The sequence below is a fragment of the Marmota flaviventris genome, chromosome 6 (assembly GCF_047511675.1).
Source record: "Marmota flaviventris isolate mMarFla1 chromosome 6, mMarFla1.hap1, whole genome shotgun sequence".
Taxonomy (NCBI): domain Eukaryota; kingdom Metazoa; phylum Chordata; class Mammalia; order Rodentia; family Sciuridae; genus Marmota; species Marmota flaviventris.
The window spans coordinates 9,685,416-9,751,379 of record NC_092503.1 but is presented as its reverse complement, the minus strand read 5'-3'; the positions used below and the strand labels follow the sequence as shown (position 1 = coordinate 9,751,379).

Here is a 65,964-nt window from a genome sequence, read left to right as displayed (position 1 = left end):
CCACAGGCTTCGTGAGACCCCCACTGTGCTCACTTCCTGCTTTTCCCTGCAGCGACTTGGGGGTCTGTCAGTGTGTCCCTGCCCTGGTCCCTTCCCCACCAGGGGTCTCCTGACCCTGGCTACCCAGCACCTCACCTTCTCTGGGCCTGCCCCTGTGCAGCTGGACATCCTTGGGGAAATCCCACACCATGCTGACCGGTGTCATGTGCAACCAGAGCCTCCGCGGCCCTTGGCCAGCCCTGCACCTCCCAGCCGTTCCCCCGCCCGCTGCCTGTCTCCCCTCCTCTCTCCCGGCTGGTGGCCTTCTTTCTCCTGTCTGTGGAACAGGAGTGACTGGAGGGCCACCTTCTGCCTTGGTTGGCAGCTTGGATCTCTGCTGGGTCACTTCCCTCCACAAACAAACATGACACCAATTCTCCATCTGATCGACTCTGTTAGGTGAGATGGTGATGGTGACAGTGGCGTGGGGCTCAGGTTTTTTGTGTCTTTATCTGTTGCAGATGAATACCAAAGTAAATCTGGGTGAAATCATAGAATGTCCTAGATTTTCTTTAAAATACATCTGGGGGTGGGATGGAAGACAGGGACCCACAGGAGTCTGTTTATTCTCTTTCCTTTTGTGTAGGTTGACAAAGTCCCATGTTATAAAAGTGCTGTCCCCTTCTCTAATCTCTTCTGAGGAGAAATTTCAGCCCTCTGCTGGAAATCTTATACTCCAGAGGAAACTCGAATTCCAAAGTGGGATTCTTCCAGTCCCAAGGCTTCCTCTCCAGCAAACCTTCCCCCCAGCCCCTGGGCCCAAGTGAGCCGCATCATCTGGCTTGGGTGACACAGTAGCCTCCTTCCTGGCCCTTCCACTGCCACCTCTGCCCTGCAGCAGTTCTGCAGCAGGGACCCAGCACATTCTGTGGAGGGTTTTAGGTCTCCTCGCTGCTCCACCCAAACCCTCCCCCAGCTTCCCAGGATGTTGGGGATGAAACTCTTGCTCCTCCCCAGTCCACCTCACCCTGGCTTGCTCCTGCCGGGCCCCTGTCCTCTGGTCCCACTTTTCATCTGGAATGCTCTCCCAGCCTTACCTGGCTCACCCTCTGTACTGGTCAGGTCTCCTCTCCCCAGTCAACCTGGACCCCCTGGCTTTGTTTCTTGGAGCCACACAGACTGGGGGCTCTAAACAGCAAGATGGTGTTTCGTCCCCGTCCTGGAGGCTGGAGTCTGTATTCAGGGCGTTGGCTGGTGGGTCCTTCTGAGCCTGCGAGGGAGGGTCTATTCCCGGCTTCTTGTGTGCTTGGAAATGGTGTCTCCCTGATCACACCTGTTTTCCCTGTGTGGGCCGGTGGCCAAATTTCCCCTCTTGTAAGAACCCCAGGTGGACTGGACTGGGGGCCCTGCTGACCAGGGGGTAGGACTTCAACATATGAATGGGGCAGGGGGCACAGTGCGGCCCACAGCACCCCACCCCAGCAGCCTCTTACATCCCCTCCCTTGCTATTCTTGGAAGCATTCTTTCATACTTCTGATCTTTTTTCTTGATGTACTTGGGGTGTGTCTGTCCCATGTGAATGTAATTGGGAGGAAGTGAGTTCTCTCTCCATCTTCCCAGCCCTGAGTACCTGGCCGCTCTGGGAGGGAGGGAGTGAATTCAGCTCTCACCTGTGTGTCTTGGTGTCTCACTTTCCCTCTAGTGGCCACAGTGCCCCCTAACCTCTTCAGGTGAGCACAGGCCCAGCTGCCTGTGACTCTGCAGAGAACCGCTGGTGACAGGAGAGGCCTGAGTCCACTCCCAGAAAGCCTTGGAGGTCACAAAGGGACCACAGATCTTCTTTTTCTTTGTAATCACCTCATTATTTGTCAGGTCTCATCCCCCTGCCAGAAATGACAAGATGGAAGAGTTATCCTCTGTGTTTATAAGCCAAAATGCCAGGGGCAGGTAAATACCATCAGAGAGAGCTACCAGAGCCTGGCAGCTGCTGTATAATTGGACTGAGATGAAGGAGGTTTGGGTCGGGAGCCCAAGGCTTTCTACCGCACCAAGCTCTTTCTGGAAGGAAGGGGCTCCTTCTGTGGCCAAAGGAATGGGGATCTCAGGGGTCCCTGAGCAGCCAGGGGCCTGAACAGGACCTAAGGAATTACTGTCATTATCATGGTCATCTTCATTGTCAGCATTACCATCATTACTGCCATTACTATCACCACATCACCATCATCAATATGACCTGCATCATCACCATCACCACCATCATCACCATCACCACCATCATCACCATCACCATCATCATCACCACCATCACCACCATCATCACCACCATCACCACCGTCACCACCATCACAACTGTCACCACCAATTACAACCATCATCACTATCACCATCATCATCACCATCATCACAACCATCACCACCATGATCACTATCACCACCATCATCATTATCACCACATCATCATCATCACCATTACCACCATCACCATCATCAATATGAACATAAACAGCATCATCACCATCACTACCATCATCACCACCATTACAATCATCACCATCACTATCATCAATATGAACATGACGAGCATCATCACCATTATCCCATCATCAGTCTCATCCATATGAACATGATTGTCATCATTACCATCATCATCATCATCATCACCATCATCAGCACTACCAGCATCATCACCATCATTAGCAACATCAGTATGAACATGATCACCATCATCAACGTCATTACTGTCATCACTACCCACATATTACCACCATCGATATCAAGGTCACCAACATCATCGCCATCATCACCATCGCCATCTTCATTGCATGCTATTATTTTATACAGAACATTTTATAGAAATAGCCCTCTCAAGGCAGAACACTTCTTTTTGTCAAAGAGGCAGTATACCACACAAGAGATGAAAATATGGGTACGAACAGGACAAACGACCCCCATCACATACGTAGCAGGCAACCATGAACCGGAGCCACCACCTTAGGCAGTTGCCAGGTGGCTGGGTGGCTCTGTCCACCAAACTGTCTTCACTCATGCACTATTGTGGCTGGGAGTGGTCTCTCTGGGCTGGGCTGCAGAGCTTAGGGTCAGCAGGGATGCCTCTCTTCCAGGTGTCACAGAGGGTGCGTGCTCAGGCTGGGTCCTGGCTGAAGGGGCAGCAGCTGCTCTCATGATGATGACAAAATTACAAGAAATAAGTGGGAACAGACAAGTTTTCTTGAGGATGGACTCAGAGCTGGCACAGTGTCAATGACCAAAAGGAGTCATGTGGGCGAGCCCAGAGCCAAAGGCCAGGCCACCAGCACCCCGCAGTAGAGCTCATCCTCACGGGCTCTGAGGACCCTGGTTGCTGTGGTGTGAGGCACCCTCTCTCCTGCTTCCTGTGGTGAAGGTCCTCTGCCATCTCTGCCTGAACACTGGAGGCTTCAGGTGTGGTGAAGAGCTGAGGCCATGCTGGGAGAGATGGGTGCAGAGGCCCAAGGCAGCTGCCTGAGTGGACCGTGCAGGCAGGGCTTGCTCTACTGAGGGTTCAGATTCTGTTTCTGACAGATTCCAGCTTGGCAATGTTGGACAAGTCCCCAAACCTCTCTGGGCCTTAGCGCCCATGTGTGTAAAATGAGGTCATGCCCTGGAGGCCAGGATTGGATGAAGGGGTGTGAGCCTGAGGCCCACGGCCTGACCAGGGTGGGGCTCAGGAGGTACGGCTGCTCCTGCTGCTGCTCACTACTCGAGTCCCACCAGGAGGCAGGACGCGGGTGGAAGAGTCAGGAGGCCTGACTCCTATTGATCTGTGTGGCCAGGGAAGGTCGAGCAAAGAGTGGGCAAATGAGGAAGAGAAGGACATGCCCGTGAGAGGAGGGAAAACCAAAGCAGGAGGCCCCTGGAGGCCCCAGGTGTTCCCACATTTACAGTAGGAGTGGCTCTGGGGGCGCCGTCAGCAGGGACAGGAAGGCCAGGTGACACTGGCGGAGTGCACGCAGACAGGGATTCTTGCATGTCAATCTTTGGAAGGCAGAGTGGCAGCAGGTTGGCCACAGGGCTCTGGGTGCCCTTGGACTGTCACATCCAGACATAGTCCTCAGAGGACGGACTGACTCTCCTGCATCTCCTTAAAAGCCAGGAAACCTTCCCAGCCTGGGTCCCGTGCCCACTCCTAACCAATCTCTGCCAGGGAGCAGAGCATGACCCTGGGTTTGGTCCAACCAGAGCACGTCCTGGAGCTGGGGACAGGGTGACCTGGAACAAAATTGGGGGCATGTTGTGTGAGCAACCCATAGTACCCACTAAACCCTGGAGCGGGAAAGAACTTCCTGCCCGGGCAGCATCTGCAGCTGCTACAAGCCACTTTGGGTAGAAAACTGTATGGTGTCCCCAGAGAGGGGCCAGCTGGGGCCTCCCTGCCCATGGGGACTGCAGGTCTGTCCAAACAGGAACTGAAATAGATACAGCCCTTGTTTACAGGGATCTCAGGGGCCCAGCATTTGGCTCATGAAAGCAGGGCTACTGGGCCAAGTCTGGGTGACTAGCCCAGGCCAGAGGTCAGGCCGGTCCAGCACAGACCCTTTCCTTCACAGCATGGGCACTGGGAGCTGTACAGCGGCCTGCTGGCCAAAGGTTTACGTGTCACCGTGGTTTAAAGAACCACAGTCATTGCCAGAAAGTGGGCTGGGGGCCCGTCTTCAGGATGGCAGTGTCCACACCTCGAGCTTCCCTGTGGGATCTTCCAGAAGCTTCTACAGGAAAGCAGTAGACTCGTACCCTGCCTCACAGCAGCACACCAGAGCAAGGCCTGTGGAGATCTTCTCTTTCTTCTTGCTTGATGTGACTCAGGGTCCTCAGAGGGTGACGATGACCCCTGTGCTGCCCACTGTGGGCAGGGTAGGGTTCCCCTGCTCTCTGGGGGACTTTCCAGGGTCGGGGAGAGGAAGAGCTCCTCTGTAAGAAAGCAGCTCTCAGGCCCTCATCTGGGAGCTGTGGACCCGCTGTGCAGATGGGATGCCTGTTCCAGCCCCCTGAGTGTTTGGCTGACACCAGTGGGCTCTATGTCCCTTGGTGAGTCAGTGACCAGGCATGTCCTGCAGAGGTCAGGATCCAGCCCCAGCCCTGAAGACGCTGGGGTCCCCACCACTCTACAGGCGACGATCCACGGCACAACCCTTTGGAGGTGTTTCTCTGGCTTTCCACGCCACTTCCACAGTCCTTGGTGAGGGTGGCCACTGGTGCCTGGAAACAGAAAGAAATCCCCGGAGCTCAGGCCAGGTGTTCTGGCTCTGTAGCAGAGCCTCCCAGGCCCCCGGAGACTGCAGGGCCTGGCACTCCAGACCTGCTTTTTAAAAGTGCCATTGAGATCAAATTTGCAAACCACCACGAGCTGGTTCACCCACAGGAAGCGGGCACCTCAGGGGCAGGCTTCTTTCGACTTGGTACCTGCTGTTTAGGTGGAGTGGGAAGTCCTTGCCCTTCGGGATCCCACTTTGAAGTAGAACTCCTGACTAAGAGGCCTGCAGGACCCCATGATCTTTAGTCACCAGGAAATATCAGGACAGAAAGAATAGATCCTGTCAACTCTGTCCCCTAGGCCACAACCCATGCTTATGGAAAAGGTGCCATGTTTTGTTCTTTGAAAAAATTTTGAGGCATTGAAACAAATATCACAATATCACATACGCACACACATGCTTGCTCTTGCTCTCTCTCTCTCTCTCTCTCTCTCTCTGTCTCTCATCCCCACACACTCACACAGGCATGGGCAAGACAAGGTTCATACACCCAGCTCACATCATGCTATGTCACTGGGAAAGTGGGGAGAACATCTCCCTCTCATAAGATAGACCGCCCAGACCTGAAGAGCCCCTCCCTCCACTCTGTGGCATTAGTGTCCCTTCTCCTTTTGCTCTGGCTGTCCTGGGCCCCAGCCCCTGCATTCCTCTGGCCATCTTGCTGCAAGTCAGGCACAGGGGGAGACTCAGAACATTCGTACTTAGTTTGGCGTCCAGGTGAGTCCCCAGTTGAACCACCCTCATCCAGTAGATTGCACCCTAGAACTGGCTTCATGATGATAGCATTATTCATTCCACAAGGAGCAATTGAACGTTATTTTTTGTCTTGACCCAGAAGGGCCTTCTGGTCAGATAAGTGGTATTTTACATTTGAAGCAGTCATTGTTGCAATTACAGAGATGGTTGTCAACAGAAAGGTGATATTCTAGGGAAGGTGTCAGAGGCTCCTGGACACACTGTTGCAGAATTCACCCTGTGGGACAAATGGAAATGTGTCACCAGTCTCTTCTCCTCTTGGAAGTCAATCCATATCTGCTTCAGGTGGCAACTGCCAGTTGGGTTGGAGATACTCAGAGGGCTGGCTTCCATGATATTTAAGAATGACTTGGTTGCTGTCTTGTGACTTGATGATTTTTCCTTTATTTATTTATTTGGTGCTGTGGATGTTACCCAGGGCCTGGAGCATGCTAAGCACATGCAGTTCTACTGGCCTACAACCCCAGTCCTTGTTCTGTAATTTTTAAACCTTTGGTTTGAATTTTGTAGTGATACAAATTACAGTCATAAAATCACAGGAGCAAAAATCATAACTTAATTTTTCTACAATTAAACTTAATTTTTATCCTAAACCCCATTTCTGTCTGATGGCAGAAAAACTAGTCTAACCTGATCATCTCAGACCATTTCATGATCTAGCAGCCCTTTTGTACTTAAGATCAGCTCAAATTAGGTTTCTCCTCTCCTCCATTGACGGCATCTCATTTTAGGGGCTGCTAGGAGGCGGTTGGCTTAGTTGGTGTGTCATATTATAAGGGTGACCCAATTCTTCCCTGTCTACTTCAACTCTAGCCCCCGCCATGGGGCCTTGCTTTGGTTGATGGATTTTTACAAATGTGAGGCCACTCCAGGCTCTCAGGGCACTTGCATGGTTAGATTTGCTTGTCTTTCCCTCTGCTCTGGCCAAGAGCTGAGCACACCCAGGCCAGCCTGGCTTGCCCCAGATGTGAGGGAGGCCATCCTAGAGTGGCCAGCAGTCCCAGATGTGTGGGTGAGTTACCCACAACAACTAGGGGCACTCTGGACAGACCCCCTGGAGGCTCATGAGCTGAATGAATGTCTGGTTTTGTTGTGCAGCATTTCAGGGGCTGTAAATAAATGATCCACATGAGGTCGTACTGCCTAGGGGAAGTGCCTGCCTGTCTTTCCGGCACAGGGAGTTATGGAAATGCAAATTCTTCTCGTAGTTGATTATTGCTCTTTATTCCTAGTGGGAACTCTGGCCGGAGCCATCCCTCCCCGGACTGACTGACTGGCCACAGCTCCATAGGTCACTGTGCTGTCTGAGGCTCTGCCCTCATCCTGGCGCCTCTGAGATGATAGCGCTCTCCTTCCACCAATGTCCACCCCTTCTCAGGGCATCAGGATGAGGCTGCCTGCTGGAACCTCCCAGGAGCTGTGAGAGACTCGGGGATGTCAACCAGCCCTATCTTTTCCTGGCCCCCAGGAAAGAATCTCCACTCCATTACCTGAGTCCACAGAGGTGTGGACTCTATCTGTATAGTATGCTGGCCTCCCGGGCCCCTAGACAGGAAGCAGACCCAACTCTCAGTGCTCAGCTTGGTGATCTGTCGTTGGTTGCCCCATGTCCCCACAAAAAAGTTCAAAGTCTCCTTCTTAAGCTTGTCTGGTGTCCCCTTCTCCCTGGACATCAGACCCTTCTAAGGGAATGTCTAGCACCTAAGCACCCATTTCCTCCAGGGGAGCTTAGGGGTCATTGGCCTTCTTTTCTGGGGGGCGAAGGATCTGGCTTTCAGCTCTCCCCTTCCCAACATGGAGCTGATAGCACACACTTCTGGCTGGGTCCCTATAGAGCTTCCTGGATCCACTTCTGAATGTACACTTTCATGATAATTCTCTTTGATGAGATTACAGAATTGATTTAAATCTGAAAGGCCAAGAACCTGACCCTCCCCACCACCACATTGCCGGGTTCTTTGTATTTTTCTGGTTAAGTTTCCACAATAACATGGGAAGAGGGCAGTGAGAAACTTCAGTTAGGCCACCCAAATTTATTATACCACGAGTTATGGTCAGGTTGAATCTCTTTTTGATTTGAGGTGACTGGCCAAGCAGAGTTTGGGACAAAGTGTGAGGAGCTGGAGAGGTGAGCATGGAACAGCTCACTGGTGGAGAGCCAGCTGGGAGACTTGTCCCCACGTCAGGCTGCCGCTGTCCATGGGCCTCTGCACAGGGCACTTGGCCTCTCAAAGCCTCAATTTCTTCATCTTTAAGCCAGGGGTTTGGGTCAGATGATATTTTTGGTCCATTCTAGCTTTGATGTTCTGTGATCCTAGGATTTATGCCAAGAACAATTGAGGCCAGAGCCAGATTTCTGATCTTGCTGAATTGACCACCTCTCCTTCAAATTGACAGTTTTCCTTGCAGTTTCTAAATCTGATTGTTTCTGTAATTGTTGAGCATTAAGTTGACAATGGATGTCAGAAGACAGCTGGATCCCCATGCAAATGTCAGAGTGTAAGAGGATAAAGACCATGAGCTTTGAAGCTAAATCAACCTGGGGATCATGTTAGAAGGTGTTCACCAAAAAAATGACCTATAAATACCTCCCAGTGGCTTCAACCATAGGACATGTATTGCTTGCTCAACAAGAAGTCTGGAAGCAGGTGGACTAAGATCGGTTTGGCAGTCAGTGATGTCATTCTGGACCTGGGCATATTCCAAGCTTCTATTTTGCATCTTTAGCTTTATCTTGGTCACCTCCTGGATCTAAGGAGGCTGCCACAGGCCACATACCTTAGCCCACACCACGTATCCACAGGCAGGAAGGAGAGGTGGATTCAGAAAGAATGTCTTTGAGCCCTCTCCCTTTTTTTATACCCAAAGCCCCTCCTCCCATAGTTTTCTCTTCCATCTCATTGGCCAGAATGAGTCACATGTTTTCCTATACCAGCCACTAGCAAAGGGAAACAGGATTCTTGTGACCAGCAGAGACCAATCATAATTCATCCACGGGGGGCCAGCCAGATTGCTAGTTCCATTAGCCAGGAAGAGGTGGCTGCAAGTTGGCAGGCAGCTCTCAGGGTTTGTAAGTCTGATTTTTAATATGGTCACCAGCTATTTGTCTCTGGAATTCCAAGCAAATCACTCAGCTTCTCTGAGCCCCATTTCAGCCCTTGAAAAATAGGAAAATCAGGCTGCTCCACAGTGTTGTTGGGAGGACAAAGTCAGTGTTTTGAACACACCATGACACACCATGAGCTCAAGAAATGGCAGTGCTTGTCCTTCTTCTCGTTACCTTGGACGACAGTAGGAGAGGGCAGCCTCACCGAGTCATCTACTCCCAGTTTTCAATTTCAATAAACTCTCTTTCCATGACGAGTCGCGCGTGAGCGTTGCCAAAGTCAACACGCTTGGCTCCAGTGTTTACTGCTGCGACACCTGCTGCTCCGACAGGCTCTGTGCTGTTTTGTACATATTGGTTTTGGACAGTGACTGCTGCAATTTTGTCTTCAGATTTCTTATGGGGGAGATTTAGCATCTGGCAACACGGCTTCTAACTGCGAGGAGTCTCCTAACAAGCATTGTGGTGGGTCACGTGCTGGAATCGGGCTTCGGCGAGGGGGGAGAGAGAGGGCATCTGTTTGGGAAAGGCGCTCCTTCCACCTGCAGGCGAGGGTGGCCGGCTTCGCCTTCCTGACCGCCTGTTGAACGGCCACCTGGAACTTGCAAACATTACGCAGAGCTCTGGGGTCTGCTGTTGTCACTCCTGCAGCCGATTCACCAGCTCTCTCCAAACAGACCCCACACCCACCTCTTCTCAGGTCTCCTCCTGGGCAGCCCCCGTCGGAGCCTCAGATAGCTGCCTGGGCTGGCAGGCCCAGTTCTGCCGCCTGGTGTCGCTCCTGCATGGAGCCATTTCCATCCTGTTGCTGGGTCCTTAAGGAATTCTGAAAAGGAATTTTTTTTTTTTTTAAGTAGCATTTGTTTGTTTGTTTGATTGTTTAGAGTCAAGGTCTCACTGTGTTGCCCAGGTTGGTCTCCAACTCCGGGTGACCCTCCTGTCTCAGCCTCCTGAGGTGGGACCTGGGACTATGGATGTGTGCTGCCGTGCCCACTGCCTGAAGTTTTGAACAAGTGGCTCTGTTACAGTTGGGATGTGAGATGCCCCCCTCCAAAAGCTCACATGTGAGACAATGCAAGAAGGTTTAGGGGAGAGTGATTGGGTTGTGAGAGTCTTAACCCAATCCGTGGGGTGAACTGGCTGGTGGGGTGTGGCTGGAGGAGGTGGGCATTGGGTGTGGCTTGGGGGAATATATTTGTATCTAGTAAGTGGAGATTTCTCTTGGCTTTCTGATCACCATGTGAGCTGCTTCCCTCTGCCACACTCTTCTGCCACCATGTCCTGCCTCACCTTGAGCCCTGAGGAATGGAGTCTGCTGTCTATGGATGGAGACCTCTGAAACGGTGAGCCCCTAGATAAACTTTTCCTCCTCTACAATTGTTCTGGTTGGGTCCTTTAGTCAATGCTGCAAAAAAGCTGACTAAAACAGGCCTGTGATTTCGCCTTGGGCCCACAGATCCTGCCCACCCTCTGTCATCCCCACACTCCAGCCCCTTTGGCCTCTGAACACCAGAATCGTCCTCTTTCTTCCTAGGCTCAGGAGCTCCCCAGGCCTTCAGTGGACCCTGTTGTCTCAGTCTGTGGTGGTCACAGAGCTTGACCCTGCCCAGCACCCCCAGAGCCCAGGCAAACCCCATTCTCCCCCTGCCTCCCGGGACCCGTCCTCTGTCAGCCCACCTCCTTCATTCCTGGAGTCTGCCTTCCGTGCGGTGAAGGCCACACGGGAGCAGCGTCACCTTGTCTGAGGAACACCGGGAACCCACACCTGCGGTCACACCCAGCGCAGAGTGTCTGCGTTAAGTGAGGGAGGGAGTGGGGGTGGGGGAGCAGCCCTCCTACTCCAGACTCAGACCCTGGCTTTGACCTGGAGGTCGTTGAAGGAGAGAAAAAGTGCTGCTCACAGAAAGAGTTAAAGAGACCAGGGTCATCAGGGAGAAAATGAGCATGCACAGCTGTTCCTTCCAGGCCCGGCCCTGGCCCTGCAGAGACGCGGTTCACTGGGTATTCTGAGTGGCCCGTGAGCAGCTCAAAGGCTTCAACAAACTTAGGAAGTGAGGCAAAGGACAAGGCCCAGGCAGACTCCCCATGGCAGTGTGAGGTGGCCTCCTCCCTCCTGATGGCACCAGGAGGCCTCAGGGGTACACACTTCTCCCCGTCACTCCCCAAGGTCGCCTGCCTCTGCCTGAGACCTACGGGGCTCCAAGCTGAGAAGGGACAACTGGGGTCCAGCTGCTCGGGGGCCATGGAGTACCTGTGAGGTTCCAGGTGAGCTCCAGTGCCCATCTCAGCTTTGGGTCTGAAGTGTATTTTAGGTTTGATGACCCAAATATATATATATATATATATATATGTGTGTGTATATAATCTCTCCCAGAAGAGGCTACCACCAGCCCCAAGTAACCCGACCTGAGGCTGACACGAGGAGGCTTGGATCTGAGGCCAGTCGCTCCCTTTCCACGGCTGTTGTGGAAGGAATGAGGCGATGCTGTGAAGCGAGGTGAAGAGGATGTGGACCTGCCACACGGGTATCGCGACCATCAGGGAACAGAGGCTTCTCGGGCAGTTGTCTTGGTTCTGAGCAGCAGGACACATGGCTTAGCTCAGACAGAAAGAAATTAGCAAAGGGTAGCAGGGGTCCTCAGGCTCATGGAGAGGTCTGGGAAACAGGTCCAGGCTGATCTTCCAGGATCAGGGTCCAAGTCACACCAAACATGGAGCTCTCGGCTCTGTCACAAGCAGAGCGCTACCCACCATGGTGCCTCCCTGCACAGGAAGGGGACCAGGCAGCCAGGTGCTGCAGCCCAAGCCACTACTGTCACCAGAACTGGGGTGCATTTGCCTCCACCAGTGCTAGCAAGGTGGGCTGCCCGGCAGGCTGGTTCCTGTGCGCTGGCCTCTCCCAGCCTCCCTCTGTGGTCATATCTGGTGGGTGGAGCCCGAGTCCAGCTGCAAGGGGAGCTGGGAATGTGAACTGGCTGCCTGACAAGTCAAGATTCATACGGTGGGGATTTTCCTTAAGAAGAGGGGAGCCACCAATAATAGGACAAATGTATGCTGTGGGACCAAAACAAACGCAGAAAAGGAGCCGCCAGAAAGCACTCTTCGCCTCCGCTAAGGGCTTGGCTTCTCTGCACAAGGCCCATTTGAAATCAGTCTTTGCACAGGTGCTCACGTGGTGCCACATGGGGACAGCTTTCCAAGACTGAGTGACAGGTCACTGGGCAGTAAAATCTAGATACCAGATATTGGTGGCTTCTAATGACTCCTACATTGAGCCGTGATCAAAGTACAAATGGTAGAATTTCTCTGACAGGTTATCAAGCCAATGACTGCTGCCCAAGGAAAATGATAGGAAGAAAAGATCATTATCATAATTTGCATCAGGCCCAGGGCTGAACCATGCACACTGAAACTTTTACCTCTAAATGCTAAGAATTACCCTGTAAGGTAGGTTTATCCCAGCTTGATGCGAGAACTTTGATTTCAGAGAGGCTGAATCACCACAGTCAGTGGAAAAGATTCCCACCCAACAGCCTGGCCCAGATTCCCTCTCTCGCAACACACTGTTCTGCGACAATGTGTGACTGTGAACTGTGTGTCTCAGTCCTACAAGTGCTACAAAGCAATGGCCACAGAGGGTCACAGGCACCACTCACAAGGCCCCACCTGAGACGACCAGGTTAGTAGTTATCCTCCAAAGGGTAGAGCTTCTCCTGAGCACCTCACCCGAGTTGCTGCCCCAGAGGGCCCTCCCTGTGCTCCTAGGAGTGGGCTGGACAGGAGGTACTCCTTGCACCCAGACTGTCTGAGCAGGAAGATGAAGTCCCTGGTGTCTCTGCAAACTACAGAAATTTTGAGGACAAGAACTCCTTCAAGACCTAAATAGGGCCAGACAACAGGTCTTCCTACCCTACCTAACCACAGGTGGCTCACGGCACCAAGAGAAGAGTCCAAGCCCCTTGATCATGGATGGGCTGGTCTCTAGAGATTGGGCACAGCTGCCTCACAGGCTCTGAGGGAAAGCGAGGCGGCACCCAAAGACATTCTGGCTCAGCTCAAACCCCGGCCAGCCTGGTGGACTTGGGCAGCTCAGCAGCAGCCGGTGTGAGGCACTGTGGCTTCTTTGGTGGCCTGTTCATGCACATTCTGACTTGTCAGCAGGGCAAGCAAAACACCAGAACCTCACAATACACCTAAAAGACTCAGGAGGGGGGCCAAACAGAGCCCAGAGGAGGGTACACTTAGAATGTAGACATGCAAGCTGGGGTGCTGCCTGAGGACCCCGGCCACGGCCACACTGGGTTCTGAGATGCCTTGTGTGGGAGTTGGAGAGAATCCCAGGTGGCTCTGGGGCCCAAGTTTCCCGGTCTCCTGGACTGTCCTGCATCCGGCCTGTCCCCCACCCGTGCTTTCCAGGTCAGGAGCCGTTTCCCACCCGCGGTCATGGGACCCTCCCCTCCCCGCTCGCCTCTCCTGCCCTCCTTCTCTTCGCCCTCCTCTGGGTTTCTTTCAGCTGCCGTTTCTCTCTGAAGCTGCAGGGACGACGGAGAAGAGTGTCGCGCTCCCAGATGCCAGGCCTGGGATACACAAGGCTGAGCTCAGCCCCGCCCCAGCTGGCTGCATCCTGCCCTCCTCTGCTGGGGACAGAGTGGAAGGAGGCCACGTGCCTTAACCGTGGAGCCTTGGCTTCTCTACAGAGCTCAGGGACCGCCGTGACTTCCCTCAGCACCCCTGGCCCACTTCTAATCAGCACTTCCATTATCTCGTACCGAAGTCCTCCCAGAATCACATTAATTGCCTATAACTAACTACATCTGGGTGGTTCGTTTATTCTAATGCCCAGGATCCAAATAATTTAACCCTATTTTTATTTAAAAATTGGGGGGCTTACCTTGGAGGTGCTAATGTCAAAGTCAGACATATACTCACCCAAGTCCGTGCACACACACCATCACACACACCACGCACTGCAGGGCAGACCGCCTCAGTGAGGAGGGGGGCAGTCAGGAAGATGATCTGAGGGTCTGGTATGAATGCAGCCCTGGTACCATCACCATCACTACTAACACCAACTTCACCACTAGCCTACCCTCATCTCTACCACTGTCACCACCACTCACCACACCACCACCAATAACACTAACACCATCACCACCTTCACCAACACCATCACCACCAACACCATCACCACCTTCACCAACACCATCACCACCAACACCAACACCATCACCATCACCATCACCAACTTCACCAACACCATCACCATTACCACCTTCACTAACACCATCACCACCTTCACCAACACCATCACCACCAACACCATCACCATCACCATCACCAACTTCACCAACACCATTACCATTACCACCTTCACTAACACCATCACCACCTTCACCAACACCATCACCACCAACACCATCACCATCACCATCACCAACTTCACCAACACCATTACCATTACCACCTTCACTAACACCATCACCACCTTCACCAACACCATCATCACCAACACCATCACCAACAATGCCATCACCATTAACACCAACACTATCACCATCACCATCAATACCCATACTGTCACTACCTCCACCACCAAAACCACCACAACCAACATTATCACCATCAATACCAATACCATTGCCACCTACACCATCACCATCATGACTACCACCACCATCCAAATCACCAACATCAACACCATCAACCCCATCACCATCATCACCACTACCACCACCAACCCCATCACCAGTAATACCCTCAGCTCTGCTACTACCAACCATCACCAAACTACCACCACTAACAACACCATCATTACAACTCCTTTCAACAACATCACTACCAACAATAACCCATCTGTCACTACCACTGCCTCCATCTATGTCACTGTCACAACCACCACTACTCATGCAGGGCCCACAATCCCAACCACTGCAGCTTTTTCCTTTGATTTAATCGTTGCTTTCTTCAGCCATTCTCTGTGAAAACATGACTTGAGTATGTTTCTCTGTGAAAACATGACTTGAGTGGTGGGACTCGGTTCTACTTTTCCCTAGGAATAAGAGCCAAATGCTGAGGAAAGGCCTCTCAAACCAGAGCAGGGCTAGAAGGTGTGTGTTTGCACACTATGTGCATGCACTCATGCACAATGCATGCTTTGTAAGTTAAATAGTGAACGAAGAAATCTGATGAAGAACAAAGGTGTCTGCTGACCTGAAACCAGCTCAGGGATGTTAGCATCCGTGTGTTCCTATACTCTGAAGGCTCAGGTCCCTCTTTCCTGGGGAGGGAGTGAATCATAAAACACTGGCTTTTACTGGAGATAAGTGTGCAAGAGAATCACCTTAAGGGCTTGCGGAGATGTGGCTTGCTGGCCTACCTGAATTTCTGATTCACTAGGGCTGGTGTGGGGTGGGGCTTAAGATATTGCGTTTCTGACAGGTCACTAGGCGACAGCTGTGGACGAGAACCAGCACAGTTGACTGAACACTTTCCTGCACATTTGCACATGCCCCCAACACACTCAGAAACATTTGCAGGATGGACCAAACCTTTTTAGTGTAAAAAACTCCTGTCAAAATCAAGCTTGAAGGGGCCGGGGCTGTGGCTCAGCGGTAGAATGTTTGCCTACCACGTGCGAGGCCCTGGGTTCAATCCTCAGCTCTACATATACATAAATAAAAATAAAGGTATTTTTAAAAAATCAAGCTTGAAGATGTGGGGAAATAAAAATAGAGAGCCAGAGCCTTCCTAAAGTCACCCAACAAGCCCAGAAAGGAGTGTCAGAGTAGGGTTGGCCCCGAGATGTGACTTTTGGAGACTTATATAGAAAATATGAAGCCCTGAGGTAAAAGAAGCATGGTCTACCCTGTGCCAGGGATGGAGGAGTTCCTGAGTGGCCAGAATATGGAGGCCAGACTGCAAATGAGCTGACCTGAGGGGTGAGCAGTGACCCAGGAAGGAGGCCAGCAGCTGGGGTGGGGGGGAGTTCTGGGGGAGTGGGAGACAGGACCTGAGTCAGAACTGAGACCCACTGCCCCAGCACTCCCAGAGCCACTCTGAGATTCTGGTGACCTCATCTTCAAAAGGCCAGGGAGCAGGTGTGCTCGGTCAGCTGTTGTGAGGACTGTGCTCTGTGGCTCGGGGGTTAAATGCTCGCTATTCAAAGTGAGGCAGAAATTCAGGCAGCACACCCAGCTCCAGAGAACAGTCTGCTTCAGGTTCTAAGTATGTTTTTTCCTTGTCTCACATTTCAGACTCATTTTAAGAAAGAAAGGGCCAGACAGACTGGAGGACAGAGGTAGGGGAGGCCTGCAGGGTTGAGGCCCATGACAGAGGAGGCAACAGGCCCTGCCCCAGGCCAGTTACTGTCCCTCCTGCCTCTTGGTCCCTGAAATGTCACATGCTAATGTGCTGATAATCTAAAGGCTTTCCATTTTCCAGAATTTCTCCTTAGATGCGAATATTCCTGGGAGAGGTGGGGCCTTAATCCCTTGGGCTGGGGAAGCCACTCTCAGCTCCTGCCCCACCCCACCCCCACTGCCTGTATGGATCAGGTGTCTGGGCCAGCCCTTCATCCCAGGACCCTGGGTACATTTGGAACTCCATATGTAGATGGAAGGAACATTCATTTGAAGGTAACCTGAATGACATGAATGGTCTCTCTCTCTCTCTCTCTCTCTCTCACACACACACACATACACACACACACACACACATATGCTGGGTTACCAGGAAGCTAATACTAAATCTCAGCATTTCTTGAAACAGACTCTTCCCTGGCCTCACGTCCATCCACGAATGGTTGAGAGAGATGCATTCCGTGCCAGGTTCTCCAACTCTGCAGCAATTAGATCCTCCTGAGCAGCATTTGAAAAGCTCAGTGGCCACAGTGCCCCTGGACCATTTAGACCAGAATCACTGACATCTGTACTTTAAAAGCTCCGAGATGATTCCTATGGGCAGCAGAGTCTAAGACCCAGTGGGCTGGGCTGGCCTTCCGGTGAGAGAAGCCTTCCTCCTGGGACCTCCTCTGCCCACCCTGAGCTCCAGGTAGGTTATCTGGAATCTCCGAGGCTTCCTACCTTTACCTGTAAAGCGGGATAAGCAACCTCCTTCCTAGGGCCACTGCGCTACAGATAATGTGTGTGAAAGTGCTCCAGGCATCGGCGGGGCTGGCGACAGGGAGATGTTATTATTTGTAATTTGCCGATTAAGAAACTGAGGCACCGAGGGAGGCTGTGAGTAAGCCTCAGTCTGGGCTCCCACCAGGAGAAGGAGACGCTTGTGGGAGAATGTGCCCATGGTTCCTTTGAACTCTAGCAACCTGGGTTCTGCCATCAAAGAGGTGAAGTTTGTCAAAGGTGGTCCTGAATCACCCAGAAGATGAGGCGCTTCTCCCCAACACCTTAGGAAAGGACCTGAATCCACGTGCACTGAGGCCTCATGAAACAAGACACCCAGCTTCTAGCCACCCCTGCCGGGTTGCCCAGTGTCCCTCAGCTGACTTGCCTTGCAACCTCTTGCCTGCCTCTGTCACCAGCCTTTTATGTTCATGGCAAGGCCATGGCTCTTCAGTTGGTGCTGCAGCCTTGATCTGGGCTCTCGGGCCCTAAGGGATTGTATCTAGAAACACCTGAAGTGGGATTTCTCAATCTGGGCACAACAGGCATTTTGAGTGGCTTACCCCCACCCCCATGCTCCTCACCACCCGGCCCTGTGGGACCAGTTCTGTGCATTGCCCCGTAGCACTCCACCAGTCAATCAAAAATATCTCTAGGCACTGTCACATGTCCCCTGTGGGAGGTGGGGGGACCTGACCTCCACCCTTCCACATGGAGAATCACTGATTAGACACTCCTTCGTGCCAGGTTGTAGACAGTAGGCATGGTGCTCCTTTAGGTATCAATACATAGATGTGGTTTATATTTTTCAGATTTAAATTCATGCCAGAAAGAGCCCCCTATGAAGGAGGGAGTTGTTTCAACTGCAGATGGAACTGGCAGGGGCAAGAGAGAAAGAGCAGGAATGGTATTTTCTTGTTCATAGAGTCCTTTGAAAGGCCGCACTGAACCCCGGGGACCATGGGGTGGCAGGTGCCTGGGAGGCTCACGGGCTTAGCCCTCCTCCCCCTGAGCCTGGGAGGTGGGGTTTGCCCCCCACGCCCTGCCCTTCCTCCCAGGGCTGCCAGCTCTTCGTGTGGCCTCTGAGTGTGTGCTCAACGAATCTTCTGCAGCAGGAAAGGCACATCTCAGAGGTAGGTGGGAGGGTGTGACCCCAGCTTTGAAAAAATAACATCACTCTACACACACCCATGCACGGAGACAGACACACCTAAATGTCACTCCCATTACTGGCAGAGGAAGCTGGGATTTCAGGTGACTCTTCATTCATTTATCTTATATGTTTTATACATTTTCTCATTTTTCTATCTTGAGCAAGAAACAAAAGTCATTCAAAAAGTAGGAAAGTAGACACGTGGGAGAAAGTACGCTGATGTCCAAATTGCCAGAAACCGCACTGGATCACGCGGGCAACCCGGCGATCTGGGGAGGGCTCCCCTGGGGCTGAGCTTCAGGAGAGGGCACAGGGCGCGACAAGGAGTTCCGGGAATGCGCAGGCTGCCGCCCTCCTCTGCCAGCTCTCGGGAGCGTGGAGATGGGGTGGTGGGGCGGCTGGGAGTGAACCCCGAACGTCTCTCCGTCCCTGCACCTATGTCTGGACCGGAACCATGCGGCCTCCCGCACCTGGGGCGGTGCGCCGCGGGAGCCAGGGACAGGCGACAGGTCCGCCTGTGGGGGCCTTTCCAGACTGGTGCCCGGTGGCTAAAGGCGACCGGGTCGGAGTGACCACGAGCCCTTGACCACACCTTTAGGACACGTGGGCAGGCCGGGGTTGCGTGTGGCTTCTCGGGAGGAAGATCGGCGAGATGTCGCTTGGGCGTTTCCGGGAGCCTTTAGTGGCCCTGGTTCTCGGGAACTGGACGTAAAACAAAAGAGCCAAAGGCAACGCGACCCGCGCGGCGGGCCCCGGCGGCTGGCAGTGTCCTCGCAGTCCTTTTTGCAGACGGCACGTGAGGCTGGGCCCTGGATTGCCAGCGGCCAGCTCGTGGCGCGCGGGGGAGGCCGCGTCCTGCGCGGGTTGGGACAGCGCCCCCTGTCGGGCCTCTCCGCGTCTCTGTCGCCCGCCAGCAGCACGACAGCGGCGGCCGCGGACCCGCGTTGCGACCGCCATCTGCTGGTCGAAGCGTGAATGACACTTCTTCGCGCTTCCTGCTCCCGCGGGGGAGTCGACGCGATGTCCTTGAGAACAACGACGCAGGGGACCGTGGAAGGGGACGCGGTGGAAGGGCGGGCTTAGCTTAGCGGGACAGGCCGAGGAGCGCGAGAGGCTGACTGTGGCCCGGCGACCCACCGATCCGCGAGCGGGGCGGACACTTGTCTCACGTTGCCTGTGAGCCCAGTGCTGAGAGCGTGGGGACCCGCACAGAGCAACAAGACGTGGACCCAGTTCCTCCTGGACCTGGAGGTGAAGGCAGGGACAGCTTGACAAACAAGCAACGCCATCAGAAGCCCAGGGGCCCACATGGGGGCGGCAGACGGGTGGCTTCCTCCAGGAGGTGAGGCTGGGAGAGTCAGCAGCGGGCGTTTCCACCTGGGCACCCGGCAGGGGCCAACTGCAGGTGCCTGTGGGGCGACCAAGGGCGTGTATTCTTCCCTGGAGCTGCCTCACCAAAGTGCCACAGAGTAGGTGGCTTAAAACGACAGAAATTTATTCTCCCATGGTTCTGGGTGCACAGGGCCCTGCTTGCGGTTCTGGGTGCACAGGGCCCTGCTTGCAGAGGCTCCAGAGGAGGATCTGCTCCATTCCTTTCTCCTAGGGGGCCACCTGTCACTCCAGCCTGCCTTCCTCCCAGTGCCATTCTGCAGCATGTCTGTGTCTCTTCTCTGTTTATAAGGACAGCAGTCGTGTTGGAGTAGACCCTACTCTAATGAAATATGACTTTATTTTAACTTGATCACATCTGCAAAGATGGTTTCTGAAGGTCATAGGTGCTGGGGGAAGGACTGCAACTCAGCTTCTGTAGAATCTCGACTCCACCCACAGCAGGCGTGCTCTGGGTGGGCAAGCGAAGTCCAGAGTGGGAATTGTGGGCTCTGCTCTCCAGGCAGAGGGAACACTGAAGGGTCTCCATGATCTCAAGTAACCTGAGTGGCCCCAGGCAAGCACCAGTCTGGTGCAGAGACTTACAGAAAGGAGGGCTGGGGGCATTTCTACTTCCCCAGGGAAGGACTGAGGAGTGGGGACTGCTCAAGGTTTCAGATCAACCAATATACTGTAGGCAATGTTGTTTTTATTATTCTCAATATTTATATAAAAAAAAACCTGCATTACTTTTTCTAGTTAGAAGAGTAAGCCATGTCCACTGCGGCTGGGGGAGCTTGAGGAGTGTAAAGAAGGGTTAAAAGTCCCCGGGGTCCCGGCTCCCAGAGATATGTGCATGGGAAAGATGCGTCTATATGCACAATGATGGCAGTGTTCACACTGAAGACAGTGCCACGTGCCCAGCCTTTCTGCAGCTATGGTTTCCGTGTCACTTTGTAAATTCAGTTTCTGAAAGGTGATTCATCCTTCAAAGCGAGTCTGGCAGTAGGACTGCCATAGGCCACAGGTGCTTTGCTTGTGTGGTTCGAAGGGGAGCAAAGTCCAGATTGCCTGGAGGAGCCCAGGTCAGCTTGGGGAAGGATGTCCTGTAGTGTGACTGCAGGAGACATACCCACAGTGAGTAGCTGGGCCCATGGCTGAGGAATAGAGCTTACAGTGTCCTGAAGACAGGAATGGAGAAGAGACCCCACTGTCCTGCAGACCAAAAGCAGGGCTGAATTGGATGTGGAGGAGTTGGGGTGGGAGGAGCAGAACCAGGTTCATGATTGACCCATAGGAAGCAAACTCCCTTCCGAGTGGTGATCAGGGCAGGGGACAGGGGCCCCCAGGAGCTTAAAGCAGCCAGACACCATGGGTGTGTGTATACAGCTTCTTTTGAACAAAACAGAGTTCTCTAGCACAACTGATAATATCAATAGCATTAAATAGCAAAGTATCTAGTCTCATAGGATAAGATTTCAAAAAATAAAGGCAAAGGTGTTCATTGGACAGGCTGAATCCCTTGTGTGTCTTTTCTCCCAGGTTAGGTAAGAAGGTTCCTTTTCCCTGCCCCTGGAGAGCTGAAGGATGTCTGCTCGGTCAGTGCTGGAACTCCCTTTAAAGAGTTAGACCAGTGGCAGCAGAATCCTGATTTCCCCCAACTGCATCCCCACCAGAGGGAATGCCCTTCTTTCCTTTGGCCCCTCTGATGACAGAGAAAAAGGAAAGACAATGCAATCCCTGTGCTAACTGGTAAATTCAAGAGTCTTTTTCTTTAACCATAAGTGACTCCACCTTTCCCAACCTCCCACTCCAGCTATTCCCAGCTAGCCAGGAATAACCCAAAAATTTTAACCCCCAAATTTAAACGATGCTTTCTTAGGACAAAAGTGGGGCATTGCAAACAGCCCTGTTTGAGGTCAGATGCTTGCCCCAGGAGAGTTTTCAGTTTTGAGTCCAGGCCAATTGCAAGCCAGCATCTAAGCAAAACCTTAGAAATGTGTTGGTACACAAGATGTTTTGCGTTGAATTTATCTCAAATGCCAAGTCAGGATTTCAGGTACCTACTGAAATAAGAAGGCTACAACGGGGGAGATTTCAGCAGTATTATTTTTATTTATAATTTACACTGTGTCAGCTTCTAAAAAGATCAGAGGCAGCTTCCATTGAAAGATATGTGCACAATAAGGTTGCTAAAACAGGAAGAGAAGATGGAAAACTCACGCAGGAGGAGAAGGTGGAGAAGGTGGGAAAACCAGCGTGATTCAAGAAGAAGTTAGGTCTTCTAACCACAAGCTGTCTGGTGGCCAAAGCAAAGATGGAAATGGGCCTTGCAGACCTTTCAAAGTCTCAGTAAGGAAAATAAAGTTGCAAAGCAGTGGATTAGTTTTTCAAGGAAATTAGGGGGTCCCTGGCCCTGTGTTCACTTGGTGACTTCTAGAATGGTCTCTGAGGAAGGTAACAGGGAAGGTTCAGCTCTCCCTGCCTGTGGCTAGGGCAGCAGGGACCAGTGGGACTGGAGAGAGCCTGGGCTGCCTTAGGCAAGGGCCCAGCCCAGCCCTCACTACAAAGGGCCCTGCTTCTCTGGCTCCCTCATCCCATAGCAAATCCCCAAGGCCAGGGCCCCCAGCCCCACAGGTGTCCCTACCCCTAGGCCTGAGAAGAGGCCAGTGTGATCCAGGGGAGCAGGGGTCACTAGGACTGTAGGCTGGGAGTGCATACACCATGCAGCACAGGACCAGGCCTGGCTGAGAGAGGAGAATGGGCTGAGCCCTCGGTCAGGCCAGCTCTGCCCCTGCCATTTTGTCCCACGGGCCTCTACAGAGTCTAAGGACTCCATATGTGCACCTGGTCTTCTAGACTATGAAACTACTTGTCAAGGAAGGTGGCTAAGCATATTTTACGAATCAACTGGTTAGCTTGATTTATGATAGTTCCAAGTAACAGTAAGCATTCTGTACCTGGGCCTCCATTGGTGTTCTTGTCCCTGCCTGGCCAACGTAGGACTCTCCAGCTGAAACTGTTTCCTGTCTCATCAGCTGCCTTGGTAAATGGGATATGGAGGGCTTTGTAGGTCAGACGTGGATTTTGATCTGAGTGATGATATTTATTAGATGGTGATCTTGCATCTGGCATTTCACCTGGTTTGAGTCTCAGCTATGAACTTGTAAGAAGTCCTTTGATCTCTTCAGACCTCGGTTTCCTCCTCTACACAACAAGGATAATGATAGTGTATCCATCCTGAGAGGCTCATTAAACGAGTCAATACCTGTGAAACGTTTAGAACAGCCCCGGACTAGAGCAGATGCTGTTATTAATAGGATGGGTTCCTCTTCCTCATAGTGGGGGTTGTCTCATTACCTCCTGGGGGTTCTCCAGAGCACAGGACCAGACCCTTTGCTGCATCTGCCTGTGCTCAGTAGCCAGAAGTCCCTCAAAGGACCTTGAGGTCCTGTGCCTGTGTGTCCTGGCCCTCCTTCCCTGGAACCTGGGGTGACCCCCATACCTCTAGTGCTTTTATGGGCAGCGTGTGACCTGGCTCTCACCATTCCATGGAAGGGTCCCACATAGAGGCTGCACCCAGGGTCACCAGGCTGCTCTAGCCAACATGTCCCCATGTGGTGACCACACAGGGATCCTACCTGGTTACAGCTCTGATATAATGGTTCTAATTTTCTCTTTTTCAAAAAGGAAAAATAACGGGGGTCCTGGGGATCCTGGGGGTCCTGTGGAAGCTCAGCCCACAGCCCACACCCTTTGTGCTCCAGGCTGTTCAGCCAGTCTCTCTCTGGTCATCCGACTGGGCTCTGCGCCCCCTGCTGGCCACCCACGGTGGCCGCTCACTCCTTCCTGTCCTCCACAGTCAAAGCCATCTTCTCCCTTCCCTGTCACTAGAAGGGGAGTTCTTTCAGGGGGCCTGTTTAATTGTTGCCAGGCCTCCACCTAGCACCAACCAGGCACTTAATAAGTGTGCCTTAGATTAATTAACTAATTACTTGAACATGTCAGTGTTATTTGTCACAAGCTCAGAAAACGGAATGAACTTCATAGTCCCATTGCTTATGGGCAAAACCACAGTCTCTTAGTTGCCAACCCAGGCCTTTTGTAATTTTGGCCCTAACCCATCTTTCTGTCTTTCCCTCTTGTACCCCCATCCTGTCACCCAGGCCCAAGCTGGCTTAGCCAGCTCTGTTCAGCCTCACACCCTCTCAACCTGTCTCCCAAGGCCCCTTCTTCTTCTGCCCCTTCCAGATTATTCTCCAGAGGAGGCCTGCAGGGCAGGACTCTCATCCGCCATGTCACAGTCTTGCAGCTGAAGTTGTGTGTGACCTTGCCTGAGTGTCCACAGCTTCTGGGCTGAGACCTGCTGGACACCTGTGCTCGCCTTATTCCCACACCACCCAGAACAGGTCTGTGGGTTCTCCTCTTGTTGTGGGTTCCTTTGTCCTGCATCGTCCTCTGACACTCCACAGGGGCAGGTAGTATCCCCCACTGGCTGCCTGGATGAAGATGAAGGTGAAGGTCCTGCCACACTCAGAGGTGGCCAGGTGGGAGACGGTCTGCTGAGGTGGGACAGTGACACCCTGGATGTCTTTCCAGCTCCATGAACACAGTGGCTTGGAGGTGTGGAATCAGGACAAGGTCTGGTGCAGGGAGCTAGCTGGAGAAGTCTGAGATGGTTGCTTGTGGTGGCAAGTGAACCATCAGCAACAGAGAGTCCCTGGACCCATTTTTATCACAGGCACCATCCTATCATTAGAGGCAGGAACAGAATAGGGCAGTAGTTCTCAGATTGTGGTTCCTGGACCAGCATCACCCAGGATGCTGGGCAGCACTTGGGGGCCACCCAGACATGCCAGAGTACAAGGCTCTAAAGAGCAGACGGTGTGCAGAGGGCAAGCCAAGCCCTGCTCCGTAAGGAGAAAGGTGGCTGGCCGGCCTTGGCACACTGTAAGAACAGCAGCAGAGCATCCCAGGAACTGAAGAACCTGGGGTCCCACTCTACCCAAGACAGGCTGAATCAGACCCCGCAGCTGGGGCCTGGGTGATTTGGATTCAGGCTAAGATCTGAGAGCCATGGTCTGGACAGGGTGATGGTGGTGCCCCTCCTTTCCTGGCTGAAGTGGACTCGTGGGCCCTCTTTACCCCAGCCTTCCCCTCTGACCCTAAGATACCCAGTGGTCCCTCAGAGTTCAGATATGTACATGTGGAGGTAGGGACTGTCCCCAAGAAGACCCAGCTCACCAGCAGGTGCAGCCTTGGAAGCCCAGGTCTGGGGGCTGGGTGAGAGGTGGCTGTGACCTGGAGATCCAAGCACCAGCTCGGGGCGGGCAGGAGTGAGCTGGGGTGAGCGTCTGCTGTCTGTCTGCTGCCTCACGCAGGGCAGGGCTGGCAGGGCATCCTGTCGAGCGCTGTGTGCAGCAGACCACCACACACCTTCATTCAGTGCCCCTACCAGTGGTGACACAAGAGTCCTTGTGCCCTTTAGAAATGAAGGCAGTGGGCATGGTGTCGTGTGCCCGTCATCTCGGCTGTCAGTGGTTTGCCTCTGAGAGGGCTCCAGCTGGGGGCTGAGTTATGATAGAGGGGGTCTGCAGGTGGTGGTCTGGCGACTGAGCCGCTGGAGGGCAAGGGACTCTGGTGTCCCTTTCACTCCCCAGTGGCCCCTGGAAGCCCCTTCGGGCAGACTGCCTGGTTACGTGGGTGCTGCGTGAGCGTGAAGAACCTTTCCAGTGTGAACGGTGGCGGGTTTGTTATGAAGGAGTTTTAGCCACACAGAAAACGTTTATTGGTGTGTCACAGACTGTTCATAACCGGGTTGACACGGACAGGGTTTGGAAATGGCTTCTCCAGGAAGGTTTCAGGAATATTTTCAGGAGCACTCAGAGCTAAGGTTTCCTGGGCCTCTGGCTGAGCCTGGAGGTACTTCTGCCTCCCTGTGGCCAGCTGCCCCTGGCCAGTGCTGGATCCCACACTGAAGAGTGGGTCGCCAGGCTCCCAGCCCGGGGCCTGGGCTGGCACAGCTCCTGGGCCGCTGAACACTTACTCTGAGTGGGCAATTTAGAAGTTGAAGCCACAGGGAATAAAGTCACTGCCTGGTCAGCATGGCCCGGGGCCCAGAAGACCCAGCCTGCTGCATGTTTGAGAGAGAGGGTTTAATTTTGGTGCTTACAGTCCAGGCACGGAGGGTGGGTGGCAAGCTGATACCAGAAGGGATGATATTAACCTGGCAGCCGAACTTGTCTAATAACTGCCACTGCCTCCCGGCAGACACAACCCCGGAAACCAGAGGACAGGGGGCTTTGTCATGCTACATAATTAATATGTGATGGCACTCGGCTCAGAATGATTTAGTGACTAGTGAAAAAGTAAGACATAATGCTGGGACTTACATTAAAGGCACAAATTGGGGAGACTGGGTGGAATTATTGGTCTTTCCAGGCCATATTAGATTCAAGCAAAGTGGATGGCTGGTTGGTTTGTCCAATTTGTTCAACAAACAACTTTGTGACCAGATGCCCTGGCCCACGGTATTCCTGGGAGCCCTTCCTGATCCCAGATGCTCTCAGAGTAGAACTTCAACATGGCTTTCTGGAGACAAAATAAAACCCTCCACCTCAGAGAAGAAGAGGCAGCCTGAGTTCAAGACGGTTTTGCCAATGCTAAAGTGAGAGGAGAGGTTTCAGAAACGAGGCGAGAAGTGTGTGTGTATTTCCAGGTCTCTGCACTCAGGGAGGACCCCAAGATCAGGCGCTGGGTGGGACTGGCCCCTGTCGGTGCTGGGGCTCTTCACCTCAAGTGCTTCTTCCTGACCAGTAGGCCAGGGTTAGTGAATGCATTAGGATTTTGTCAGATGGCTTTTAATTTTTAACCTATTTGGTCACAGGACTAAGAGTTGGAATTGTCCTCCACAGGACTCAGAAATTAGTTCTTTGCCAGTTTGATGTGATTTTCATTTTTTTGAGTTTTGGTGGCTGGTGTAAATGGGGCCAGCCTGGGTGAGAAGGCAGCTGTGTTCCACCAGGACCTGGCTGTACCCTGATTCAGCCACATGGCCATTTGGGTCCTCTCCTGGTGAGGCATCTCCTCCTTCTCCTCCCTGCTCTTTCCTTCTCTCCCAGCCCCTGACCCTTTTCTTCCATCTCCCCTTCCGTCCACCCCTCCCCATGCTTGACAGGAGCTCATGGTAGGCTTGGTCCTACCTGAAGAAACAATCTGAGGGTGACCGTCTGCCTCTGGCAGGGGTGTGGGCATTTCGCTGAGGTCTCCCTGGACCCTGTGCTTTTGAACCCAAGCCTCACTTCCAGCTCCTTCAGTTACATTTGGAAGTTTACAGCTAACTTGCTCCTGTATGGAATGTGAATTCCACCTCCTGCTCGGAGACGTTAAACTTCACCAATCCATCATCTTCACCAGCCGGGACATCATTGTATGCGAGAGACAAGGGCAACTGGGACTCAGGTTGATGGTTGGTGGGAGCCACATCTTGACCTCCAACTTGGGAAGAACCAGGACCACCTACTTGCGTTGTCTTGCACTGACGATGCCGTAAAAAACAGTGTCCCTCGGAAACAGTTGGTAGACTTTATGACGGGCACAGATATTTTACCAAAATTATTTGTAATAAAAATCTATGAAAAGGGAATCTGAGCTGGCCCACAAGAAAGCTGAGAGTAGAGGGTTTCCTCCTTTCTTTTGATGAGAGGTCTCACTAGAACTTTCTTAGCTTTATAACCTCTGTCTCAATTGCAGGAAGGTCCCTGAGCAGCTGTGGCCACCATGTATGAAGAAAAATGAAAGGGTACAGGTGGTGGCTGCCCTGATGGACCCGTTGGTCACCCTCCCCTGGCTGTCTACCATCTGGGCTCTGCTTGGGGCAGAAAGTGGAGAAACTCGACCCCTACCACAGGGACAGCTGGAGAAGAAAACCAGTAGCAACAAAATAAACCCATTCCCATCACCTGCCTCTACAAGGTGGGGCACGATTCCAGAAGGACTATCGAATGGAGCTTTCTTTTACCAACTGTTTGGTCAACTTGTTCTTTTCAAGCAGGGCATGCATGCTGAGAGTACAGCCCAGAGACTCATGTTTCAGACATCCTCCCAAATGTGTCCCACAGAGTGTCACCTGTCAGGCTAAACCTGGAAAACCACCCTGAGCCTGGGATATCAGGGGAAGACTGACTTTTTAATTGTTTTCAGATGAGCAGGTAATAGGTGTTATGAATATACCAAGTTTTTCCCACTCTGCCTGATGGAGCTTCTCAGGAGAGTCCAGTGACGATGGACTTTATGTCTTTAAGTACATTTACACACTCACTTGCCTGTTATTATTTTACTATTGTTCCATTTTTTAAAGTAAGTGTTCATGCCTCATCAAATGGTAATGAGGCAAAGGATCTGATCCAGCTTATGTAAGAAATGTAAATTAAGGTCCTAAATCACTCCACTAATACTGAAACTGTATCTACTTCCTGATAACTGTGATTCTAATTTTCTCCAAAACTGAGTTATCTGTCGTCAGACAAAATTTGCTAACAAGATGCTTGCTTTCCTTCTCTCTGTGCTCATGAAATCACAGCCTTTGACAATGAATCCTGATAACACCAAGAGAGGCCCCAGTACTTGCTCTATCATTCAGTGACTCTTGGCAGAAAATAAAAACCCCTACATGAAAAATTCTAAACATCAAAAAAAGCTATAAAATATGCATCTTACTGTGACAGGAAATTCAACTATTTGAGGAAAACTTTTGTACTTTTCCTATACTTAACTATTTGTTTTAAAGAAGATACGTGAAATGAGATGAAAATAAACAACATTCTCCATAAACCAGACCTATGGAAGATTAAATATTGCCTGAAGTGAAATAGCTAAATTCGGTGGATTTTAATTACTCTTGTCCCAATGGGCCCTCCCCCTGACGCTGATTTCTTCGGTCTTTCCCTTAGGTTGCAATGATTAATTTGCAAGCTCAGCCCCATACCATCCATGGAACTAAAGTATGGCAGGTGAGATGATTGAGATGATTAGTTGTACTGGGGATTGAACCCAGGGGTGATCTCTGAGCTACAGCCCTTTTTATTTCAAGACAGGGTCTTATCGGGTTGCCAGATTGGCCTGGCATTTGGGAACCTCCTGCTTCAGCCTCCCCAGTAGCTCAGATGAGAGCACGGCAGGTTTCTTTCCACTGTCAGTCAATGTCTGAGTTGGAATGAGGATGGAGGAGGGTCACCCTACTGCCCCATCTTGGCTTTGCTGTAGGACATCTGCTTACTGTCCCTATCACTGGAATCCATCCTTCTTTCTTCTAGTGGCAGGCTGCTGAGATAGTTCCCAGTCCTTATTTTCCATTCTCAGGTTGTTCAAAAATCACATTTTCTTGGCTCAAAAAAAAAAAAAAAAAACAAAAACAAAACAAACAAACAAAAAAACCAAAAAACCAGCCAGTGCAGAGGACACATAACTTACCAGGATGCACATTTCTCTTGAAAGAATAGAGTGTTGAAAGTCACCTCTGCCCGCCATGTTTTCTCCTATGACTTCCTCTTGCAGCCCTTTGGGCACTGTCATTCTAAGTGTAAAGCTTAACACTTACCCAGTGGAAGCCAAAAACCTCCTTAATGTTGGCTGAGACAGGAAATGAAAATGGCTTGTGTTATCCCTCCTTCAAAGCATTTCTAGTGCTCAGCCTCCATGAAATGGATTGCTTATGGGGAGATAATGTCTGTTCTATTCCTTTTTAAGTCTGTGAAAAATGTCATCCTGGTTAATAGGGTGATTAAAACTCTTTATGCTCCAGGAGATAAATGTGATTATGTTTGTCATACTCTACCCAAGATAAAGACAGCAAGAAGGCAAACTTGAAATTCCATAACACTTCCTCTCTTCCATATCCAGAACATTCAGAATGCAATACACAGATGGTACTTCACATAAAGAATAACATTATCTGTTAAACATTTTTCCTTTCCATTAACCAATTTAACAATATGCCTCTGGTATAAAAGGAATAGACTAAATCTTCTGATATCCGAGTTCTGACTGAGGAAAGACATCACTTTAGTCATATTGCTTGTTTTCTTTTTGAATTTTCATCTTTGTTACTTTGTTTCTGCTTTTAAAGTGCAACTGGAGCCAATGCTTGGTACCTATTCTGGGGAATCTGTCCCAGGTAGCTTTCCCTCAGCAGGTGACTCATGGTCATTTCTACAGGGTCCCATTGCCATCTGTCAAGTACGACCTAAGTCAAGTGTAAGGACAGGGTTTTGTTAGCACCACAGGCCAGCGTTCCCTCACTCCACCTGCGTGCTTTTCTCAGGCTTCCTCTGTGCCAGGCCCCGTGGGAACGCAGCACACCCACCAAGGCCTGGCTCCTTCCTAGGGCTCGTCTGCCATCAGTCCAGTGTACCCAGCCCCCGCAGCAGGTGCTGTCACAAGTTCAGAAGGCCCCCAGAGGAAGTCCCCACCCCCAAGGAGCTCAAAGGCAGGAATTCATTCAACAGAATCACAATTAATGACTCCCCTTTATCACTCCAGCAACCTAGGGATTCTCATTCCTTCTACCCAGGGAAGATCCTTCAGAAATCAATAGGCTCTCTCCATCTGGGGAAATGAAAATGGAGATCCTAGCTACAAATGGCTGTAGGTCACCCACCTGCTGAGGGGAGCCTGGACCCAGCCCTCACCTGCTTGGTTTGGCTCCTGCCTCTTCGTTGCATTCAAAGGCTGGAAATCTTCTCTTCAGAGACAGTTATTTAAAGAGTTATTTAAAAATGAGTGAAGAAGTTTTTACTACTCCTCACCCCATACGCTGATAAATTTCACAATCCTTTCCTTTTAGTCTTGGATTTTTAACAGGTTCCACGTGAACCAAGACACTGATTACACCTGTTTAATTAACAATACAGTAATTTTAATAGGGTAGCGTGGTCTAGAGAAGAATGTTACATTATGCATTTGACATTTCATTTAAAATTTTCCCTTACAACTAAAAGGTTTCATTATAACAGAAATTTCAAATGTGCTTTATTAAACCTGATTGCTGACTAATTAGAGCCTAAGTGATTCTAAGGAAATTGCACAAGTGATGTTCGACCAGGGGTGATTTCTCTGGACATACTGACACATTATTTTCTCTTCTTTAAAGAATTTTAATTTCCAGTAAAAATAATTGCACATAGACATTATTTTCTATCTGTTTTCTGTGAGATCGTGGAGGACATGAGAGGGTTACGTATGTAGGTAAGAATTAGCTTCATTAAGGAACAGTTACCAATTTCTGAGACTCAAATGACTCTGTTAAAAATATTCAAGATAGGTTTACTTTGAGACAAAACTATAGATTGTCAGTATTCAGGACCCAGCACTAATTTTTCAAGAAAGTACATCTTATACCCATTATTGTTATTTTAGCCCAGCTGTGTCATTTATCATAATCTGTTGTTGGCTTTTTGTCCTACCCATAATGGTTCACAGGGCCTTCCAGTGAGGCCATCAGGTGAGCAACTGGAATGTGTCCTAGCTGCAAACCAAAGACGACTTTCAGGACCACCAAGCCACACGACTGCCTCCCACTATGTGGGAGTCACCAATGAACCTGTCACTTTAGACACTGCCTCATAGTAACCATCCAGAGTCTCAGGCATATACTGACAGGAAAGGCTCATAAAACCCACTTATTTAGATACATTGAGGTATCACTGCTGTTAGAGGTTTGCTTATAAAGATTCTTTGTCATACTTTATTATAAACTCTTTTTTTCCCAGGTACAACCCTTGGTTTATTGTTCCAAACAGACATCTTTCCTTTGTGCCCCCTCCACCCATGATTATTATTGTTAAATAGTCATCTGAACTTTGGGAAGACATTTCCCTCCCGACAGACTCAGGCACACAGAAAGAGCGCCTGCCAGGGAGCCTCGACACTGCCGTCCTGCACTTCATCACAATCTGTTGGTGATCGATGGGGAAATTGCTCCCAGTCCCTTTTCAACTATGGTGGTGTTTCCAAAACCACCCTTCCTGCAGCAATCATTCTGGAATTCACCCATGTCCTTCTATTTAGATTTCAGTGCTTCCTCCCACTCAACAGCTGACGTGGAGTTCTTGGGAATTGTTGGAAATATCGATTGCATTTTACTTCGAAAGTCTTTCATCTAGAAGAAGGAAAAAAAATTGGTCATCAAATGTCAGAAGAAGGGAGAAACAGCCGAAACTATTAGAGACGGCACCTTTGCTGAATGGAAAACACTTCACTGTTCACAGGCACAGAGCAAAAGGAACAAAGCACACACCTCTTTTCTTCTTCCAAGTATGAACCCATTAACTAAATAACACAAAATTTCATTCTTAGTCTGGAAGGCAACACTGTCAACCCTCTAGGATATGAATCTGCTATCAGAGGAATGGTGTGGATCGCTGGCTTTCATACATACAGATGTAGCAAAGAATGCCATTTCTGTCAGTCCAAATAAATGAACATACTTAGGTCATTCAAAGTGAGAATTTTAGGGCCAGAGGGAAAGAATGGAGAAGAGAAACTTAGTAGGAGTTTACTAAAACAAATGAATCAATGAATGGCAGATAAATTAGAATGTTCTTATGGGCCAGGCAGTGTGGAAAAGCCTGGGTAGGGGTTTTACCAGCAGAAGTTGATTTGGAATCCAAGAGTCAGGGCAGGGGTTGGGAGATCTTATGTAGTGCTGATAGGATTCCTGCAGTTCACCTGGGTGCCTGGTCCACCTAAGGCCTACACCCCAGCTGAGAGGGGAGTGCTGGCTCCTGGAGCTGGAGTCTTACACACTCTGATGGATGCTTATCCTCTCTCTGGGTCTACTATGAAGACGCCATTTCGGCAGCACCACAGCCTCACTGTTTCTCCTCATCTGGATTGTGAAGAACCCTGGACTCATCAGCAACATGCAGACATTCTTAGAGTGGTTATCTGAGAGTTAGTTAATATATTTTTTCATGTTGATACTTATTTTTTCAAATTGAGGCTAAATCTTTACCTTGTTTCCAAATTCAGAGGTGATATCAGAGTCTCCGTTCAAACTCTAGTTCTGCCACCTGGAAAAGCTGCCTACTCTCTCTAGCCATAGTTTCCACTATGCAGAATGGAAATAATAACTATCTGCCTCCAGTTGTGAGGATTGCGATGATGCACATAAAGCACACCTACTGTATATTAGGTGCACACACATTATAAAAATGTGTTCTAAGAACAAAGCTCACATGGATATAATTATAGTGGTTTGTTTGTTAAAAGCATTACTTTACAGTTATATATAATTTTGGTTGAACTATTCTGAGACTGAAGATACTTAAGGATATATCCACTATATAGTCTTAGGTGACCCACACCAAGCATCTCCAAGCTCTAGACCCAGATTCCAATCTTGAAGATACACACATTATGGGACATGCCTCTCTTTCCCCCACCCCTTATTTTCACTCTCCATGCTGAGAAGAGTTTTTGCACTATGATGATCCCTTTATGAGAGGTTCTTCACTAGGGACAGTACTTCATCCCTGGAAGGACCTGGAATATGGGGGGGGGGGGTCTATTTCTGGTTGTCACAATCTTGGTGGACTACTATTTGTATTCGGTGGGAGTTTTTGGTAGTTTTTTACTCTGAAAATCCTTATTGATGGTACACAGAAAGAACTGACTTCTCCAAAGCACCAACCATACCCCCATTGAGGAACTTTGCACAGACTTTCGTAGTTGAAAAACAGGCACTTCTCAGACAGGGTTTACAATGTGTTGCCTGGTTCTCTCCCTTCATCTTTCCGGGTGAACATGTTAAAACTTAGCTTAATGACACAGTTTTCAAAAGGGATGTGAGATGGCCAAGGCACAAGCAGCATCATTTACCGTTCTCCCTTCTCAGTGACATAGAATAGTAAGCTGCCAGGAAGCAGTGGGTGGGAAGCAAAGGAGGCCAGGGTAGGAGAGTGAAGGGCAGCTGCTCAACTTCAGCAGGATAGTGCTCCCATTCCCATTCCTGGCCTGGTTTTCTTCTTTCCTCTCATTTTCCCCATACTGTATTATTTACTTGTTCCCAGGGTCATAGGTAAGTAACTGAACCAGTAGGAGGAATCATCTGGAAAACAGCCAACCAGGAATATAAGGGCTTCAAAACAGGAGAAAGAACCGAGAAGAGTGGGGGAAACACCACTTAGCCCTAGTCTCGAATGCTCAAGCTGTGGCTATGGAAATCCAGCATCTACATTTAAGTTATAAACAGGTCTCAAGTTGCTTTAGACAATGGAGCTCTGCATACTTAAAATCTTCAGATTTTTTTCACTAGAGATAGCACTTCATCCCTGGAAGGAACTGGAACTATAGGGGGGTGTCTATTTCTGGTTGCCACAATCTTGGTGGACTACTATTTGTATTTTGTGGGAGTTTTTGGTATAGTTTTTTATTCTGAAAATCTTTATTGATGGTACACAGAAAGAACTGACTTCTCCAAAGCAAAACAACAACAACAACTTCAGATTTTAAGTATATGTAGCTTAACCATGTGACTAGTGTATATGAGAAAAAGAAATGTGTGTCACTTCCAGGCTGAGTATTAACCATAGGAGGTGACTTCCTAGGCCTCTCCTGCATTCCCATCGCAATACTGGAAATCTGTCACCAAGGTGGTGCCTTAAATGTCCACATTTAAGTTATAAACAGGGTCTCTAGTTGCTTTAGAGCTCCATATGGAGCTCCATATACTTAAGATCTTCAGATTATACCTCAGTTTAATTAATTTCTGAAAATCCTTACAGCATCAATTCTAATAAATGGGCAGTTATTGGAATTTAAAACTCTTTTGAGTTGTTTTTGCCACTAACGAGTTCACTTAGTTTCTATCTTCTCACTTGCAGATGTAGGACTATTGCCAGGATCATTATAGGATCTACTGATATGAAGGCACAGCCTTTAGATATGTCAGTGATTATAGCATCAATGATAACTTTTAAGAATATGGTAATTCAGTTTCTTCCTAAAACAGAACAGAGTAAGACCATATAATACTAATATATCAGGAGATAAAAATTATCATTACAAAGTGTCTCTAAAACTTTCACCCATGTGCCACCTTTCACTGAAAACATTTTTAAAAACATAATATATACCTCTTGTAATAGTGGATATTTTCTTTTGGATGTATGACAGATGTAGCACTAATTTTCACCAAGAATCAGTATACATCTACTTCTGGAGATAAGGGATCATACTCCCACTTCTTGAAGTTCGATAACCATGTGACTAGTGTATATAAGAAAAAGAAATGTGTGTCACTTCCAGGCTGAGTATTAACCACAGGAGTTGACTTTCTACGCCTCTCCTGCCTTCCCATCACAGTACTGGAACTCTGTGTCACCCAGGTGGTGCTTCAAGATAAAAGTAACCTGAGGTGCTAAGCCAGAACTTGAAGAACAGCTTTCCAAGAGAGTCACTTGAACCCACTGTGGCTTCTACATGAGTGAGAAATAAACCTCTGTATTTTAAGGGAGATTGTGGGGAGATTGTCTTTCGTTGTGGCATAACTCAGCCTATCCTGGCTGACATATAAAACAGACATAAGGCATACTCTGATACCCTAAAGTCATAATTATGACTGTAACACAGTTGAATGAAAGCTTATCACATAAGAGGGAACAGGGATTCTGCAAATGAGCCCTACAAATCTCTTATAACCACTTGGGTCAAACAAACCACTAGTTTTCCCATGTTCAGGGAACTCAGCACATCAGTTAATCCCTTTATATGAAACTGTTTCCTGGGGGAATTAGAACATTTCTAGATGTTTTCAGTGAAATTGTATATGGGAGATTCATCCGATCAGCATACACAGGGTCATTTTTTTTTAATGAGGGACTGCTGTCCTAAATCTGTTTGATAAAATTCAACTAAGCAGCCAGCACTGGCTTGGCTTAGAGAGCAGATGCTGATTGCAACAATGATTTGAAGATGACATGTATTAGAACATAATCATGTTGTTCATTTAGACATTTAATGGTGTTAGGAAAGCTAATGTGAATTTTTAAATCTCAGCTTTCCATTTTCTAAGTTATTAATATTGTCCTTTAAGTAAAGGACAGATAAACCATCTTTACTTTTCCCTAAACTCTTAGTATATCATATCCATAAAGTCTAGAGTATGAACTGAAATGAATGTTTTCTGAGAAAAGCAATTCTCACTAAGATGGCCAAGTCTTATGAAGCAATTAAAAACTGGGCACAACTGAAAAGCAAAAGCTGTTCACATGAAATAAACCAAGCAACAGGGATGACTCTCGGAGCCAGAGCCCACGGTACTAAGACCTAGCCCAGCTAGAACAACTTATAATAGCATCTTGATTTAACGAGACAGCAGATGAGGTTCTCACAGGCATGTCTGAAATGCTTTCTCTAAATCAGGTTTTACTTTTGGTAACTGCATAATTCAAGGGTTTCCTTTTTTTGCCAAATCAATGACAGTAGCTGTACCACCTGTGACTGTCAGGCCTCTTTCTAAAGATATTCTACTTTACTGCATTGAACGTTTGATAACAGCTACATCTGATCACCATTATTTTCATATCTTAATGATCTCGCTTCACAGGCATGCATGCACACGTGTGCTGTATACACACACACACGGAGTCCCCATTTCATGATGTTTGTGTTTAATGGTCCAGCTGATTGGCTGTTCCAGCAAAAAGAGGGAAGCCTCAAGATGGATTCATTACAAAAAGTACCATGTGTGTACACAATTTTATTTCTACATTAGAGGAAGTTACAACTTTTAAAAAGAGTATATAAGTGAACATATTTATTAATGAGCCAGAATGAATTAGTATGTATTTAACAAAAAGAATGGAATTTCTATAACACAATAAACACCAATATCTTTGTTTTGTATCCAAAACCAAACAGACTTGTTTTTGGACTAGATAGCAACGACACTGATGTTCAAGGAAAGTACTGATACATAAGAGACACCAAAACCCCCTTTTGTGTTGCAGTCAAGAATTGTAAAAAGTACCATCTTACATCTGGATACTAAATAATAAAACCAAACAAACAAAACCTGGAGGGCTAAATAAAGAGGGGAACCTCTTCATCAATTTTTAGGAATTCAAGTTATTCCAAACCTTGGCATACACAATCCTATATCTATATCTTGTCTTCAGTAACTTCAGAATGATATCTCCAAACAACTTCAAAGCTTGAGCTCCTTCTGAATTCCCCAAAGAGTTTTTGCACTCTTTTTCAAGCGGGCCTCCTCTTCAGGGGTCATCTTTATCTTTATAATGTCTGTTATACCATTTTCTCCTAGGACACAAGGAACACTGAGGAATACTTCTTCATTTATTCCATAAAGACCCTTAATTATGGTGGAAACTGGATGCACTCTCCTGAGATTCTTCAAGATACTTTCTGTTAAATCAGCTACAGATAGGCCAATGGCCCAAGAAGTATAACCTTTCATTTTAATAATCTCATAGGCACTGTTAACCACTTCTTTGTGGACATTTTCCCACTGCTCAGGGTCCTTACCAGTACCTATAGCTGCGTTCAGATCTTTTAGAAGGACGCCAGCGATGTTCACTCCACTCCACACGGGAACACTCGAGTCTCCATGTTCTCCAAGGACCCACCCATGACAGCTTTCGGAGTGGATACCAAGCTTTTGTCCAATCAAAAAACGGAAACGAGCAGTATCCAGATTACAGCCACTTCCAATAACGCGGCTTTTGGGAAACGCACTCAACTTCCAGGCTACGTAGGTCAAGATATCCACTGGGTTGGAAACCACGATCAGTTTGCAGCGGGGGCTGTACTGGACGATACTGGAAATCATCAATCTAAAGATGGCCACATTCCGCTGGACTAAGTCGAGGCGGGTTTCTCCCTTCTCCTGGCGCGCCCCTGCCGTGATAATCACCAGGCTGGAGTTGGCGGTGACCAGGTAGTCTCTGCTGCACACGATGTTGGGCAGCTTCGCGAAGGCGCTGCCTTGCTGAAGGTCCATGGTCTCGCCCTTCAGCCTGGCTTCGTTAACATCCACGAGGGCGAGCTCGTCGCTCAGGCCTTTCAGCAAGATGCTTAAGGCGCAGGCCACACCCACCGACCCGCTCCCTATAATGGACACCTTGGTGTGGTGGACGCGCTCCTCGGGAGCCAAATTCTTGAAGAGCTCCCCCTTCACGGTCGCCATCTCCGACACTGGCGTGAGCAGCCGGCCACCGCCCAGCGGGACCTGCGCCGCCCGAGGGGGCCTGCGCGCCCTCCCGGGGCCCAGGAGCTTCGCGCTGGCTCTCTGGTTGGACCGCAGCACGCCGGCAGCCCAGCTCATGGCTGCGCACTCAGGAGGAAGAGAGGGAGGAAAGCCACCGCAGAGGCACAGTCCGTTGAGGGCCAGAGGAACCGGGCTAGGGCGAGGTAACGCCTCTGCGCAGGCCCCGCCCCGCCCACGTGGCCCCGCAGGCCACGCCCCCATCCCACGAGGCCTCGCCAAGCGCTCCGGCTCCATGCAGACCAAGGCTTGGGGATGGGCTTCCTGTCCAGCGAGGGCATCCTGCAGTCGGTTTTATACACATACTCTACACGTTTGGCAGGTGAACCCAGAGTCCTGGAGTCATCGATTTTCTACTCTGAGTAGGCAGACCAAGTAAGATGCGTCAATCAAGTACAGGTGAGTATGTTATATTGCAGGCCACAAAGGTGCCTATGCATTGTCTCCCAATAGCATCGGAAGAGAAATGGGCTCCTGTTTCCCAGTGTATCTAGCTGAAGGACCTTTTATTTAGGAAGGACTGACCATGACCATGACCATGACTCACACCCATGGAAGTCGACAGGTGCTCGACAACAGGGCAAGGGGCTGCCCATGTATTACTTTAATAGTCAAAACTCACCAGGAGAGGATACCCATTCCTTATACCAAAGGAAGGCCTGTGATTGAGTCCTAGTAAAAACGACTTAAGAAGTCACAAAAAAGGAATTTATCTTTAAAATGTTCTTAAAATCACAAATTTTAAGCAATGCACAAATCAGACTTATGACTAAAATGATGAAAATTATTTAGTATACAACACTGTATCAGTATATCTTACTTCCTCTGCATTTTTTCTAGGCAGTCTTCTTAACTACTTTCCTTACAAATTGCTGAGGAGATGTACATTTTACATATGACGAAATGCACACTCTGATAAACTCAATAAACTACAAAAGCCTCAATTACAATTATGATTCTTTCTCCCCACTTATAAATGATTTGAACCCAGTAAGGATTGCTCAAAGCACCCCTCTTGTTCTAAGACAGGATTTACTCTCCCAGAATGGGGCTTCTTGGTACATATAGCCCTTTCATAATCCACAAGATTACAGTTTTGGGATAACAAATCCTGACAAAATGAATAATTTATATTCAGGACATGAAAAGCTGTTCTCATTCTTCCTGCCACTGAAGAGAGGAACAATAAGCAAAGAAGTTGGATGAGGGGTGGGGAAAATTGGCAATCATTGTAGTTCCACAACCTTGTTTCAATGTGACTCATTGGCTGTGATGATGCACTGTCTAAGCCACTCTGTTTAGATGGTACAGAGCCACAAGCTCTGTGACACACAAAAGCACAAAAGCATCAGAACATGAATTCTCTCCACTCAGGCAGTCAGATTTATGGTATACCATTTGTCAAATTAAAAACCTGAATTTTAAAAATAATCATCTTTATTGAATGGTAGCCAATATTTTAGAGGGATCCTTTAAAAGAAACAAAAAGATTTTGATAGCTATCATTTCTTTTATCCTAGTCCTCACTGGAAATGTTTTAACCTGATGAATGCTCCCACCTTCTTCCTAAATGATTCCTTTGACCAGACAAGTCATTTTCCAGGATAAGTGCTCTTGAGCATGAAATTCAAGGACATAAAGACTCTAAAGTGGATGGCTTCCTTCTATGTAATTTTCTTCCTAGAGTTTAAATTTCTTCAAATATAATATCTGAGACCAGTGTCTTCAGTATTTCCCCCTAGCCATAACTAAATCATTATGGGGGTGGGTTGGGGTGGGTAAACCTCTCCAAAATAAAAATACATCAAACAAAGCCACTTTTTATTTACAATAAGTCTCAAGAGAAGACGGGAAGTACTAAGAAAGATGAAGAGACGTAAGTGACCTCCAGAGCAGATGTAGGTCTACTCAAAGTTGTGGAAAGCCAAATATAGCCAGACAGCTCCCTCATGGTTTCTATCTTAGGTGGCTCATTATTCTTTTTGAATTGAAAACCTAGCTCAAATTATCTATTCAAAATGCAGTGTGATATTATAGCTGATGGCAGGATTACACTTTAATGCTTTTGTTTATACCACTCAGGAGGGAGGTGACAGGAAATTCAGACCACCGCATGTCTCTGGAATGGCTGCAACTCACTCTGTCCTTCCACCTGGCCTCTCCCAGCCCACTCCCACTCTCCTTTTTCTGTCCAGGAGCCCAGTTCCCACAGCCCATCCTTTCACAGATCTTGCCAATCCTTCAAGCAGAATGGATTTTTAAAAATCCTATGTCACCACTTTGTACCTATCTCTATTACAGGATTTATCACAATTAAATGTTAAATACTTATTGAATATATCGCTTCTAAAGGAATCAACCTTATTTATTAGTGTATCCTTGTCCTCTAGATCAGAGATGGACACATGAATAGGGATTTGGGAAATGCTTAAGATAGAAAAGGATGAGTAACTCAATGCAGACCTGAATTTGTAAGGCTAGAAAGAAGAGAAAGAGATGAAAAGCTGGGCTAGAGAATCTACCTGGTGCTACAACAGAGGTAGTAAAATGAGTGATGCCCCTTTAGGTTATTTTATTTATTTATTTATTTATTTATTTATTTTATACTGGGGATTAAACCCAGAGGTGCACTTGACCACTGAACCACACATATTTATCCATTTTTATATTCTATTTTGAGACAGGGTCTCACTAAGTTGCTCAGGGCCTTTCTAAATTACTGAGACTGGCTTTGAACTTGCTATCCTCCTGCCTCAGCCTCCCAGGCCACAGGTGTCTGCAACTGTGCCCAGCTCCCTTTGGGGTTTCTTAGCAAGGCTAATGCATAAATTTCAAATAAAACTGTGAATAAGTTAAAAAAAATTCTTACCTATTTTCATAGCCAAGCATTTTTCAAACCTTAACCAAGTTAAAACAACAACAAAATCTATACTACTAGAAATACAGTGAAACAAGTATGCAAATGGAAGAGAAAATATTTTTAAACATTAGAATTATTTAAAATGTTGTTTTTGGGAACCATTAAGAAAATAATCAGCAAGACTTTGTTAAACAGTAAGACTTTGTTTCTAAATAAAATATAAAAAGGGCTGGGATGTGGCTCTTAAGCACCCCTGGATTCAATCACTGGTCCCCCCCCCCCCCCCCCCCCCCCCCCCCCCGCAAAAAAAAAATCAGCATAAGAATTTCTTGATTTGGGGGGGGGAAAGGATCCAAATGAGTAAAAATTAGTGTTAATTAACATTATAATCTGATCTGAAACAGGCTATTAACTCACAAGGAAGGAGAGCATTACATAAACAAAATTATTTTAAAAGCTTTCTTTGTAATTTTAAAGTTATAAAATTATATTTTAGAATTAAAGAAGCCCTCCAAGTCTCCAAGGAGCACCATACCAGCAGCACCATCCCAGTTCTGACAAGCAAAAGTGCCTCCAGATACTGCCACATATCTTCTACATATATTCTGGGGCTAGGTGGGGGGACATTTTTGCCTCTAGTTGAGAACCAATAAGTTAAAGAATAAGCAGGGGCAAGATCACAGAGGGGTGCATAAACCATTAAAGGAACTGAACTTCATTCTCAAGGCAAAGGGAGCCGTTGAGATAGCAGAAGCCATGTAATCAGATTTCATTCAACAAATATTTAAAAAACACCTACTAATGGAAGGTACTGTGACAGGTGCCGATGATACAATGAACAAGATAAAGGAGAGCTCTGTTTTCAGAATTTACATTTTTACAAAGACTGATAAAACAAGAAAATAGGCCAAATAATTTTATTTTGCAATTGGTGCTGTGAAGAAAATAGGATAATGAGTAATTTTAGACCATATGGTTTGAGGATACTTCTCTGAAGAGGTGAAATAAATCTGGGTGGAAGTTCTGAATGGCAATAGAGCTGGCTGTACAGAGGGTCAGGCCATAAATTTCCTGGGTAAAGCTAGAATAAAGGTCCTAGGCAGGAGTAAACCTGGTGTATTGGGGGAACAAGGGCACTGGCAGGGCCCAAGGGCAACAGGAGGGGTGCGCAACTGTGGTAGCTCAGGGCAAGGTCAGGGAAGGAGGTGGGGCTTTACCATGCAAACCTTCTTCCACAGGAAGCTAGTGAAGAATTTTAAGTGAAACAGTGTCATAACTTAACTTACATTTAAAAAATATCTCCAGCTGCTGTGTGGAGAAAAAAAAAATGCAGGGGAAATGAAGGTGAGGTCAGGAGACCAAAAGGATGCTCAATACACTAGGTAAGAGAAGAATGGAGGCGGGCTATGAGCTACAACAACAGGACTCGCCCATGGATTAGAAGGGATGAAGGGAAATGAGAGAATCTGAAACAATTCTCACCTGGGCTTTTGGTTTGAACTAGGGGGACGGGATGATGGTGGTCCTTCCTGAAATGGGGGAGACTAGGTGAGGAATACATTGGGAGGAGGTGAGGAAATCAAGAGCTCTGGGTGGGACATGGGTCATTAGACATGCCTGTGAGACACAGTGAAAATGGAAAGTGCAGCCGAGAGGCAAGTCTAAAGGGCTATATATCTGGATGCCACTCGTTTGGACAGATTGATTTAAAATGTTAGGAGCTAGATGACAGAGCCGAGGGTCTGTGCACAGATGAAGAATGAAGAGTCTCTGTATGGAGTCAATGGACTAATGTCAAAAGTATCAAAGGAGGAGCTGGCAAAGACCAGTGAGGTCCAAGGTGTCTCAGAAACCACAAGACCCACAAGACATTGCTTCCTGAGAGGTTGCTCAATGGGTCAAATGCGGCCAGAAGGTCAAGGAACGGAGGTAAGACCTGGATCTAGCAAGGAGAGCACTGGCAACCTGGTCAATAGCACTGCAGTCCCAAGGAAAGAAGCTGGCAGGAGATAGAAAGGGGAAGAAGTGGAAATGACCACCACATACAATCCTTTCAGGAAATATTTTCTGTGAAGGGAGCAGACCAATGGGAGAGAACAGCACATCTGTACATGCTGCAGCAATAGGGAGAATGTAACCATCAGTAAAGCCTGAGGAACAGGACAGCAGCAAGGTCTCTGGGTAGATGACCAGGATTGGGACCCACTGCCCAAGTGGCAAGGGTGGGCCTTTGGTAGCAGCATGGACATTTTGTCCCTGGTAACAAGTAGAGTGTATGGTACAGCTGCAGGGAGAAGTCTGGGGAAGGTGAAGGCCAGAGTGCCCGGCTGTAAGATGCAGCAAGGATTGCAGTGAAGCAAGGTGGGAGGCAGAGAGAGCAGAGAGGCCGTTTTGATCATCTTGGGACAAGAAGTGTCCCCAGCCATTGTGGTTATGCAGGAGAGAGGCATTTCGTGACTGACAAGACAGGGTGAGAAAGAGTATGGTCATGAATGGTGATCTAGCTTCTCCCCTGGGGCAGCTTAGTGGACAGTGCTGCCATTCACTGGGAGAGTGGTCCAGGAGTAGGCTGCAGGGTGGGGTAAGTGGCCATTCCGTGGGCAACATGCATTATGCCTGCAGGATGTCCAAGCATCAGAGTTCAGGGGCCAGTGAGCTTGAGTCAGGGTGGGGATAAAGTCACTGAGAGGCAGGAACCTGTGGAGGTCAGAAGATGAAGACAAAGAGGGGCCCATAAGCATAACTGTGTTTAATAAGCCACAGCATTTCAGAAGCAAATGGGACACCTGCAAGTAACAAACTAGGTCTGAAAAAAATTATTAAAAAAAAAAAAAAAGAACTATAAAAGCCCAGGATCTGTTAGCACAAGAAGCAAACAATATCTGATATTCAGTCTTCAACAAAAAGTTAAATTACGGTTAGCACAATTTGCATAGTGAAAAGATACACAGCATTAAAAAGTACTTCTTCTTGGAGCTAGGGTTGTGGCTCAGCAGTAGAGCACTTGCCTAGCACATGATGGGTTCGATCCTCAGCACCACATAAAAATAAATAAAAAATAAAGATGATATTGTTCCCAACTAAAAAATAAATATTAAAATATATATATATATATATTTCTTCTTAAAATTTTTAGTAATATTTATTAGGGAAATTGAATTTGAGAGACTTCATTTTCTGATATACTGACAAGTAAGTATATAAAGTATATTAACATATTTATTAAACTCATTGTTTCATTGAATTTTAGCTATATTTGACTACCAATATCAGGTAGCTTTTAAAATGAAGCTTAAGAGGAAGCACACAATAGCACAATATCAGGTCTATCAGTCCACAATGCTTTATTTAGAGACATCTGTTCATACCGGCCAAATTTTATTTCAGTATAAGAAATAAGGACAAAGGAAAAAAAATGAAAAGAAAACTCAGTGAGATCAAGGCCACCTTTCCTCCTGTGGAATATGGCTGGGACCATTCCTGAGGTGACTAAGCCTGATTTGTGCCAGGCCTCTGGAAAGAAGGCCTTCTTTAATGGGTGCACATTCCCATTTCATAAATTGCCAGAGGCCCAATTTGACTTATGAAAGGAAACTAGTGGGTTTTTAAAGAAATATTTTGTAAATATGGCCCAACATCAGATTTCTCCTTCCTTGGCGTAAAACACGTTGGTCATTATCTCCCATTTTACACTGAACAAGACCTGTGATTCAGTCCCTCTGTCACCAAATTGCTCCACACATCAAGTGCCTCTCCCCAGCCCCATGTTAAGCCATCAGAGCTGCAAAGGAATGCAAAACAAGGGCAACAGAGATGTCTCTGTTGCCTCAAACTTACTAACTGATGCTTCCAATTCATTTAAAAATGATTCCAGGAAAATATTCCTTAATCCATAAACTGCTTGAAGGCCTAAGGGATTGACAGATGAAACAACCTCTGGAAGATCATTCTGCCTGTTTTCTGGGGGTTCTAGTGAGCACTGTGAAGAAGAGGAGGTGAGGCCAGTATGCTGAGTGTTAATCAGAGTAAAAAACTGAAGCTTCTTCCTAGGGCAGAGCTGGTAGAGATCTCAGAAACACTGAAATTAGATTAGGAAGACGCAGAAAGATGCTTCAGCCACTTCTCAGACTTCTCTTGCAGATCACTCTGAAATGGCTACCATTAAATAATTTGCCAGGAGACTCATACTTGTTTTTAATCTTTGAACTAAACCAGTGAGAAGTAAACAGAACTTAGTCTATTCCCTTTGTTAGATATCATCAAAGTTGAAAACTTCTAAGATTTTCCCTCGTTTTACTTACATTTAGGGTCTTACAGTCACTCTACATTACTGCTTCACTTGAGATGAATACATAAAAATAGTAAGAATAAATGTACTAATAAAAGATGAACCAGAATAGTAATAAAACTGAATTAAAGAGTCAAAGGAAGAAATGTAATTATAATTAGCAAAAGCCATCAGGCTGATCATAGAGTTAAGAAATAAATCTAAATATTAACATAAAAATTATACCTTGCAGCAGTTACAACAAAGAATCAGACAAAATAAATGTTGTTAGAATGCACCTAGAACAGTCTCAGAGGAAGTAATATTGTACAGGAACAGGAAGGCCAAAGGCCCATTTCTAGAGAAATATTTAAAAGATAGTTGTTCTATTATATGGTTTACCTTTTTTGTTTGTTTATTTTTAAAGGAAAGGAGACCTGGGATCTTGAGAAAGCAGCCACCTATATCAGCAGATGAGGAGATAGGACAGGCCTGAAGAGGTTTGAAAAACTCCAATCACAGACTGTTTTCATTTGAGCCTTTATAGCAACAGAGGTGCAAGAGAGATGCAGTTTAAAAAAAAAAGAAAAAAGAAAGAAAAGAAAAAAAGAGATAATTCCCTATCTATCAGATGGCCAAAAGTTTCAGAGTAATACAAGTCACTAATGGCTAGGGTGCTAGGAAACTTATATGGGCTGTAATCTTCTTCTTTTTAAAAAAATTTGTTCTCTCTCTATATATACATGACAGTAGAGTGTATTTTGACATATTATACATACATGGAATATAAGTTATTCTAATTAGGATCCTATTCTTGAGGTTGTACATGATGTGGAATTTCACTGGTGTTGTATTCATATATTTATATTCAAACATAGGAAAGTTATGTCAGATTCATTCTAAGCTGTTACCTTATAAACAAATTTTTCTGGAGGGTCATTTAGGGTTAGGGTCATTTAGCAACAGATAGCAAAACATTTTTATTTTTAAATTTTTTGCAAAGACATTTTTAAAACATACATCCTCTATCTTTAAGACAAATTTCTCAATCAAGAAAAGTACAGTAAGATGTATGCCTACATGATCACTATGGTGTATAATAGTGAAAAACTATTTTCTAACTACTACTGGCAGTTAAGCAGATTAAGTAGATTATAATATGCAATGGAGTACCATGTAGTCATTGAAAGTGATAGAGATTTATATACTCTGCTGTGTGAAATGTCCCTGTTACTGTGCAGTCAAAAAGGTCCCAGCACCCGAGGGGTTTTTTTGTTGTTTTCAGTGCTGGGGATGGAACCCAGGGCCTCCCACATACTAAGCAAACTCTATATCACTGAGCTCCATCCCAACCCAGCACACAACATTTCTGCACAATTCTATGAATCTACCTATAGATACACAGCATAGGTCTAAAAGGGTGTTCCTACTATGGTGACTGTAACTTGGTGGGATTTCTGCTGGCTTCTGTTTCTTTTTTGTACTTTTTTTACATTGAGTTGTTTTTTTGTTTTTTTTTAAACAGTGAAAACATATATATATATATATATATATATATATATATATTTTTTTTTTTTTTTTTTTTTTTTTTTTTTTAACCCCAAACCAATGTCATCTTTGTTTTTTAAAAAAGATAGGCCCTAAATACATTTTTCTTTAAAAATAAACACCAATATATGTACTTTAGTTTAGATCTTGAATGTCCCCCTAGGACCTATATGTCTTGGGCTTGGTCCCAAGAAGGACATTATAGAAGGTGGTGGAATCTTGTGGGAGTTCCTGAGGTCATGGGTATGTGACCCAGAGGGACTGTGCAGTTTTTTCTTTGCTCCCTGGCCCATGATATGAGCAAGCAGCTGTGCTCCACTACACACCCCTGCCACTGCTGTCCAGCACCTCCACCAGGAGCCCAGATCAATGGGGTCACTCAATATGCCTGGGACCTCCAAAACTGTGAACTAAATCTTTTCATTTAGACATTAATTTTCTCAGATATTTTGTTATAGTGACACGAAGCTGACTAATATAAAATAGAAATAAAGACAAATACCTCTTATCCCACAATAAAAATGTTAAAAACATTTATAATTTATATCTCTAAATAATTTAAAGTAATTCAAAATAACTAAGAACATTTTCATTCATTGTTTTTATTTGGGTTTTAGTTTCTATGAAGGCAATTGCTATAAATTATCTATAAATTCTTACTATACCAGGCATCATGAATACATCTACACAAGACACAGGAAAGGGAAGCAGAGGTGACTCTGCCAGTCGTTTGAGATGGCAACCCCCTCACAAATGTAGAGCAACAGGGCCTCAGCAGTGTATTCTCCCTTCTGTAAAGTTCCAATTGAATCAACCAGGAAATACTAAGATACCTGTGTTTCCCCTCTGAAGAGAAGAAAACAATATCCAAGGTAGTCTAATTGAAAACTAGCTAAACCTCTTCAGAAATCCTTCAAATATTAATACCCACTATAGATAATAAAAGTAATAAAGTCAAAGTTATGCAATTGAGTAACATCCGAATAACTGTATATGACATGGTTTCTACTTTTTCTTCCATAATTAGGGAATTGCCAGTTAGTCCACTAAAGGAAATCAGATCATTTACCTCAATTATTTTCTGAGCTTGAAGTACCTGCCCTGATAAAACAAGCTAATCATACTGCTCCTGCTGAATGATCAGTCTCTTGGGATCAGGTGCATAGCTTGTTTAGGAACAATGAACCCATAGGACAAACTCATCTCCCCCCTCCACAATTAAGTTACTGTGTTGAATTTAATCCTCAGTCCTACTCAAATGATACAATAATTAAGAGTAACCAATAAACCTAGACTGAACAATCAGGCTGTGCTTGCTGGCCCAAAGCTGGCCAGGTGGCAGGGTAGATGTGAGTCTATGCTGATTTCTACACAGGCAGGGAGGTCCCCACCTAGTCCTGGGCAAACTCCCTAATTGGGCATGTTACTGAACTCCCACTAGCTCTCCTTTTTTTGAACCCTGATTAAATGATGTGCCATTATATAAAATACAAATATATTTGATGTATTACATGTGCTCCATGAAATATGAAATTTCATGATAATTATAAATAGAGTAAAACAAAAATATTTTAAAGAATCTGAACAGTATTTTGATTTAAGCATTTTTAACACGTTCCTTTTTAGGCCAGTAGATGTAGCTGTGAACTAAATTAGGAAATACAAGTACTTTTATCAAGCTGCTCAAAGTCAGCCATTAGATGGCACCTTTTTTTTTTTTTTTTTTTGTGATGGTGGGGGGGCTGAGTTTATTGCAGATTTAATGCATTTCAAGGTAGCTAAACAACAATTATTTGATGCTGGAGTTGGTTTTTACTTACCTGCATTTATCTAGAAAGTCCCCTCTTAACGATTTATTGTGTGCATGGACCATTTCTGCTCATCGTTTTCTAACCAATACTGTTATCCTTAGAGAAAAATGCCATTTCCCGAAGAGGCAGTGATAGTGACACAAGTTCATTACTGGACTCAGGTCAATCTCATCATCAAAACTCTAAATGCAGGAACTCTCTAAATGTAGAGATGAAATATCCCATATGCTGTCTGTGAGCCTCAGAACAGGGTAGTAAGAATCTTCCAGGGAAGGGAATGGTAAGGCTTAGACAACAGCTTACTGAGGAGATGTTCTTAGCACAGTGTGCGGCTCTCGAAAGACCCATTAATGACTTCCAAATGAACACACCAACAAATTAATAAACACTGCTGTCCTTAAAACGTGTGCCTCTTGGAAAATATTAGTGGATTCATTTTTCTGTGACACTTCTTAAATATGCAGATCAAACTGATGTGCCTAGTGACCTGTATGTGGGGAGAGGGTATCTGCATTCCCTCTATTTAGTTAGACAAAGATGCAACAGAAAAGGAATCTGTGTATTCTTGTATTCAGTGGTGCCAGTCAGAAAATATTTTTTCTCCCCAAAATATTTAATTTAGGCAATAATCCTCTTATTAGTGCCATAAAACAAAGTTCACATTCTAGAAACTAAAATAGCACAATCTAGCCCATAAAGCCAAATTCTCCAGTGTATAATAACCTAATTTTGTTGGTCTATGAAAATTTAGATTGAATCATTCCATGACTCTTAAATCAAAGATTATTCATATTTTCAAACCTTAAAATTTTTTATTGAGTTTATAACCAGAGTACTAAACACTGGAATCATCACCCATCAATTCCACTGTCAATGGAAAGTGCTAACAGGCTGTCAGCCACTTAACTTTATTACTAGGTGCAAGCCCCAGGTACATTTCATAGGTAGCCAGAGGAGTTTTATGAACTTCTTTGCAGTAAAAAACTAATAGAAATAAAATCTTGCACAATTTTTTAAAAGGTATTACTAGTAAAGTAATATTTTAAAGGTACATGTAAAGGCAAAATAAAAAATTCACTCATATGCCCATAATTCACTCACATATTTCTATATGACATTTTTCCTCCCGGGTACCTTGTTTCAGATACTCCCTCTCCTATCATACATAGCTATGAGTCCCGTTTTCCATTTACTGTAATATTGTAGGCATTTTTTAATTGCAGATGACAGCTTAAAAGAAGATTTTCTCTTCTTTGAGTAAAGAATGGCCAGTCCTAGACCAGACTTGACATCAATTATCATGTGGAGAGATGAGGCTCTCACTTACCCAGAAAAACTTGGTGAATTATCAAGAACAACAAGGTCAGGTCACAATCAAAACCAAATTCACTACCTGCCTCCCTCCCCTAGCTCCTTTCACTTATTCCTTTATTTCCCATCTTAGCTAATGGAGGTAAAGCTAGAAAACACGCAGATATTGAAGATTTAGAATTCAGTTCAAAACTTGACTCTGTCAGTTATAAGTTGTGAGATCCTGGGCAAGTGAGTTAGGGTCTTAAGCCCTTATTCCTCACTTATAAAATGGGGGATAGTAATGCTATATTGTTATTAGGCAGAATAAATAGTCTGCTATGTCTAAAATGTTGGTACAATGGATGAAATGAAAAAAATTGAAGTAATAACAATCATCAAAAATCTTCAGTCAGTGGTTTTCAGAATTTTCCAAGTTGTCCCTAATTTATTGTTACAAAGGATGATTAGAAAGCAAAATCACTTTAAAAATAACGGTTGTTCAGACCAGGGAAACTATCATTTGTCCATCAGTGTGTTTTGACTGAAAAGTACAGTAATCCCCATGTTTAGTTATGATTAAACTGAATGTGAAAAGCTCAATTATGTTTATAAGGTTGCTTTAGCAAACCACTCCCTGTTGCCCTCCCCACAACTCAGTGTCTCCTTCTCTACTGAATTAATTCATCTCCACATAATTATCCAACTTAAAACCAAAACCTTCTTAACTCCCCCCTCCCCAATCCTTCTGGTTATGACTCCATTTCTTTCTTTCACTTTACAGCAAAACTCAATACTTGTCTGGCAGTAGGTACTGCCTCCAATTTCTCTCCTCTATTCTCTTTTGAATCTACTCCACTCAGGCTTTCCGCCACCATTTCAACAGTGACCACTATATTGCTACGCTCAAGTCAGTGGTCAGTGTTCTTATGCAACTTCTCACTAGCATGCAACACAGCCTCTTCTTAAAATGTTTTCTTCTCCTGGCATCCCAGCTACTACTCTGGCTCTCCTGGCCTCTTTGGTCAGGAAATCCCTTTTGCTACTTTCTCCTCTCTCCAATCTCTCAACCTTAGGAATGCACAAGAGCTCCCTCCTCAGACCTCTTTGCTTTCTTGCCACCCAGCTGCCTGCCTTCATGAGCTCATCTGGTCTAAAGACTTTAAACACTATCCATCTACTGGTGAGTCTCAAATTTATATCTCTACTTTGAACCTCCCCTGAATTCCAAACTTCTATATCTAACTGATTACTTGATTCTTCATGTGGCTATCATATCTCAAACCCACAAGTCCCAGACTGAGCCCCTTATGTTATCCCCTAACATTGGTCTCTATCCATTTTGCAGTTGCCCACACCAAAATCTTGGAGACATTCCCTGATTTTACTTTCTTCTCACATCCCACATCCAATCTACAACAAGATCTTGCTAACTCCAGCTTTGAAATAAATCCAGAACCTCTTTTCATCAACTCCATTACCGCCACCTATTCTAAACTCCCATCAATGCTCATCTGTCATTAAGAGCCTGATACACAGAACTTCCTACTAGTTGTTTGGAAGTTCTGTGGACCCTCTTAACAACAGAAAAGAAAGAAACCAATCTTTTTTAATGGATAGCTTTTTAGCTTAGGGTATAAATTTTATAAACACATACATATACACCCAGACATAAACACACACATATTTAGGCTCTTAGGATTTTTTCCAATAATGTGTAAACAACACAATTAATCATTTAAATAACCCATTTTAAAAATGCTTTAATTATTTTACAAGAATGTTTATACATATGGATGGATGTTAAATAGTTTAGAAAGTTGTTCCAATTAATAATTCATTAAAGAAGTAGCTAACATCAATTTACATAGAATGAACATTAGCTATGAATTAGTCATTACATAATTATAGTTGAAAAACTTAAATTAGTTACTAGTAATGAGAAGTTGCCTAGAAATTGGCAAGAATTGCATTACATTCTTTGCCATTACTTCCCAAGACAGGACCACACTACATGGAAATTCGAACACCAGGAAAATTTAGATAGCAGAAAGTAGAAAAAACAGCCAGACGCCAATCATAAGTTTGTAGTTACTTACACTGTGAACTCCTAAAGCTTTCCAGACTGCGAAGCTGATCACACCAACCCCACACCAGGCATAAAGTGAGCCCCAGCCAAGAGCTCTCAAGGCAAGGGAAGACCCGCTCTCTGGTAAGGCAGCTGTAGCCATGCTTCCCTGAAATGAAGACAGAAAGGATTGGGTAAAATGATCAATTCAGAAAGGATAAGTAAGCTGGGAGTGTTTGAAATGATGTAAGCATCATGATGCTAGGAGGCCAGGCCAAACCATGGTCAAATAGCAACTTCACTACTTAGTAAGTCAATATCTCTGATTGACAGACATTTCAGCATACAAGACACTGTGCCTGTTAATTCTTCCAGAAAAAAACTCAGAACATTCCACGAGATTTCTCTATTCCCCATTCATTGGCATTTTTATTAGAATAACATTAAAATAATTACCTAATCTGATAACAGCAGATTATAACATCCTGTCTTTCATCTGGAAAGAAAATTCTATTTATTTGTGTCCACTTCTTTTTCAGAAGAATTTTCTTTATATTGCTCAACCTATTTCTTAGTGCCGCTTTTTCTTACGCATGCTTGGCTAGAGATTGCTAACACTGCTCCAGCACACAGAAAGCCTACACTTTGTTGATCTGCATCCCTGTACATAGCATCATCATGACTACATCTAGTAGGTACGCAGTGCTTATTGACTGGCACTTTTTGTAGATATTCCTTAGACCTAACCAGGGCACCAACACATCCTTCTTTAACCATTTTCCACAATACAAACAATATTCTCTCCATCTCATTCCTTGTCCATGTTGCTGTAGTTTCAGTGTGGTTCCCTAGACACCACAGATCTTACAGATGCACTCCCTGGCTTTTAATTGGCCTGATTTTTGCCCAGAATTAACCAAATGTTATTTTACCAGGGTCAGTTTAAGTGCTTTGGCCTAAATATTAATTTAGAAACAAAGATTAAAAACCATCATTCCCCTGGGAAGGACAGAAATTGGCCTATGCATATATATATTTTAAAGTCTACATACACCCACATTTGTTTTACTAAATCAAGTAAAAAAGAAACTGCATGAAAATAAATCTTAATGATACAGCAATATTCACATAAAAATCTTAATTTTGCCTTAGACTTTTTAAAAAGCAGGTCATATTTGTGTAATATCAGTCTCATAAATTATAAAATAAAATTAGTTATTATTAGTCATACTATATAAATTATGCTTCTGAAAATGAATTTTTGTGGCAACTTGATGTTAAAAATTGATCTTTGAGTTTTAAAAGTGTAGACCCAAGCTTTTTCCTCTAGGGGAAAATGCCAAATGACATTCACACACTCTGTTCAAATTTTTCAAAATGAATGTTGACTGACTTGCTTCAGGAAAAGATTAACTTGCCAAAGAGTAACGTTGCTTTGAAAGCATTTTCTCTCACTGCCATTTTTTTTTTTTTTTTAAATACAGGGTCTTACTAAGTTGCTTGGGGCCTCACTAGGTTGCTAAGGATGACCTTGAACTTGAGATCCTCCTGCCTCAGCCTCCGAGTCTTGGGATTACAGGCATATGCCACTGCACCTGGCTTCATTTTTTTTTTTTAAGTTAAAACTAAGGCTTTTGTATTTGGAAGTTGAATTTAACAAATCATACTGCAGTTACAGTAAAACACTAAGGAGTATTCCCAAGATAAAACAAAAATGATTTTCTAAGTGAAAACTCAGTATTTATAATACTTCTATGCCTGAACATATGTATATTCCTTATCTTCTAACATTTACCTAGTAGCCTCTGAGAATTAATAATCTATTATTCATACACGTAGGAACTACCAAGAGCAAACTGTCAGAATGCTAACTGCATACTAATGAATAAGTCTACGTTTTAGCTTTTTTTCAGTATAATTCTGGGATTTTACATAAATCAAATAGATTTTTTTAAAAAGAATGTTCAATCTAGTTTAATTTCCCCTATAAAGCATTCTTATCTAATATCAAATTTTTATGTTTACGTCACAGAATAACTTAATAATGTATGCAAAATACTTTTAAAAGGTATTTTTTATAATTTTTCAGAAGTTACAGCTATGAGAAAGATGAATGATAACCTGTCATTTTAATCTACTTGTTACATAAATGGATCTTGAAATAACTCAGTAATGTGATAAAGTTGTTCCATGCCATAACATTTATAAGGCACTGAATTACTTTAGATAAGCAAATTTCATGTTTATGTATGTATATATTAATAGAAATATACACACAAAATTTCACTCATATAACCTTGCAGTCTTTTTATGAAACTGATATGTGAAAAGAACCAGTTTTAGAAATAAAGCTTGGTCATTTAAATAGATCAAAGAAGTTCAAGAGTGGACTATCTGGCCACCTTAGATGGCATTTTCCTGTTTATTCAAAAAATTACAAAGAAAAACAACTGTGCTTACTTAGCCCTTATTATTGTTTCCCAGTTTTCAGCTTTCTAGCATGAGACACAGCTAAAAATGAAAATAGGTCACTAAGGAGCTGATTATCTGTCTGAAATAGAAGCAGTGTAGGTAGCCCTTAGCTGAAAAGTTGGTCATTAAAAAGTCCTTTTGGGTTATAATCCTGTGTTATAATAAATACCTACATTCCCAGGTTAGTGGATAGGAGTTTATGTGAATAACAATATTACTAAGTGGTATGATTTATTCCCCAGAAATAACTGAAGATAGGAAAGTACCATGTCCAGCAAGTTGCTTGATTCACGTGTGCCTCAGTTTCTTGCTCTTTAATGGGAACAACACACAGTAACATCGGCTCATAGGGCTGTGTGTTGGTTAAATGGGTAAAGCCTTTAGTATAACAGCTGGCACTTGGTAGGTATTCAATGTTTGGAAAAATAATTATTATAATAATAGAGGATGTCTAGGTGGTGGGTGACCTTTAAGTTCATTGCCTCAGTGATACTCTTACATTGGTGCTTGCTCAATACAAACTGATTAAATGCATGCTCCAGAACTTGAGTTCTTCCACAACCCATTTTAACTCTCAGAACGTGGATAAATGGTAATGCTCTGATTCCACTGTTTCCCAGAGGGAAGCAGAACTTACATATTTAACCATCCAGAATGGTGGTTCTCAAACTTTCTGGGTCTCAGGATCTTTTTATACTTGGACCCAAAAGATTTTCAGTTATGTGGGTTATATTTACTAATATTTAATATATTAGAAATCAAAACCAAGAAGTTCTCAAGTTTTATTCATTTTAAAATAGAAGCAAATTTTACATTCTTGCTAATTTTTTAGATGCCTAATCTAATAAAAAAGAGAACTGGATTTTCATGTCTGCTTCATGTTGCAAAAATTTTTTTTTGTTGTTTTGGTTAAACTATATGAATAAAATCTGGCCTACAGATATGTGGTTGGGAAAGAGAGAAGTAATTTAAAAACTTTCCTTTTTTATAAAATTTGACAAAACTCCTAACTCAAGGTTAGTTACAATATGGAATCTGAAGTCATGTCAATGAACTTCTTTGTAATTTATTACATTAAAATGTATTAGTCTATTTTGTACTTTGAATAGACCTTTTATTCCACGAATACATGATTACTCAGAAGATACTGATTTACCAAGTTATATACATATTTCAATTACTGATATGATTTATTAAACAATATATTTTTTAAAACATCCTTAATATCACCATAAAAATTCTCATCAGTAAAGTTGCTGACCACTAAGTAGGGGTTAAGCCCAGGATGGCAGATAAGTTTTCTAAAACCTAATTTTAACTGAAAGTTTGAATTTTAACAGTGGAAACACAGGTTCATATTTTTCACTCTTAGTAAAATGTCTTCCATATACCTACTTCTAAATAACAGTTTGTCAGTTGTTCTTTCAAATAAAAATATTCCATGGGAAAAGTGGCTCGTTCAGCTGGTAACTCAATCACACACTGCTTTTCCTAGAGGAAGACATCTTGCCTCAATGTTAAGAAAAACTGTATGGGTATTTCCCATTTCTTCTCACAATTCAAACGTCATGATTTACTAAAACTAAAATTTTTACTGCTTGGACAATAACATTCTTATGTAATGTTTGTTTGTTTTAATTGCAGATATACTGAAATGAAAAACACAATAATGACTATTAGTATGGTTTTCTGCCACTACGGTGACTATGCCAAGGCACAGCAGTTTCACTGTCCATTACTTCCATACCATGAGTGCAATTATGTTTGAATAATCATGAAGACAGTTCTGACCTTACAGGCCCACAAAAGGGTTTCAATCACCAATGTTCTCTGGATCAGTCTGCAAACCACCATCTTAGACCATGAAGGGCATATGTGATGAATAAATCTCAGAACAAAACAGAATGCAAAGTTGCGAATATGTGTAGAATCTCTAGCTTTCATCAGATTCTAAAGTCTGTGAGCTGAGGGTTAACAGAAAAACACTTCAGCTTACAAATCAACCAAATTCTACTGTTAAAGCACCACTATTAAATTTTACTGCTTTCTGCCACAAGATATATTTCTGCTCTAAAAATATTCAATTACAGAGGGAGAAAATGATCCATAAGGTTCTTAGCGATAATTTGAGTTGTTCCATGTAAGCCCTCATAGGGAATTTAAATGCTTTAAATTTGTCTCTTGTCATTAGTGTCCAGAAGAGTTAAGTATGAATGCCCAAGATAAGAGAAAGCAAATCTAAATGGTTTAAGATTTTTCATGCAACACTCTTCCTCAACAACGGTAATAATCTGGGCGAATATTTAATCTGTGTCAACCTCACTAGACTCTAAGATTCCTGAGTGGCAGAACTGTTGTTCATTTTTTATCCTTTGCACCTAGTTAGTACAGTGTATGACACATAAAAGATCCCAAGTAAACATCTGTTAAAGCAATGAAGTACTGAATAAGTCAAAAGGGGTGGGAAGGAAGAGATGGAACAATACAAAGACAAGAATCTACAAGAAAACTCAAAAGAAAATTCCTCATCAGTGAAGGAAATGAGGTACACAACACCAAAAAGCAACTGTGTCAATCTTGCTAATAAGTTAAGGATATTTTGCTTTAAGTATGTTACAATCATTCAACTAGTTTCTGAGCATCTAAATTATTTTCTAGGGGCTGGGGCCATAGCAGTGAATGAACCTCCTGTTTAAAGAGCTGACATATTTTTCACTGACACAAGGATGCTGCGCTTTATTTCAATATTACATCTCTGAAACAGAGATCCTCCTGCAGTAAGTATCAAGAGTTTAACTGCCATAATTTTTCTTTCTAATAGTACATAAAATATTGGGACCTCTTATACTAATAGTGAGTTACCTAAATTTAAAGTCATGTTGTGACTTATACCAGATAAGCTTTCAAAGTCTTGTTCTGCTAAAATTAAAAAAACCACGAATCAAGCACTTCTTTTTAAATGAAAATGAAGACCATCAATTAATTTGTAAATTTCTTTAATCCATGTGGTATACTCAGACTTACTTCTTAAAACAATGAGAAAGGACATCAACATTTCCTTTACTTTTTTATATAAAAAGATGCCATTTATTATAAACAATAACAATGCAATGAATGGATCTCAGTGTCACAAACCTTATTGAACCATTCAGGGCTTTTCTTTTTAGCCAATGATAGTGTGGTAACAAATCCAGCCAACATTCCTGCTGCGGCAACAGAACCAAGGAAAATTCCACCTGCCAAGAGTTTGGGGGAGGGGAGATTCAAATTTAAAAAAAAAAGAAGAAACAATTAAGTTCAAAACAAATAAGTTTCAGATACTTTTTAAGTTACATTCAAAATTACTTCTGAAATTCGAGAAATTATGGCTAAGCAGCTGTTGCCAAAGGTAAACGGCAGCCTCGGGTGAAGCGCGCCCGACCTCACGACCTCTGCTTCCAGGGGTCATTCCGGGGTGCACTTCCCTTGCCCTCTCCGCGGGCGGCGGCGTGAAGTTTCTCCCGGGGGTAAAGACAGCGAGTGTAATTAGAGCAGGAGAAAAAATGCCGAGGGGATGGGGAAATGCAGCCGCACGCGAGGAGCGATCGCGGACCCGCCTCCCGGCTCCGGGCCGCCTCCCGCCGCCAGCGGTTCCCGACCCCGCCAAATCCAGGGGCAAGGCCGCAACGTGGGCTTTGGGCGGGATGCGTAGGGGAATGCCCCTTGGCGCAGGCCAGGCACCGCACCTCCTCACATCACACCTTTAACCAGGAAAAGCCGATCGTCCGTGGGCGCCGGAGTCTCCAGGTGAGAAGGCTCGCCAGGGCCAGCGCCCGCCGTCTCCATGTCAGTCTCCACCACTGCGTACGGCGCCAACGGGGCCCGGGTGGAATCTAGAGCAGGGCGGAGGAGAAAGGTTCCGCTGCGGCCTCCCCTGTGCAACCTGAAGACGAGTCCGGAGAACGGCCGCTGTCCGCAGACCCTCTCTTCTCCCGGGCTGGGCGGGAAAGATGCGAGCGCCGCCCGCAGTGTCCCCTGCTCCGCACCGGGGGCGGGGGCGATGTCCTCCAAGGCGGTCTCCCTGGGAGGGTCACTCGCCTTCCCCAAGGTGATGATCGCTGACTTTAATCATTATTTTGTCTATTGAAAGAATGCTCGACCCTAACTCTAGGGGGCAGCGAGGGGTCGCAGATTAGCCAGGAGCCCGTCCCACCCCAGGCGAGACCGGAGCTCGGTGTTCTGACACCGCGTCCAGTGATTTGGCCCGCGCTAACACCCCGCGATTCTAAAGACAGGCTTCAGTCTCTCCTCTGTACTTTTCTGAGAAATTTCCTGTGGTCGTCCCTTTGATGCGAGGGACAGGATTTACTCCTTCCCTCCGATTTGATTGGTCGGCCTACAGCCGAGCGAGGATGCCTGGCAAGATGACTGCGTCAGCGCTGGGACCCAGTGAGGACCGCCGAGGCCCACGCCGGGCCAGCCGCGTGGGCTCCGGGGCCCCCAGCGCTGCTGCGGAGCGTGGACCGCTGGCAGACAGGCCTGGTCCTCACAGCCTAGCAGGCGGGGAGCCAAACGGGGACGGATGGGTACATGGCTCTTGAGAGGACAGGTCTAGTGGTCAGTAGGAAACCTTTTCAGCCGCTCGGAGACTCATGACATCATCTTTCCGAATGAAGGAGCCTGTCTGCCGTTTTTTGGTTTTGTTTTTTTCCAGATCACTTTAGGGCGTGGGTTTCTTGAGGATGGGGACACGGATCTATATTCATTTTTACATTCTCTGGCTCCCAGTTTATTACTTGGCCATGCATAGTAAATGTATGTCTGATGAATGACTACATGAATGCATTAAGATTATCATTATGATTATTTTACCAGTTAAATGCATCTACCAACTCAAACATGAGTTCAGGTCCTAAACCACTTCTCAGTTGTGTGAAATTGGATTATTTAGTTTCTCTATACCTCAGTTTCCTCATTTGTTAAATAAATACCTACCTTGGAAGGGTTGCAGTGAGAAATAAATGTATATAAAGAAGTTAGCATAGTGCCTGGCACAAACAACTCAATAAATGTTCTCTCCAATCGTTGCCACCTTTGATTTCCAATGGCTTTTCCCCCAGAATTGCCTATGGAGATTGTAACAATTACAGATACCCAGCTTCTGCCACTGGAGATGATGGCTCTGAAGGTCCCGGATAGGGCAAAGATTAAAAGCTGCATGAAGGCTCTAGTGATCAGCCAGGATTGAGAAATACTGCTGTTTTTCTGTGTGGATGAGATCCCACAGAATGTATTTGACCTTTAGATTCTCTGAAAGTAGGATGCCAGGGTCTGAAAGGGTCCTTTATCTCTTTGATCCCTCCAATCTAAGTGGTTTTCCTCCACCATGTGTTCCCACCATGATGTCCTGCCTCACTACAGGCCTAAAAGCAACAAGGCCAACCTATTATGGACTAGAACTTCTAAAACCATAAGCCAAAGTAAGCCTTTTCTCTTTTAAAGTTCATTATCTCACGATTTGTTATAGTGATGGAAAGCTGATCAACACAGTCTGGCATTGCCCCAAGTGCTTCTAATACAGTGTCTCATTTAATCTTCTCTTAAAAACTCAGAAAGAACAACTTACTAGAGCTTATGCAGCTTGCTGTTAAGGGGTGATGCTAGGATTTAAAAGGAGGCTCTTCCTTATCTACTGGGCCAGTGGTCCTTACACTTGAGCTTGATGACTGGAATCACCCAGGGAGGAATGTTAGACACAGATTGTTGGTCCCAGTTCCAGAGTTTTCAGTTGAGTGGAGCCTTGAAAACTCACTTGTCTAGAAATGCAGGTTCCTTCACTCTCTCCTTCTTTGCTGTCTCCTGGTAGAAGCACAGAACCTTTTTGTTCTTTACTATATGAAACATAAGGGAGATAATGAACCTTCAAATCTAGAGAAGTTGCAGAGTTCTGTAATCCAGAGCCTGTCTGTGTTTTGAGAGCAACTACAAACCCTGTGGGACCCATCTGCTTTTGTAATGGAGGATGTGGCTTCATACTAACTCCCTGATCTAAACCACAGTTTCCCTCTTTTCTACTTGCAAGCTTGTTTCTCAATACACTAGCACTGAAAAAGTAAAGCAAACCAGTGGCTACTCTTGAGCCTTAGGGTAAGTCATTTGCATTTTGAGGATCCTTTTTGGACACAAACTACAGGAGGGAACAACTGTTCCTTGGAGAGGGTGCATTTGTTTGGGGGAGGGGAGAGATTGCAGCCCCCATTCCACACCAACGCTAGGTACCTGACTTGTACCAGATTCTGGGAGATGGTGTTTCCCGAGTCTCAGAAGCCTTAAACCACAAGGACAGGACCAGAGATTAGGACCACATTCCAAGCATCCCAAGTTAGAACACTGAAAGAAAACATTTTTTTAAAAAAGACCTTGTTTCCCAAGGTCTCACATTTCCACAGTGCACACAATTAGGTACTTCAACTGCAATCAGATTAACTGGCCTGCTTCAGGAATTTCAAAATCCCATTTAGACTTGTTCTGTGGGAATGCATAATACAAGTTCTAAACAGGTGACTTGCAAACATTCAGAGCACAGTCTTTGCAAGACAGAGACTTTAGTTCTAAAATAGCAAGACAGAGTATTTTCAAGTGTGGAAACCAGAGATTAGAAAGATACAGAGCTTTGGTGCTGCATGCAATGCCGGCAGGACTATCACTTCAAAGTAAGCTTGAGTCCCTTTTAGGAAAATGTAATAGAAATGTCTTGCTGCAGAGAGGAGGCTGCTGGGAAGGCAAGTTTATCAGAGATAGACACTGTTGCTATTTTGGTGTTTGTTTTGAATCAGCTGAAAAGTCCACACCAGACATGCATCTGACCATATTTTTATTTCAAAATTTTTGGTCCCTGTAGATTCTATTTCAAATTTTGACAGCTAGAAATCTATTAGCATTACAGTTCCCAGAATTCTGGTAGCCCTAGCTCTAGCTAGTTTCACACACTGTTGGGCTTTTTTTTTCCCATCAATTTTTAAAACATTTCTTTGGAGCTTCACTTACTCTGTATTTAAAGTATGAGGCTGAATTATTTTTAAAATGCTGTAAGGGTCATATATTGGTCAAATCATTCTCACTGCTGCTTGACAAAAATATAGTGCAGAGGTCTTTAAAGTTATTGTCAAATTAAGTGCATGCATAGAAGAAAAAGATCTGCTGGATTTCATGCTCACACAGGTGACCTGGAGGGAAGGGAAAGGTAAGTTTTCTATCCATATTTCTTCTATTTTCTGCCTTAATTAGTGAAATGTTAGCCAAAGCAACATTTTCACTTATTTCTGGAATGTCAAAAGCATTTTAACATGAGTCACTTATTACTTTTGTAAGAAGGAAAACAATAAAATATTTCCAAAATATATCACTTTATTCAAAAGACAGACTTTCTGATTGAAATAGAAATATTATGTAAGTTTCCAGGGTAATTCATCAATCTCTCCAGTGGGATACCCAGTGACAGGATTCTTGGAAGGTGAGGAAATGAGCCAGAAGCATTACATCATAAGGAGAAAGTCTGTGCCGTCCAGAGAGCCTATGTGCCTTCTGCAGTATGCAGCTGTTGGGCCTCTTGGATTCTTCCCAGATTCTGTGCAGGGTCCCCAGAGCCATAGCTACTTTGGAGTGCACCGCACTACAATCAATGCAGTGCAATATAAATGGTAAGCATGAGAATAATTCCTCTGGGTGGGCTGAAGCTAGGCTTCCAAAGCAGGAGTCTCATTACTCACTTCCGGTATCTCATTACTTATCTTTTAGAATCCTATTCTATAACAGTTACAGGTTGAGTAAGATATCTGTTTTTATCACAGTAAATAAAAGTTGCTGCTATGCATTATTCCTTTCAATTTTTCTTTATTGTAGAGTGGATCCTTCCTAGGTCTTTCTGCGCTTTTGATTGAATTGTTACTGTTAATGATCATGCAGAAATCTCATTGAAAGCTGTTATATTTCATAAGCCACTAGGTATTTTCTTGGAAACAAGTGATGCATATAATTTACTTTAACTTCTCTTCTGTCTAGTGAGGATCCAATATGAACATGCATGTTCAAGCATTCTGTGAACTGTCAAGAATCCAGGTGATATTCAGTGCTATTATCTACAGTTCTGTGTGCAACTACAGTTATAGAAAACCCCTTGAACATTCCTGAAAGTAAACTGTGTTTCCATAACGCATTATGATAGACAAGCATGTATGTTACACAAATATTCACTATTAGAGTCAGTGAGACTAGCAACTTATCAAATGCTTATTGTTTTTTTTTTAAAGAGAGAGAGAGAATTTCAATATTTATTTTTCAGTTTTCGGTGGACACAACATCTTTGTTTGTATGTGGTACTGAGGATCGAACCCCGGGCCGCACGCATGCCAGGTGAGCGCGCTACTGCTTGAGCCACATCCCCAGCCCATTATTGGGTTTTTATTATTAATTATTCTCTCCTAATCTAGTGTATTAAAAATTATAAAATATAAGGTGATTTTAAAATACCTTCTATCACACATATTATGAATAAGGGACTTCGAAAACCATAAAACCTTTCTTGACCAAGAAAAACTGGCTGACTTTAATTTTCCTTCACATGGTGTGTTCCAGCTGAGCACCTGTCATGGTCTTGGATGCTGGATTTATTCAGGTAAAGTCAAGTCTTTGCTCATTGGAATTTCTAGTTCCTTGACCCTCGATTCTCTAAGTAAGGGAGACTTTCATCAGAACATCTTTTGTGTTAACCTGTGTGGTTGACATTCATTCTAACTGTATGTCTTCTACTTTTCCACCTTCATAGCTAGAGTATGATTCATTTCTGGCTTATAAACTCTGCAGTGCCTGAAGTTGCTCCTCTGAATATCAACTACTATTGCACATGACGTATTGAGGGCCTCAGAGGTTGGGCTTCCCTGGATTGTTGGGGCTTGGAATTCAGAAGAGGCTGTGGGGAAGTGGTTTGGCAATTGAGGCCAGGCATAAAACCCAGGAGCAAGTAGCCTTGTCTGGGGGTGGGACAGACAGGGTCTAGTTGTGAGATGAAGTAGGATTTCTAAATATATAACAAATAAAATATCATGGGGGGCAGGGGAGGGAGTTCAGAATTCAGGCAGGCCAGCTAGTGTCACAAGAGATTTGATAGGGAAGAGCAGGGCTCCAGACCTGGGTAGAACTGAAGATCTAGAAATGACAACTGTCTCTAGACACAAACCCAATTAAATGAGTAAGAGAACAAAAAAGAGATCCCACATCTAAGTTGAGTTATCAGAGCTGGGACACTGGAACAGAGTCAGACAGACTTTGATGTTGAGTTCCCAAGGCCTAGGAGAGGCCCAAATCCATTAGGATATGCTGACTTAGGTCAGTGATCTGGGTCTGCTTGGGTCAGCTCAGGCATACAGGGATGGAGGTGCAGGTAACAGAGGGAACAGAGAGGTTTCCTGCCTGTAGTTCTGGGGCTTGTTCATTTGCAGGAGGGCCTCCCCTGGGCAGGTAGTGGGGACCTGAATCTGGCCTGATTTCTCCTCACCAAGCCCCGGGCTCTGGTTCTGGGCTGCAACTGCCCTGGGGGAGGGGCATCTTTCTGGGTTTCATAAAGTTACCTCCAAGGCTGGTTATTGGCTTTGGAACCATAACTGGATATTCAAAAGATAGAAAACAATTATCAATATCCCAACTGTTGAGAGTATGTTGGGTACCTCGAGTGTACTAAGACACAAAAAATCCTTGAGAAAGATTCCACAGTATCTAGGGCAGGAGTCTCAGAACCAAATGCACAATTATAAGAGGACTAAAGTATGTATAAATTCAAAATGCCTTTGGAATTCAGAGAATAATTCAGAAAAATGTCACTTGTAAAGAGTGCTGTACCTGAATTTATGTAATTTGAAAAATAAATATGTGTGATCTTTGGACACATTTTTATCATCTTGACTCACCAACAGTCCCTGTCTATATCACCAGGGAATTATCTGGGTGGCTTCTTGATGGGTGGTACACCTACCTTTTAGTAACATTTTGCTGAGTTTTGACCCCATTGCTTTGCTATTGCCCATTGAGGGAGAACCTCTTTGTCTGTGATTCTACAGTGAGAACAAATATTTCAGGGTGTAGTAAGTTACATGTCATCCGGACAGTGGTGTTTTATTGAGGTCAACGGTACAGGGCCCAATGCCCTTTTTAAAACATTCAAAGTATTTGATGGATTCATTACTGTGTGAACCATAAATAGACACGACCTCAAAATCCAGACAATGAAAAGGATGCTTGAGGGGGGACCTCAGAGCCACCACCATGGACAACGACTTCGAAGGTGATAGGAGGAGCCGGAACTTAATTGGAAACTAGGTCTAGTTCCCAGTCCTGCAAGTAACAGGGATCAATTAGTCTCTTGCACCTTAATACAGGCTTTGTTTTCTTTCTCTATAAATTGAGGAGAAGATTCAATGGACGAGCATCCTTCCAAGTGTGTTTCATGGTACATCAGCTCCAGAAGCCTTTACATGTTACCTGGAAACACACAAACTTACTTGTGATCAAATAAATTTGGTAAGCCTGGTTACTTGGCTTCAGGACTTCTCAGCATCTTCAAGAGGAGAGCATATGAAGCAGAAATTCTTTGAACTTATTTGACCGTAGAACCTTAGTTTCAGGCATCTTGTGGCCCTGTGTACCTTAGAAATCAGCTTGAGAAAATACTGAGCTGCTCAGTCACTGGGATTCTTTCCGAAACTTCATGATTCCAGTCAAGCTCGGGGAAATACAGCTATTCCATTTAGAAGACGGAGAGCAATGCCTTCCTCCCTTCAGCTCATGGTTGGATCTAAAATTTAGCGATGTTTCCACTCAGCAGTTTCTCTGAACCAGAGGGTGAGCAGGAATAACAAGGACCAGATTTCATGGAGGGAGTGGAAACTTTCCTTGTCCTTAATCAGTGCTCCCTTCCCTAGGTGGAGCTTGGAGCTTTTCTTCATATTCTAAGAGAAGAGAACTGTTTGCTGGGGAAGGGAGGCAGGGGTGAGTCAAAATGGTCATGGATAATCTACTTCATTCCAATCAATTAGGAAGAAAAATGCAGTTCCCAAAACACATTCTGAGTTGGTAGAGTTGAGAAACCAAAATAGCGGATGTACAGTAGAATTAGATTTACTATTTCAAGCCCTGCTGTATGTTTGTCCTTATTTGGTTGCCTTTGCAGAGTTGCATGACTATGGAAATGAGAGCGACCTTGAATCACGTAGCTGATCATCTTGTATCCAGGAAGAATTTCACTCAAGTCCTCTTAATTACGGATCCAGCTGCAGGTGCGTCATGAGCCCTGATTTCGGAGCACACTGTGCTTTAGACACAGTTCTCCTAAAGGAACAGGTAGCCCAGAGTGCTGCGGCAGGAGCCCTACGTACTGAAGACATCCACCATGTGTTGTATGCCAATCACACCCCCAACTTCCAAGCCATAGGCCATTGCTTTTGCAGAGGTTTCTGTGTTTCCTGTCACATGATCTACTTATGCTGGCCAACACAAATTCACCAGGCTCATCACCAGACCCAAGGATGGTCACCTGTCTGTCACCCAGCAACTTCATTTTT

At 45.4% G+C, this 65,964-nt stretch overlaps 3 protein-coding genes across 3 annotated transcripts; 1 reads left to right on the top strand and 2 right to left on the bottom strand.

Annotated features, from left to right (window-relative positions):
• Nucleotides 1–11,844: 11,844 nt before the first annotated feature.
• LOC139706105 (uncharacterized) lies at nucleotides 11,845–15,114 on the top strand. The gene is made up of 2 exons (XM_071613784.1): nucleotides 11,845–11,991; nucleotides 14,218–15,114. The coding sequence occupies exons 1-2, from the start codon at nucleotides 11,845–11,847 to the stop codon at nucleotides 15,112–15,114; spliced, it is 1,044 nt and encodes a 347-aa protein (XP_071469885.1).
• Nucleotides 15,115–31,489: 16,375 nt separating this feature from the next.
• Nucleotides 31,490–58,246, bottom strand: Tmem242 (transmembrane protein 242). Its single transcript, XM_027939563.2, has 4 exons — nucleotides 58,114–58,246; nucleotides 57,509–57,609; nucleotides 51,933–52,070; nucleotides 31,490–31,931 (listed from the first exon to the last, which is right to left on the bottom strand). Exons 1-4 carry the CDS (start codon nucleotides 58,196–58,198, stop codon nucleotides 31,833–31,835), a joined length of 423 nt encoding a protein of 140 aa, XP_027795364.1. The 5' UTR covers nucleotides 58,199–58,246; the 3' UTR covers nucleotides 31,490–31,832.
• On the bottom strand, nucleotides 36,193–40,943 carry Ldhal6b (lactate dehydrogenase A like 6B). The gene has a single exon (XM_071612880.1). It carries the CDS (start codon nucleotides 38,292–38,294, stop codon nucleotides 36,981–36,983), a length of 1,314 nt encoding a protein of 437 aa, XP_071468981.1. The 5' UTR covers nucleotides 38,295–40,943; the 3' UTR covers nucleotides 36,193–36,980.
• Nucleotides 58,247–65,964: the final 7,718 nt, after the last annotated feature.

What these genes read in the sequence shown, in the direction of transcription:
- Ldhal6b (XM_071612880.1), bottom strand. Translation starts at nt 38,294, where the DNA reads ATGGAGCCGGAGCGCTTGGCGAGGCCTCGTGGGATGGGGGCGTGGCCT.
- Tmem242 (XM_027939563.2), bottom strand. Translation starts at nt 58,198, where the DNA reads ATGGAGACGGCGGGCGCTGGCCCTGGCGAGCCTTCTCACCTGGAGACT. An exon ending in TCGGCTTTTCCTGGTTAAAG is followed by an intron (nt 57,610 to 58,113) that starts GTGTGATGTGAG and finishes AACTCTTGGCAG; the next exon opens with GTGGAATTTTCCTTGGTTCT. An exon ending in GCCCTGAATGGTTCAATAAG is followed by an intron (nt 52,071 to 57,508) that starts GTTTGTGACACT and finishes TCTTCATTTCAG; the next exon opens with GGAAGCATGGCTACAGCTGC.
- LOC139706105 (XM_071613784.1), top strand. Translation starts at nt 11,845, where the DNA reads ATGGAGCTCTCGGCTCTGTCACAAGCAGAGCGCTACCCACCATGGTGC. An exon ending in CCTCCACCAGTGCTAGCAAG is followed by an intron (nt 11,992 to 14,217) that starts GTGGGCTGCCCG and finishes CTTCACCACTAG; the next exon opens with CCTACCCTCATCTCTACCAC.